The 72,089-nt window shown below is 37.3% G+C and overlaps 1 protein-coding gene across 4 annotated transcripts; it reads right to left on the reverse strand.

Moving 5' to 3' along the window:
* On the reverse strand, positions 34,653–42,953 carry LOC109824342. 4 transcript variants are annotated; one of them, XM_020390913.1, is made up of 4 exons: positions 42,772–42,953; positions 42,090–42,158; positions 35,373–35,665; positions 34,653–35,265 (listed from the first exon to the last, which is right to left on the reverse strand). In XM_020390913.1, exons 1-4 carry the CDS (start codon positions 42,851–42,853, stop codon positions 35,140–35,142), a joined length of 570 nt encoding a protein of 189 aa, XP_020246502.1. In that variant the 5' UTR covers positions 42,854–42,953; the 3' UTR covers positions 34,653–35,139. The 4 variants fall into 4 exon arrangements, with proteins under 4 accessions (XP_020246502.1, XP_020246501.1, XP_020246504.1 ...); XM_020390912.1 differs by having other exon boundaries at positions 35,373–35,668; XM_020390915.1 differs by having other exon boundaries at positions 34,653–35,275; positions 35,373–35,668.

The following is a 72,089-nucleotide window of genomic DNA, read 5'->3' on the forward strand; positions in this document are numbered from 1 at the left end:
AAATATCTCTAGTTCTCCCAATCAACGGGGGATGAAATTAATCAAATTTAACACTTGCAAGGTAATAGAATCATCGCTTACAAAAGTTTCAATGAATTAATGTACATAATACAGAAATTTAATCTAGGATATCTGTTGTTGAGATGATCATAATCTTTTGTAATATATGGAGGAGCAAATAAGTTTGCATTAATAGGGTTCATGACTGCAAACGTTTCTACAGAATCAAAGTTTTCTTAGTATTACAAATTAGAGTGCTAATTAATAGAATTTGTTACCAAATCAAATATGAGAATATAATGTCACAAACTTTATTCTGTAGAAAACCGCGTCGAATTGTTCAAAGTGTTGGAAAACAATAAAATTCAGAAGGCCACAGGTGTGGTGCGTGCCACACCCAGGTGTGGCAGAACCTGCCCTGTTGTCAGGGGTGTGGTGTGTGCCACACCTGGGTGTGGTAGACACGTTTTCAGATTCCCACACTGTTTTGGATTGTATTTTTTTATAAATAAAAATACATGTTTTTAGGGTGTCTTAACCAGAGAATTAGCATTGTTTTGAGCACTTCGAGAGGGAGATATTATAAGGGAGTTGAGATCTTTGGTTAGGGTTATATTTGAGAGTTTGTGTGAGTTGTAACCCGTTATAATTCTCCTCCATATAGTAAAATCTCCCCATTCTCTTCCCGTGGACATAGGCAATTGCCGAACCATGTATATCTCTGTGTTTGTGTGATTTTGGCCATTATTTTGGTGGATTGCACTCGTGTTTGGTTTTAGTTCTTCTCTTATCGCTCGCCGACTCGTTTGGTTCACGAGCACGCTTTCGTACGGCCCGCGACAAGTGGTATCAGAGCTTAGATTTTAGATTTAGGATTTTGCATTGGGTGGAGGAAGATTCACTATTAGAAGCTAGAGTTTTGGAGATCTAGGCTTCGGTGGAGATAGCGTTGTGGAGTTGCCGTTGGAGATCTCGCTTTCCTCGCGTGGTTAGGATATTATGTTAGAATCTTATCTAAGGGTTCAGTTGGGTAATTTCTCAATTCTATCAAAGTTCGAGTCTTTCTTTACAATTAGAGTTAGTTTGCAATGGGAGAAGAAGTTGGTGAAAGCAGCAAGGCAATGACCAATACAGTTCAAGTTGCACTTCAGAATATAAAAATTAGTGTTGTGAAGTATGATAGCAAAATCAATTTTGGTTTGTGGATGAGCAACGTACAAGACGCTCTGAATGCTCAAAATTTGGAAGAGACCATCATGGTCCATGAGAGGCCAACAAAATATGATGAGGCGATATAGGACAAGATGAACTGAAACGCTTGTTGGGTAATTAGATCTTGTTTGGAATAAGAATTAAAGTATGATGTGATTGGTGTGACGTCTGCGATGAAGATATGGAAGATTCTCAATAATAAGTACCTTACGAAAAGTGTTGAGAACCATTTGCACTTGCTACAAATATTGTTCAGATTCTAGATGTCAAGGGGTACCTCACTTGCGGATCATGTGAACAACTATACAAAGTTGTTGTCGGACTTGGCGAATATTGATGAGAAGATAACAGATGAGTACAAGGAGATTATTTTGTTAGTCTCCTTACCTAATGAAGAGTATGATACCTTCCTGCTCACTTTATTGAACAGTAGATCTTCCATCACCTATAGTGAAGTGACTAATACGTTGACGAATTACAATTTGAAGAGGAAGGACAAAGAGACTTATAGAGCTAGCACTTCAGGAGAGGTCTTGTCGACATGAGGAAGGAGTCTCTATTCGATAGGTGATAATTGAAGCAGGTCAAAGTCAAGGGGCTACTACCAATTAGCGAAGAACCAGTGTGCTTTCTGTAAAGAATAAGGACATAGGAAGAGAGATTGCTCGAAGCTCAGAGGGAAGGATAATAGCAAGAAGAAGAGCCTGAAGGCAAATGAGGTGAATGTTGCTAAGATTGGTAATGATTATGATGATTCATGCTTTTCTCTATTGATTACTCTAGAGGTTAACCATGCGGATGCATCAGATTTGATGCTGGATTATGGTGCTACTTATCATGTGACTCCCCGGAGAGATTGTTTGCATCTTTCGAGAAGCTTGATGGGAGCGTGGTAGTCATGGGAAATGGTCAATCCTGTGGTATTTGTGGAATATGTACCGTCAGGATTCAGATGCACGATGGAGTTGTTCGAGAGCTGAATGAAGTGAGATTTGTTCCTCAGTTAAAGAAGAATCTTATTTCCATTGGAGCTTTGGAGGGAATCAAGGTGACTTTTAAGAACGCTGTAGCAAAAGTTACTAAGGGATCTTTGGTAGTGATGAAGGGAGTCCACAATAGGAATCTTTATTATCTAAAGGAGAGCACCGGGATTTACTAGGTAGCTTCAGCTATTTCAGAGGTGGACGCGAGCAAACTTTGGCACTACAGATTAGGGCACATATGTGAAAAGTCACTACAGGCGTTGTGCAAGCAGGGGCTATTGAAGGGAACCAAGAGTGGGAAGATTGAATTCTGTGAGCACTGTGTTCTTGGCAAGAAGACAAAGGTGAAGTTCGGGACAGTCGTACATAGGAAAATAGGCATCTTAGACTACATGCACATAGATGTTTGGGGTCCCACAAAGACGACATCACTTGGTGATCGATATTAGTTCGTCACATTTGTAGATAACAATTCTAGGCGTTGTTGGGTGTACACCATGAAGCATAAGAATGAAGTCCTAGAGTTATTTGTGGAGTGAAAGAGGAGATTAGAACTACATACTTAGAGAAAGATTAAGACGTTAAGATTCGACAATGGCGGCGAGTACACTTTAGACCCTTTTTAGCAGCTATGTCAAGGTGAGGGCATAGAGAAACACTTCACAGTTAGTCATACGTTGCAGCAGAATGTGGGTAGCAGAGAGATTAAATCGGACTTTACTAGAGAAGGTCCGATGTTTGTTATCGCAGAGTGGTTTGGAGAAGAAATTTTGAGCTAAGGTACTTTCATATGCGAGCCACCTCATTAATAGGCTGCCTCCATCTGTGATTGAAAGAAAAACCCTTATGGAGATATGGTATATACATGAGGGTTTCCTTGTTTGGATTATTTCGCTCAACGTACTACGTCTCGTGTTGTAGGTTTCTAAATATTAATCTTACTTAGATACAGGAAAAATAAATTGTTTGTGGGAAAATTTGTAATAAAAAGAAATGAAGAAAAATTGATTTGTATTCCTTTAATCTCAGTTACAATTGGATTTCCTGATTACAAAAGAGAAGAGAATGATCTGGATTCTCCCCTTTGTTTAATTCTGGGTTCTTCACGGTGGCGATGGAGTGCCTCCCTCGAATGCTCGCGTCGAGTTTGCTCTCCATTGACAATCCGAATATCTTGTTTCACTGAAACGTGGTCTTCTCCTCACGATTTGACGTTGTAGAGAACTCTGAATGAGTTTGAAACTCTATGAAAGAGTTGATTTAACCGAAAGTCGGTTATAAGCCAAGGATGAAGAAGATCTTGTTTCCGATCTCCAAAGCTCCAGAAATGCTCTAAGGATCCTGTTGACTAGCCAAGAAGTTCCAACAAACCGACCCTGAAAGATCCAGCCCTACTAAGTTGATTTCTTAGTTATTTATAGGGGATTAAGGGGTGTAACCACCTCCTTAATTCGCTCCTAAGTGGGGCTAATGGGATGTAACCGCCCCTTAAATCACTCCTGAGTGGAGTTGTGATCCCCTCAGATCGTGGGAAACAGTTTTGAAACTATTCAATGTGCAGCGATGTTGAGCTGCGTCCAGTGGCGATTTAAGCTGCGTTTGCAACTTTTGGAGCTGCATTTGAGCTGCGTTCGTGGCTATGAACGCGGCGCATCTTGATGCTGGTACGTGGGGAGGACTTCCACGTCTTGGTTTGAAGAGACCATTGATTTGTAGTCTCTTTCTGTCGAAGCGTTGCAAAGATCGTCATTTTGTAATCTTTACTTTAGCTCTTTGATATGCAAGAGTCGTCAGATTGTAACTCTCGATGTTGATGGTGAAGGCTGTTAAACTAGAGCTCTCATCGGTTGTCGTGAAGGTTGTCAGATTGTAACCTTCAGCGATCTACGTGAAAGTCTTCAAATTGTAGCCTTCTGGAAGTCGTCAGATTGTAACTTCCATCATCGGTGTTTTGATGGGGATCAGCTATCTATTGTGATTTTTTTGACAGCCTACAGAACCCCCTCCAAAGTTTTCGAAAGTTCGCGGTTGACTGGGACGAATTTTCGGAATACTTTGGATCTCAACTCTGATCTTGGAGCTGTTGATTCCTTGTGGTAAAGGATTTGTTCTCTGCACTTGCTTCGAAGGCATCTTGGTTGAAGGGATTTGCCACGTAGGACCTGTGTGAAGGTATGCGCCATAATCCTGCTTCTGGAATGTGGGGGTGGACCCTGCATTTTGAACTTGAGATGCGGGTCTCACCCTTGCATGTTGAATTTGGAACACGGGTGTGACCTCGGCGTTCGGTTTTTACATCACGGGTTTGACCTCAACGTTTTGACTTAAGACATGGAAGTGGCTTCCGTGCATTTTTGACTAAGTCTTTGAGACTTGTCTTTGGCTCATCTGTTTTAAGTCTCGGCTCACATCCATTAAGCTGATGGACCTGCAAACGTGCATAGGATTTTTGGCAAACCCTCAGCCATCAACGGATTTGATAAGCCTTTACCGACTACCGTTTGAGTCGGGCTAGCATGTGGATTGTCTAAGTCCGTTCCACATGTAACGTTGTGCTAAGAGAATGAACCCTCTTAGACTTGATGCTATGATTTTGAATACATAGACTTTGTCATTTTCACGGGAAACGACTAACCGGCAACGCGTGTTAGGCGTAGGCTTATCTCTAATTAGAGATCGAGATAAAGTCCCCCATACGTAAAAGGCATGGATTTTGGTGCTACGATGTTGAATACGTAGACTTTGTTATTATTTCTTCCTGTGTTACTTGAAACACTTCAAGAAAGTTGGAAGCGCCAGAGGTGTAATATTAACTTGGCATGAATTTTCCCTTAGAGTGAAATTCAGAAATTTTCTTTATTATCACTAGGATAATTCTAGAAAATAATTAATCCGCTGGGGATTTTATAATGACAACTTGCTATTCTTGTTGAAAAAGGATTAACAAGTTCATTGAGGGATTTGACTGTTAGAGGTGTGATGTTAACCTAATAGTATTTTTTATGGACCTATCGCTCCGTTGATGAGAGTCGATAAGTGGAAAGTGTTGCGATCGGAGCAACTTTGAGGACCTATCACTCTATTGACAAGAGTCGATAAGTTGATTTTGTCAGAGGTGTTTGATATTAACGTGACAAGATTGTGTTGCGATTGGAGCAACTTTGTGGACTTATCGCTCTATTGGGAAGAGTCGATAAGTTAATTGTCAGAGGTCTGGTGTTAACATGACGGGAATTTGTTACGATCGGAGCAACTTTGTGGACTTATCATCCTATTGAAGTTGATTGATAAGTGAATTTTGTCAGAGGTGTGGTATTAACATAACAAGAGAATGTTGCGATCGGAGTAACTTTGTGGACTTATCATCCTATTGACGAGGATTGATAAGTGGAATGTCAGAGGTATGGTGTTAACGTGACGAGAGTTTGTGTTGCGATTGGAGCAACTTTGTGGACTTATCATCCTATTGAAGAGGATTAATAAGTGGATTTTGTCAGAGGTGTGATATTAACATGACAGGAAGATGTACTTGTGATTTGAACAAGATTTTGAAGACTAGCGTCTCGCTGGGGAGAATTGCTAAGTGAGTTTATCATCAGAAGCGATGAATTTTGATACTAAGATTTTGAAGACTTAGTATCTTGCTGGGGAAGATTACGATTTGAGCAATTTTGAGGACCTATCATCCTATTGAAGAGGATTGATAAGTTGATTGTCAGAGGTATATTGTTAACGTGAACAGGATTTGTGTATACTCCGTGGGGGTGATGATCGTCAGAAGTGTAATGTTAACTTGACGATGTGAAAGATTTATTACTCTTAATCCAATGGATTCCAAGTAACCAACCCCCAGTCTTGATTAAGACTTAGCAGGGGAATAAAAAGAGGTAGACAAGGCACATCACCTAGTGAGGCACTATCCATGAAGTCGGAATAGAGGCACATCACCTGGTAGGCCATTATCTGATGAGTTTGACTATCAGAGGTAACTGTTAACGTGATAGTTTTGTGGACCCGCCATCCTACTTGAAGAGGATTGGTGGGGGAATTTGGAGGAAAAGGACTATCAGAGGTGACGGTTAACGTGATAGTTTTGGTGGACCCGCCATCCTACTTGAAGAGGATTGGTGGGGGAATTTGGAGGAAAAGGACTATCAGAGGTGACGGTTAACGTGATAGTTTTGGTGGACCCGCCATCCTACTTGAAGAGGATTGGTGGGGGAATTTGGAGGAAAAGGACTATCAGAGGTGACGGTTAACGTGATAGTTTTGGTGGACCCGCCATCCTACTTGAAGAGGATTGGTGGGGGAATTTGGAGGAAAATGACTATCAGAGGTGACGGTTAACGTGATAGTTTTGGTGGACCCTCCATCCTACTTGAAGAGGATTGGTGGGGGAATTTGGAGGAAAAGGACTATCAGAGGTGACGGTTAACGTGATAGTTTTGGTGGACCCGCCATCCTACTTGAAGAGGATTGGTGGGGGAATTTGGAGAAAATGGACTATCAGATGTGATCATTAACGTGATAGTTGTTGGACCTACCATCCTACTTGAAGAGGATTTGTGGGAGAATTTGGAGGAAAAAGACTATCAGAGGTGACGGTTAACATGATAGTTTTGGTGGACCCGCCATCCTACTTGAAGAGGATTGGTGGGGGAATTTGAAGGAAAAGGACTATCAGAGGTAATTGTTAACGTGATAGTTGTTGGACCTGTCATCCTATTGATGAGGAGTATTAGCTTCAGTGGCCGTAGTATCTTCCGGTTCTGACTGAGAAGATTGAGCTTGGTCCGATTGCTTAGGAGAAGATTGGGCTTCGTCTGATTGCTCAGGTGGATCCTGCCTACTTTGTTCTTCAGCTTTGATCCTGGCAATAATCTTTTGAGCCTGTTCGCCTTGAGAGATTAGTTGTCTCCAAGAACGACATTCTGCAACTCCGATTCGGGCTAGGAGGTTGGTCTGCAAGTTGTGCCGACAGGTCTCTACTACAGTATGGCATTGTTTGATATCACATTCCCAGTCTGTGACTTGAAATGATAGATATGTTGGTTCGGTGATCCCGTGCCGTCAAAAGTTTGTAGCGTTGGGACTTCAAATTTTAGAGGATAAGGGGCTGCATCCCATTCGGCAGGATAGGGTCTGACAACTCCCTCTTCTTGGAGCTCGCTTCTGTTGGCCATGGCATTGAGACGGGCTTCCAATTCTTCCATTTTGGCAGACTAGAGATTATACTCGTTCTCAGTCTCTCTTCCTTCATCAGAGGAAGATTCCAGGTTGTGGGCTTCTTGGTCAGAAGCCGTGTCATCAACCATTTTTCCCTTCCCTTTGTGAGGTGAAGACGTCTTTCCTCTCCGGGAGAGTTCTTGCCTAGGTGGCGAATCTGTCTTCTGAGATTTGGCCTTGTTTGCGACGATTTGAGTCAACAGGGCCATGTGCTGAGATTTGAGCATGGCCTCTTGCTCATCAAGTCTCTTCGCGAGATCTTCATGGTTTCCCGTCATATAAGCGGAGCTCTCATGTTCAACAAAAGAGCTTGATGATTGGGACTCTGCAATGGCTGAGTGTTCATCATCGGAATTAGTTCCTTGGGCTAACCTCCGATAGTTGATAGGGGGAATTGTTCCTGTTCGCGTCCGAGTGCGTTGGTAGATTCCTTCAAACTCGTTAGCGATTTCTCTGACGGTCGGTGAACAACTTGTCTCGGAGTCACCGGAACTAGGACCTGAGGCTTTCCCTCTGGCGATCACATTGATAGTGACCTCAGGATATTCGATCTCTGGAGACTTCTTCCTGTGAGAACATCGTCGTTGGTTGGGGAAAGCAACATTCGTAAATTGGTCGAACACCAATAGTTTGGCCGCATATGAGCAGCATTGACATCTCGAGAGGACCGTAGGAATTAGTCGTTCACATTGGAATGAACGAATGACTTGTTGCATCGGTCTTTCTCTCAATATGAACTCTTTCAAATCTGTAATAAAGATTCGAGGAGAGTTACTCACTGTTCGTGAGCTTTGAATTGGAACCCCCAGCCCATGATTGGACAAGATTGGCTCTTGGTGAACATGGATCTGGTTGAGATGCCTTGAATCCATGGACTTTTGACATCCGCCCCTCAATCTAGTCGCGCTACGCAGAGCATTCGGGTCTCGCTGCCCGGTCAGCGAGCCGGGGGTCCAGGGGGCGGCGCGCCCCTGGCCAGGGGGTCCGGGGGGGATGGAATACCCCCCGGCGGGGTTCGGGGCAGCGTCCCAAAGCTCTACGGAGAAGGCTAGGTTCCATATTGAATTTCGTCACCCGAACGCATGCCTGAGCTCCAGGTTCTGCTGATGAAACACAGTTCTGAGGGCTGCGTTTATTTTGTGGAACGCACCCCTGAGGGTTGCGTTCATTTTGTGGAACGCGCCCCTGAGGGTTGCGCTCAGTCTTCTTCACACAGAGCCTATGTTTGGGCTCATAGACGCGAGACTTGCATTCTGAAACAGAAACGCAGAGCAAATGGTTGCGTTTAGGCTCACGAACGCGAAGCTCGCATTGGTTGGAGGATCGATTTTCTCGAAGTTGTGCTTATCGTCGAGATCTTCTTCTTCGTCGAGCGGCGTTCTTGTTGGCCTGTGTTAAGGTCTCTGCAGTGATGTCGTCGACAGAGTTGGTCGCTGTTATGGGCCTTTCGTGACCCAAGAAACGTCCCTTTGGTATGAACGCAGAGCGTTCAACTCGGTGGATGAGTTTGGCCGAAGCTGAGCCTACTCCTTCGGAGGAGGGGCTGTTCGAGCATTCTTGGTTGAAGGAGAAGGCTTCCTTCGGCATAGGAGCAACAATTGGAGCTTTAGTCTCCTTGGAGACTTTGTGGATCTTGCGCATAGCCTTGGGGCTAAGGGATCCGGATGAGAGAGCCTCCTCAAACTTGGCTTGATCAAACTCAACCATGAGAGTTTCGACGGTTGTTCCAGTGAGATGAACATCGGATATTTGTTGGAAAATTTGTAATAAAAAGAAATGAAGGAAAATTGATTTGTATTCCTTTAATCTCAGTTACAATTGGATTTCCTGATTACAAAAGAGAAGAGAATGATCTGGATTCTCCCCTTTGTTTAATTCTGGGTTCTTCACGGTGGTGATGGAGTGCCTCCCTCGAATGCTCGCATCGAGTTTGCTCTCTTTTGACGATCCGAATATCTTGTTTCACTGGAACGTGGTCTTCTCCTCACGATTTGACGTTGTGGAGAACTCCGAACGAGTTTGAAACTCTATGAAAGAGCTGATTTAACCGAAAGTCGGTTATAAGCCAAGGATGAAGAAGATATTGTTTCCGATCTCCAAAGCTCCAGAAATGCTCTAAGGATCCTGTTGACTAGCCAAGAAGTTCCAACAAACCGACCCTGAAAGATCCAGCCCTGATCTGATTATCAAAAATTCGATCCCTAACTCTGTTGAGTTTGTTGTTATTTATAGGGGATTAAGGGGTGTAACCACCTCCTTAATTCGCTCCTAAGTGGGGCTAATGGGATGTAACCGCCCCCTTAAATCACTCCTGAGTAGAGTTGTGTCCCCTCAAATCGTGGGAAACGGTTTTGAAACCGTTCAGCTCGAGTCAAACGCAGGCCCGCGTTCTGGTATGAATTTTGTCTCCAAACGCAATGCCTAAAAGCTTGAACGCAGCATCTGGAAGCTCGGACGCAGCGTTTGGAGCTGCGTTTGAGCTGCGTTCGTGGCTATGAACGCGGTGCGTCTTGATGCTGGTGTGCGGGGAGGACTTCCGCAGCTTGATTTGAAGAGACCGTCGATTTGTAGTCTCTTTCTGTCGAAGCGTTGCAAAGATCGTCATTTTGTAATCTTTGCTTTAGCTCTCTGATATGTGAGAGTCGTCAGATTGTAACTCCCGATGTTGATTATGAAGGCTGTTTGATTAGAGCTTCCATCAGTTGTCGTGAAGGTCGTCAGATTGTAATCTTTAGCGATCTACGTGAAAGTCTTTAAATTGTAACCTTCTGGAAGTCGTCAGATTGTAACTTCCATCATCGGTGTTTTGATAGGGATCAACTATCTATTGTGATTTTTAGACAGCCTACATAAATCTAGGTAGACTATGCTTAATAGATAGAGTCTTTACTCCATCTAGCAGCCCTTCCCCTGGGGGCGGATGGAGGTAATCTTGCTATAGCTCTCTGATGCTCTTATTGTTGTTCTTTTTCTTTTAAATTACTTTTTAGGTAGTTCGGAGTTTCGGAGATCCGTAAGGTGACGGACTTCTTGCATAGTCGACATCGTGTATTTTTACTTGTAGAGACTCCACTGTAGTTTTGAGTTTTATCCAGACATTAGAGTTTCATTTTCATATTATAAAGGCAGTTTGCCTTAGTACGATTTTTAGTTGATTCATGTTGAGACATTTTCATTATTCAGATATCAGATGTATTATAATTGAGACATGATTCTTTTTATTTATGAGATATCTCTTCTATATTATGTCTATTATATTTATTCCCTTTATTTTGTCTGTTTTGTGTCTGCACTTCTATTTGGTTCCACTAGAGGATATTGTTGTGATTGGTGAAACGTGTTTATGCATAGTGTGGGTGCATGGCAGGTTTGACATCTCTAGTTTTACCTTGAACTGCGGTCTTGTGTGAACCCAGGGGCATCACAGTTGGTATCAGAGCTCTAGTTCCAACATCCTAGGATTATTCCTGTGTCGAGTCGTGAAGCTAGGATAGAGTTTCTTAGGAATCATGTATAGAGTCCGCTAGGAATTCCTAGAATGAGTGAGGACGTTATATACATATATTCAAAAATTTACAATTTTTTTTGTGACAACTACCTTACTTTGATTGAAAAGTAATTGTATGAATGATAAGTGATACGAATTTTCCTATTAGTATATGTTATGTTATTTATGATTGGGATCTCACTTACTGTGTCAAATAAGCTCTCCTCTTGGTATTATAAACATTGGAACGAGGATGTGGTCGAGGTAAAGCTTGTACCAGGAGAGCTGGGCAAGTAAAGCCCGAGCCGCAGTAGGCTCCACAGTATCTGATCAACTTGGTAACACCGATTGCAGAAGCAGAGACTAGCAACACTCGAGGAGTGAGTTGCAAGTCAAATTTCACTTTCTGAAGTTCCACCACCAGTTGTACCAGCCGTACCTATTGAAGCGGTAATACCGAAGGTTTCACCATTGCCACATCCAGCTGTTAATAGAGTCGCAGAGCAGGAAGTTTGGCTCGGTAAGATTGAGGAAGATATTAGAAGTTGGGAGCACAGAAATTTTAGGGCACATCGGATTCAGTTACAACCTATAAAAGGAGAAAAGATGTGGGAAATACTTTTAGATTTACTTAACGTCGACTCAGTACATAGGCGGAGATTAGTTATATTCAGCTTAAAGGACGATGTCAGAGGATAGCACCGATTTCAATTATGCTGGAGCAGCGAATATTAATTTCATAGAAGGATTTCATCTACTATTTTAAAAAGCAGCTAGACCTAACCCGATTGGAGCAGGGGGACGTACTTAAGAGTTAATTTTGGAAGCAAGATTGTCCGGAGACCAGGGCAAGGACAATAAAACTCTTGCAAGACCGGGAGGAACCTAGCAATGGGGTAAGGATTTTCATCACCACCAGTAGATCAGTGGTCAGGGTCAGCAGTCGTAGGGCCATGGTTACGGCCAGTTGCAGAAGATCGAGTCACCACATGCCATTCTGAGGATAGAGGGACCAGCAAGCCAGATTCACGCTATCCAGGAAATTCCTAAGAGATAGATAGTCCCTTAAATTCTATCGCCAGTAGCACAGCATTCACCAGCCACCGACAGAGTTTATGCAATCGTACCGTGTGATCATGGTGCGAGCGGAGCTTTCTTAGTGATTATTCTTTTCCAGCTTGGATCTTGTTCGATTCAGGAGCCTTGCATTCCTTTATCTCTCATACCTTCATGGATAGGTTTCAGCTAGTTGCACATCCCATAGATGTTCCATTATCTGTGTCTACTCCTTTAGGGGAGGTATCCATATTGGAGAGTATCTATAGGAGATGTGTCATCAGTCTAGACGAGTGTGAGTTTATCATTGATCTGATCGTTTTACGGATGTCGGAGTTCGACGTCATCCTCGGTATGGATTGGCTATCATCCTACCACATTAGTATTGACTGTTTTGCTAAAATAGTTAGCTTGCGAGCGTCCGATGGGTCTAAGTTGATCGTAGCAACCTCACAGGGCAATCAGTTTGCAGAGTCATTTCTGGCATACATCGAGGAGGTGATGCTGAGGGATCAGGGTGCCAATTTGTGTGAGACTAGAGTTGTCTCGGATTTTCAGGATGTCTTTCAGGACATACCTGGGTTATCTTCTGTGAGAGTGGTTAAGTTCTGCATCGAGTTGCAGCCGGGCATGACACTGATATCTAGAGCACCCTATCATATGACACCTGCTGAAATGAGGGTACTACAGACTCAGCTGGACGAACTATTATCTCAGGATTTTATTCGCCGGAGTCATTCTCCATGGGGAGCGTCAATCCTTTTTGTGAAGAAGAAGGACGGCAGTATGCACTTATATATAGACTATCGCGAGTTAAACAAAGTCACTATCCAGAATAGGTACCCACTAACGAGGATTGATGACTTGTTCGAGAAGCTACAGGGAGCGTAACATTTCTCTAAGATTGATCTTCGTTCTGGTTATCATCAGTTATGGGTTTAGGAGATGGATATTCCTAAGACCGCCTTTCTGACTCGATATGGGTCTTTCGAATTCCTTGTTATGCCATTTAGGCTGACCAATGCACCCGCGATATCCATGGATTTGATGAACCGGGTTTTTCGTCCATACTTGGACCAGTTCGTGATCGTCTTTATTGATGACATCCTTATATATTCAAGATCGGAGGCAGAGAACGAGCAGCATCTCCTTTTTAGCATTGCAGACATTGCGGGAGCATCAGCTACAAGCCAAGTTCAGCAAGTGCGAGTTTTGGCTTTCTGAAGTCAGATTTTTAGGGTATGTTATTAGCCAGGAGGGTATTATAGTAGACCAACCTAAGGTGGAGACCGTACTAGATTGGGAGCCACCGAAGATGGTTACAGAGATTCGTAGTTTCCTGGGACTAGCGGGCTAGTATAGGAAGTTCATTCAGGACTTCTCGAAGATTGCAACTCCACTTACACGCCTTATGAAGAAGGGTGTACAGTTTGCTTGAGGCACGGAGTGCCAGGAGGCCTTTGAGACTTTGAAAGCTAAGTTGACTTTAGCGCCAGTGTTGATCATTCCGAGCAGTGATAGGACTTTTGTTGTCTACACGGATGCATCGTTATCGGGTCTTGGAAGTGTTTTGATGCAGACCCAGAGAGTGGCGGCCTACATTTTGAGACAGTTGAGGACGCATGAATAGAATTATCTCACTCATGACTTGGAGCTAGCAGTAGTGGTCTTTGCACTGAAGACATGGGGGTATTATCTGTATGGAGTCCAGTTCGAGCTTTTCACGAACCATCAGAGTCTGAAGTATCTTTTCTCCCAGAAAGAGCTAAATCAGAGACAACGACGATGGGTTCAGTTTATTAACGATTATGAGTTTGCAATTCAGTATCATCCGGGGAAGGCAAATGTTGTGGCAGACGCGTTGAGCAGGAAGCATTGCATTGGATTTCAACTTTGAGATGCTCGTTGTACAGGGATCTTTACACCCTCAGCCGGTTTGACTTCAGACCATAGATCGGCGTGAGCAGCGCATTCTTTGGAGCACTATCAGTGCTGCCATCCTAGAATGATAGAGTAGTCGAAGCACAACTAGAGGATTCTTGGATTCAAACCCGAAAGGGGGAGATTTCCAAAGAACCAAAAGCAGATTGGACTGTTGGAGTAGATGGAGGACTTTGGATGAAGGGCCAGTTAGTGATGTCGAGAGATCCACAGTTGAAGAAGGACTTATTTGATGAGGCGCATCGTTGTTGGTACGCAGTGCATCCAGGCACAACTAAAATATACAAGGACCAAAAAAGACACTTTTGGTGGAGCGGCATACGTAGGGAAATTGTAGAGTATGTAGCTAAATGTTTCACCTGCCAGCAAGTGAAGGCAGAACATCAAAGACCAGCAAGAACCCTACAACTTTTACCCATTCCGGAGTGGAAGTGGGTAGATATTTCTATGGATTTCATTGTAGGATTACCGAGATCGAAGAAGGGGAATGATTCAATTTGGGTAATAATGGATCAGTTGACGAAGTCAGCATATTTCATACCAGTAAAGACGACTTACACGATAGAGACTTACGTGAGGATATTTATCCAGGAGAAAGTGAGATTACATGGAGTTCCAGAGACGATTATATTAGACCGAGGCTCAGTTTTCACTTCGCACTTTTGGAAAAGCTTCCAAAATTCTTCTGGTAGCCAGTTGTCGTATTCTTATAGTTTTCACTCGCAGACAGATGGACAAATGGAGAGAGTCAACCAAGAGTTGGAGGATATGTTACGGGCTTGTGTTATAGATTTCTAGGGCAGTTGGGAGGACCACATCTCATTGATTGAATTCGCTTATAATAACAGTTACCAAGTGACAATTGGTATGGTATCATATGAGGCGTTGTACGGGAGGCCTTGTAGATCATTTAGTTGCTAGGCAGAACCAGAGGACAACCTATTGCTTGGACCGAAATTAGTGAGACAGACTATAGAAAAAGTAGCAATAACCCGAGAGCGTATTTTGCAGCGTAGAGTTATCAGAAGAGTTATGCAGATCAGAAACGACGACCATTGGAGTTCTAGGTTGGGGACTATGTTTTATTGAAAATATTACCAATGAAGGGAGTTCAGCAATTTGGTAGATGGGGTAAGCTTTCCCTGAGGTATATTGGTCCATTCAGAAGAGTGGAGCGCTTTGGAGCCATTTCATATCGTCTAGATCTTCCAGCATCGATGTCGAGTTTACACGATGTTTTTCATATTTCGATACTTAAGAAGCATCTACGTAACGAGGAGCAGCAGCGAGTGTTAGACACACCAAAGGTCGAGATTCTTGATGATATGACTATTATTGCAATTCCTGTGTGTATTATTGCCAAGGAGGACAAGAGAATTAGAAACAAAGTGATACCTTTAGTTGAAGTTCAATGGAATCAGAAATGAGCTGAGGAAGTTTATTGGGGCGCGATGAGGATATGCATCGCGACGAGTTGCACCTATTTACTTGCACCTATTTGAGCAAGTAAATTGTTTGGATATGATTTGTCTATGTTTATGATTATCTATATGTTCATATCTATACTTAACGCAAGAATGGTGGTATTAGCACTTATCTCCAAATTATTAGGAACATATGGTATATATATGGGGGGTTCCTTATTTGGATTTTTCTTAGTTAGGGGTTAAGTGGGAATATTTACATTCTAGATAGTTAAGTATAGATATTGATGAGGATCCTTAGGAGCGCGAAGATGTTATGCATCGCGACTACCCGCACCTGTTTGAATATGTAAGTTGGTTGATTTTGATTGATGTTCATGATTATCCATATGGTCATATTTATATTTAACGCTAGAATGAGGATATTAACACTTGGCTCCTAATCATTCGGAACACATGGTATATATATGGGGGGGTTCCTTGTTTGAATTTTTCGCCCGACGTACTAGTTCCGTTTAGTTAGGGGTTAAGTGAGAGTATTCGTATTTTAGATTGTTAAGTGTAGATATTATAATATTTTATATCTGAAGATATATGATAATTTATTATTAATCTCTAAGATACGTTTGCGGAATTTCGGGGACGAAATTCTTTTAAGGGGGAAGAATGTAAAACCCCAAAAATTTGAATATTTTGTAATAAATAATAATAAATATGTTACATTATGAAAAATGATATTTATTACTGTTTTAGTATGCTAAGAATTGATTTGAGATCAATTCAATGTATATATGTGAATATAGAAGTGATATCATGCACACGTGCACGGGCCTGAATATGGGAAAAACGACCAGTTAAAGGTATATATATTTTACACACTGAAGAAGTTGGCATATAAGAAAACTTAAAAGACAAAAATTATAGGTCTCTTCATGATCTTTCCAACATATCTTATATCACCTAATTCTGAGGTCGGACGTGAAAGTTATTATCAAAATACCGAAGGTTGTTTTCCCAGTCAGACTAGGTTTCCTGGTTCGGGTCAAAAATATTTGTTTCGGATTTGCCTCTATAAATACCTATGTTTTTCACAAAAATTCTTCTATTTTATCATATCTATGAACCCTAGCAACCACTCTCTCCCCTAAAAAACCCTAGATCTTTTTCTTATGAATTTTGAGAGCTTTGTGAAGCACAATACCGACACGAGTGCGAGATCTTCGACGTGTGACAAGGGAGAACAGGTTGTTTGTGCTCATGGATTGCTTGCTATTTATTTCAGAGACTTAGAATGATGTTTGAGGCAAGATTATCTTCATCCAAACTCATCCTCATAGTTAAATAACTATTTTAGATGTTTAATATATGTTTTCATGTTTAAATCTTAACTTGTGATGTTAAGAATCAAATTTTTTTTATTTAAAAAAAATGATAAAACATAAACTAATGCTAGATTAGTAATCTTTTCTTGTTGTTTATGATAGTATCATGATCATGATTATTAGGGTTATTCATATTTTCGTTTATATATGAGAAAACTAAGAGATGTACTAAATATATATTTTTTGCAGAAAACTTCAATACTTGTATAATTTTTATTTGAGATTTTGAGATAGCAAATAAACTCCAAATTTAACCAAACTAGTTTCAAATGAAATCTATATGTATTTAGTTTCTAAAATAGAAAATCATTCTTAAAAAGAGTTTTTATAGAGAAAGATATATTTTTTACTAACAACATGTCCTGCAGAAAACTGCTACACATGTATAATGTTTAACTGGAGATTTGGGATAACAAATGAACTCCAAACTGAACCAAACTTATGCCAATTGAAAGATGTGTGAATCTAGTTTTTAAAATAAAAACCTTTTCTAAAATAGTTTTCCTAGAGAAAGATATGCTCGTTTTACTAACAGAAGTTCTGTCTATTTTCCTGCTCGTTTTGTGGAGCTGTGTTGCGTCGTTTTGAGATGTGTTCGCAGTGTTTTGAGCCGCTTGATGTTACACATATAGTCATGAATATGTTATGTTACGCATTTGAGAATCCCAAGAGGATTATGATGAGTTTTGATTTGATCATATTTGAATTAGATATAGTTCATACACATGTTAGATGTCGTTGATGAGCACAACTTAGTACTATATGGGATAGTACATTGACATACCAGATATACACAATTTATATATGAGGTGAATATCGTTGATGAGCTCAGTTCAATACTATATGAGGTAGTGCGTCGATATTCCACATGTACAGGCTATTGAGTCGGATTTTAGGAGGCTTGATCTAGCCATCCGTCCCGCACTATGGTGCGATGAGGCTCGTGAGCCGTATTTCTAGGATGCCTATTTGGTAGTCCGTCCCGCACTTATATTATACACTAAGATTGTGATGAGAGTAATGAGCCGTGTACACAGTTCAGGATACCTACAGGGTAGTCCGTTACATTGAGACAATTACCTGATAGCCTAAGTGTGGCAGATGTCGGTTATGAATACGACATATCACTGAACTATATGACCGAGATACGTTGCTTTTGAAAGTATACAAAATTATGTGTTGGTATTTTATTCTATCTCCCCAGTGATAGTGGAAGATATGATAAATAATATGTGTTAATATCTTAATTCTTTTACTGCTTTCTTTACTTCTTAGTTGGGATCAATGATTAGAGATTCACAACTTGAGACATATGGTATATATATGAGGGTTTCCTTATTTGGATTATTTCGTTCGATGTACCAGTCTCGTGTTGTGGATTTCCAATTGTTGGTTTCATTAGATTGTATTTTCTTAGTTCAGTATTAATGTTTAGATATCTACAATTTTAGACTTATGGTATATACATGAGGGTTTTCTTATTTGGATTATTTCATTTGACGTACTACGTCTCATGTTGTAGGTTTCTAAATGTTAATCACACTTTGATACATGGAAAATGAATCTAGATAGACTATGCTTAATAGATAGAGTCTTCATTCCATCTAGCAGCCCTTCCCCTGGGGGCGGATGGAGGTAATCTTGTTGTAGTACTCTGATATTCTTATTGTTATTCTTTTACTTTTAAATTACTTTTCAGATAGTTCGGAGTTTTGGAGATCCGCAAGGTGACAGAGTTCTGGCATACTCACCGTCGCGTATTTTTACTTATAGAGACTCCACTGTAGTTTTGAGTTTTATCCAGATATTAGAGTTTCATTTTCATATTGTAAAGATAGTGTGTCTTAGTACAATTTTTAGTTGATTCATGTTGAGACATTTTTATTATTCAGATATCAGATGTATTATAATTGAGACATGATTCTTTTTATTTATGAGATATCTCTTCTATAATTATTCAGATATCAGATGTATTATAATTGAGACATGATTCTTTTTATTTATGAGATATCTCTTCTATATCATGTCTATTACATTTATTCCCTTTAAACATGATTCTTTTTATTTATGAGATATCTCTTCTATATCATGTCTATTACATTTATTCCCTTTATTTTGACTGCTTTGTACCTGCACTTCTATTTGGTTCCACTGGAGGATATTGTCGTGATTGGTGAAACGTGTTTATGCACAGTGTGGGTGCATGGCAGGTTTGACATCTTTGGTTTCACCTTGGACTGTAGCCTTGTGTGAACCTAGGGGCTTCACACTCTCCCCCTTTGTCACATTCAAAATTGGGATAGAATAAAAAAATATGCATGCTAAAAAACCCACATAAATGCACCGCAAGTGTTGGCTTACCCATGTCTCCCTCAAGTGCTAGGAATTATGACCTACGTCTAGGCATTACTACCTGTCCCACTCCTCTTGGGACGACCCCAGTCTCTCACCTTTGCACTCCTCTTGGTACTCGTGTGTGCTTAAGCATGACTAAACATTTAAGGATCAAAAAAATATATATGACAATGGTAGAGCAAAGAAAAAATAGACAAAAAGATATTTTTTTAAAGGATGCACATGCTTAATTCATTTCTAATACGGCAAAAATCAACTTCACAAAGGGGTTTGGTAAAGATATCCGCTAATTGAGATTTGGTATCAATATAAATAAGGGAAATATCTTTCCGTTCAACATGATCACGAAAGAAGTGATACCGTACATCTATATGTTTGGTTCTAGAATGCAAAACGGGATTTTTTGAGATATTGATAGCACTAGTATTATCACAAAAAAATTTTGTATCATGAAAATGTAAATCAAAATCAACCAAATTTTGTTTCATCCACAAAATCTGTGCACAACATAAGCCGGCGACAATGTATTCCTCTTCTGTAGTGGACAAAGCAACACAATTTTGTTTCTTGGATGCCCAAGATACAAGTGAGTTATCCAAAAATTAACAAGTATCACTCGTACTTTTGCGGTCCACCCTACAACCGGTAAAGTCGGCATCACAATAGGCACAAAGATCAAAAGATGTATTTTTAGGATAAAACAAACCAAGTTCTAAGGTGCCATTAATGTATTTAATAATCCTTTTAACCGCAACCAAATGAGATTTTTTAGGAGAAGCTTGAAAATGTGCACATGTACAAACACTAAACATGATGTCCGACCTACTAGCGGTGAGATAAAGAAGAGTACCTATCATACCTCAATATAACTTTTGGTCTACCTTTTCACCGCTTTCATCCGCATCCAACTTGATGGTGGTACTCATTGGAGTTGGGGCATGTTTTGAACTTTCCATCCCGAATTATACGAAGATGCCATCATTGGATTGTTTACCTTGGAGGTCGAGAAAGAAGGTGAGCTCTCCCATCATACTCATCTCAAATTGATCTTGCATTACTTTAGAAAAGTCCTTATCATACTCATCTCAAATTGATCTTGCATTACTTTAGAAAAGTCCTTGCATAAAGATTCATTAGTGGCACCAAAAATACTTTAGAAAAGTCCTTGCATAAAGATTCATTAGTGGCACCAAAAATAATATCATCTACATAAATTTGAACAAAAATGAAATCATTTTTCCGTTTTCTAACAAAAGAGTATTATCAATTGTTTCTTTTGAAAAACCATTTTCAATGAGAAAACTTAAGTGGCGAGCATACCAAGTTCTAGGAGCTTGTTTTAACCCATATACAGCTTTTTGAACCCGGTATACATGATTTGAAAAAGATGAATCAATAAAGCCGGGGGGTTGCTCAACATAAACCTGTTCTTCAATAAAACCATATAGGAAAGCACTTTTGATATCCATTTGAAATAATTTAAAATTTTTTGAAACTTACAAAGGCCAAAAACATTCTAATAGATTCCAATCTTGCAACCGGTGTAAAAGTTTCATCATAGTCTATGCTCTCCTCTTGATTGTATCCTTGGGCAACTAAACGAGCTTTATTTCTAGTTACTATGCCAAACTCTTCAAGCTTATTTCTAAAAACTCATTTAGTTCCAATAATATAAGTATTATTTGGTCTAGAAACTAATTTCCAAACATTATTTCTTTGAAAGTTATTCAACTCTTCATGCATAGTTAAAATCCAAAACTCATCTTTTAAAGCATCATCAATTTGTTTAGGTTCTATTTGGGATAAAAAGGCTACATTACCACATTCGCTCATTGCTTTTGAGCGAGTCAAAATGCCTTTGGATGGACTTCCTATAATTTGGTCTTTAGGGTGATCCGGTGCAAACTTCCAAGCCTTAGAGAGTACTTCTTGAGTTTGTTCATTTATGTTCTTCCCATCAATTGGTGCGTTCGTTGAGGATTTATCATTTAGTTACAGGAGCTCCATTCCTTCCTCAATCACATCATCAACCCTAGGCAAATTTTCTTACAAACCAATATTAGAGTCATCAAAAGTAACGTTTATAGACTCTTTAATAACGAGTGTTCGCTTGTTGAAAACTCTATAAGCCTTGCTTCTAGGAGCATATCCCAAAAATATCCCAACATTAATTTTTGAATCAAACTTATGATGGTGATCTTTAGTATTTAAGATAAAGTATTTACAACCAAAGATACGAAAATATCCAATATGTAGAGTTTTACCAAAAAAGAGTTCATAAGGAATTTTCTTTAAAGAAGGTCTAATTAAATCACGATTTAAAATGTGGCAAGCTGTATTAACGGCTTCTCCCTAAAAATATTTTGCCAAATCATAAGAGTTTATCATTGTGCGTGCCATCTCTTGAATGGTTCTATTTTTCCAATCAACAACATCATTTTGTTGGGGTGTTCTAGGAGCGAAAAACACATGTGTTATACCACGATGAACACAAAAATCATTAAAGAATTTGTTTTGAAATTCTCCACCATGATCACTTCTAATTTTAATAACTTTTAAATCTTTTTCATTTTCAATTCTTTTTACAAAATGAGAAAACTCTTAAAAACATTCATCTTTATTAGCAAGAAATTACCCATGTAAAATGAGAGAAATCATCAAAAACATAGTGTTTGCCTCCTAGAGAGGCAACACGTATGGGTCCAAAGAGATCAAGATGTAATAATTGTAAAGGTTTAGAAGTGGATACCTCATTTATGGATTTGAAAGAAGTTTTTGTTTGTTTACCCTTGGCGCATTCCTCACAAGTAGAATCCTTAATATAAGATAGATTTGGTTACCCTCTTACTAAATTATTCTTGGATAGCTTAGATATAAGCTTCATGTTAGCATGTCCAAGTCTCTTATGACAAATCCAAGAATCCCCATCCACCGCGGCAAGGCACTTAACATCTTGATCTATTAGCTCATTCATCTAAAAAATATAAACATTAGATCTTCTAAAAAGCAACAAAAATAATTTTATCATTCATACTAACAATCCATTTATCCGGTTTAAAAGAAATGTCAAAGCCTTTGTCACTTAATTGACTAATGCTAAGGAGATTGTGGTTTAGTCCTTTAACAAAATAAATATCCTCAATTATGGGAGAATGTACCTTACCAATATTGCCAATACCTACAATTTTACCTTTCTCACCATCGCCAAAGGAGACATTGCCTCCTTCAATCCTTGATAGGGTTGTAAATAATTCTTTATTGCCCGTCATGTGATGAGAGCAACCACTATCAAGGTACCACAACTCCTTACGTCTTGTGCGAGACGTTCCCTACATGCAAACAAGTTGTAGAACCTTTAGGTACCCAAGCTTTGGGTCCTTGAGTGTTAGTATTTTTGGTAACCTTGGGTACCCACATTAACTCATAATGATCAATGTTATTCTTAATCCTACAATGAGTAGAAATATGACCATACTTCATACAATACGTGCACAAAAACCTTTTCTTGTATGTAGGAGCATGAGATTGATACCATTTTCTATTAACATAATGATGACTAGAGTAAGCATGATTAGATTTAATTCTATTGTTTTCAATCTCTAATCTCTCAACTTTAGATCTTAGTTGTTTGTTTTCAAAGTCTAGATCTCCTGTCATTTCATCTTTTAAAGCAAGAGAAGATTGTAGTTGCTCATACTTAGAATCACAAGAAACATGTAATTTTTTGAATGAAGAATATTCTTTTGCTAATTTCTTAAATTCAAAGTTCAATTCTTCTAAAGCCGCTTCTAGTTCACATTGCATATAGAGAGATTCACTTTCGGTTTTGGATTGTACCTCATCTTCATGAGCCATGAAGCAAATGTTCCGATCATGAAGAGCAATCTTGGCACCCTCATCATCACTATCTGAATCGCTTGGTTCGGACTCATCTCAACCGGCATACATAGCCTTCTTCTTCTTGTATTTCAAATACTTCTCCTTGAGCTTAGGACAATCATTGGCTAAGTGTCCCGGTTCGTTGCATTCGAAGCATTTACCTATACGAGAAGGAAATTTGTTGTTAAATCGATTCTTAAAATTTTTATTTATTTTGATTAATTTTGATATTCTTCTAGAGAGGTGTGTCACTTCTCTAGAGACATCATCTTCACTATTCGAGGAGGACGAAACGTCGATTACTCCCCTGAGAGCTATGGACTTTGATTTTTGGGGTGGCTCCTCGGTTACTCTTGGGATTGCTTCTTCCTTCTCCTTGATCTTCATTTCATAGACCTTGAGCTTGCCAATTAGTTCATCAAGAGTGAGAGTTGAGAGGTCATGAGCTTCTTCGATGGCCGTGGCTTTAGGTTCCCAAGCTGGCATCAAAGAGCGAAGAATTTTGTAATTTATCTCTTGATTCTTCAAAACCTTATTAAGATCATGTAATTCATTTATGATGTTAGTGAACCGAGAAAACATAGAATCAATAGATTCATTTGGAAGCATTTTAAAAAGTTCATAATCATGCATGAGTCCACTAATCTTAGACTCCTTCACTTGGGGGGTTCCCTCATGGGTGATGCATAACTTCTCCCAAATTTCGTATGCGGTTGCACATGTAGAAACTCTCTGATATTCATTGGGGGTAAGACCACAAACTAGTGCATTCATGGCCTTAATATTATGGTTAGCTAATTTCTTCTCATCCTCGGTCATTTCACTACTAAGCTTCTTGACATATTTTTTCTCCACAATGTCTAGGATATCAAGGTCAATGCATTGTAAATAAATTCTCATCCTAGCTTCCAATAGGCAAAGTTGCTACCTGTAAAAAGCGGTGGCCTAGTGGTGGATTGTCCTTCTAGGATATGCATATTCATAGAAGCCTCCATAATGATCTTTTCTCTAAGGGGTTTAAGCCTAACAACAGTAGAGACCTTGCTCTGATACCAATTGAAAGGCCCTAGAGGGGGGTGAATAGGGTTTATAGACAAATAATATGCAATTAAATGATATTCCAACAAACCATACATAAATATGAAATGCAATGACAATAAAAGAGAGTAGTGATAGAGATAGTTAGCCAATTGATGACATGCAGTATGTTCACGAGGTTCGGTCCGCTGACCTACATTCCCGCTCCCCACTCTCGAGGAGAAATCCACTACACACCCGGTTTGGAAGTCGGAACTTCTTCTACACAACGATCTCCACCGAGATCTCATAACCACACAATAGATCTCCACGAGATCAAGCTCACAATAGTAGAAAATTAAAGAGAAACTCTCTCTTTACAATAGCCCTATGGCAAGAGAGAATATTACAATTGAATCTTGGGATGTGGTCTTTGAAATAGTAAAAGCAAATGAAAGTTGAAGCTCTTTGAAAACAATAAACTCAAACACAAGAGATTTCTAATGAAAGCTTGGTTATTGAAGTAGTTGGGGTTGTTGGGTATTTATAGGAAGAGAAGACAGCAGCCAAAACCCCAAAGAATCAGTGGAAATCCCCCAAAAATCGAGAAACATATTCTGAGAAAAACTAGCCATTAGACTGCTTATCAATCGACTGATGGGAATCATCAGTCGACTGATGAGCTGAACGTTGTATTCAAATACCAGCTCATTAGTCGACTAACGATCATTTTCAGTCGACTGACAACTCGTCAGTCGACTAGTCAGTCGACCAAAATAGAACATAAACTTTTGATGATTGCCGGCACTTTCATCAGTCGACCCATTAGTCGATTGATGTCATCAGTTGACTGGTCAGTCGAGTGATAACAGATATTCAGCCTGAATCGATTTTAAAATTGAGTTTAAAGGCTCTGTTAAAAATAGTAAATAAACTCTAAAAATATAAAACTTTGGGAATAGTTTATAAACATTTTGATAAACTTGTTTAAAAAGGAATTTTGTAAAAAGGCCCTCGTATGTGTGAAAATCATCATTTTAGCAAAAGTACCAAAATACAAGTTTTGAAAGTGTGCAAGTGTGATATCCCATGAGCTTCAAATGTAATCAACAAACTACTTGCCTACATTAAGTACTAGAGAGAAAAATAAAATAGCAAATATCACTCACATAGAAATACATAACTTGAGTCTTGATATTTGCTCTTGAGTAGATGAAGCTTCTTATGCATATGGTGCTCTTGAAAGCATTGCTTCATCACTTTACCTCCACCTCCTTAGATACTGTCGTTATAGCTCATTTTCCATCCAATCCTCCATATAATGTGCTAATGATATGTGATCTACAATATAGCTCAATAAACAATTTGCACCAATAATGGTATTTATAAATCATCATCAAAACAAAGGATCTAACATATATAACTTAGCCATTGGGGTTTTGAGCTGTAGGAAAGGAGAAATTGGTTTGCAAATTAAAGAAATTACTATACGGATTGAAGCAATCTCCGTGACAGTTGTATAGGTGATTCGATGGGTTTATGCTCAGTCATTCGTACAATGGTATAGCCAGTTTGATCCTTGCGTTACTATCGCAAGTCACGAGGAGGTGCGCAAATTTATTTGTTGCTTTATATCGATGACATGTTGGTTGCTTTTATTTCCAGATCTGCTATAAATGAGTTAAAGGTACAACTTTAGAAAGAGTTCGAAATAAAGGATTTGGGTGAAGCGAAGCGTCTTTTGGGGATGGAGATCGATAAAGATATAGATAGGGGTAGAATTTGTTTGTCACAGATAACTTATTTGAAGAATGTACTACAGCGGTTTAATGTGAGTATGGAGACGAATCCAGTTAGTGTACTATTGGGAGCCTATTTGAAGCTTTTAGCTGACCTTTCACCAAATATAGTTAAAGATAGAGAGTTCATATCGAAGACTCCATATGCGAGCACAATGGGAAGTTTGATGTAAGCTATGGTTTGTACAAGGCCGGATTTGTCACAAGCAGTGAACATCATTTCGAGATATATGCACGACCTAAGTCTAGGTTATTGGGATGTCGTGAGATGGATTTTGAGGTACATTCGAGGAACTGTCAACGTTGGTGTGGTTTTTGAGCGGGACACTAGCAGTGGGCAACTATGTATTGGATACGTAGATTCGGACTACGCTTGAGATTTGGATAAACACCGATCGACGGCGGGGTATGTGTTCACTTTGACCCGTGCGCCGGTGTGTTAGAGATGCATCTTGTAGTCTACGGTGACTTTGTCAACGATGGAGGCAGAGTATATAACGATTATGGAGGCTGTTAAGGAGGTAATTTGGCTTTGAGGACTTTTGAAGGATCTTGGTGTTTTGCAGCGATTCGTCACCATTTATTGTGATAGCAAGAGTGCTATTTATTTGGCGAAGAATCAGGTTTTCCATGCACGGACGAAGCATATTGACGTTCATTATCACTTTGTTCGAGATGTTCTTGAAGATGGGGAAGTGGAGCTCGTGAAGGTCCACGCAAAAGACAATCCAGCGGATATGCTCACAAAGGTGGTTCCGAGCAACAAGTTCGATCATTGTAGAAACTTATTGTAAATTCGTGATTATTGAGGTCGTTCGAGGCCATTTGGATGAACTACAGGCGGCTTGATCCCTTAGAAGAGAGGGTACGTAGGTAATCACATTGGTGCAGCCGGATTTGGTAAGACGACGTATTAGTGCTCATGTTAGTGTCGACTCAATTTTGGGAACACTTCGCCGAGGTGGAGAATTGTAGAAAATGGCATCGAATTGTTCAAAGTGTTGGAAAATAATAAAATTCAGCAAGCCACAGGTGTGGTGCGTGCCACACGTGTGGCAGAATTTGCCTTGTTGTCAGGGGTGTGGTGTGTGCCACACCCGGGTGTGGCAGATGCATTTTTAGATTCCCACCCTGTTTTGGATTATGTTTTGTTATAAATAGAAATACACGTTTTTAGGGTTTCTTAACTAGAGAATTAGCATTGTTTTTAGCACTTTGAGATGGAGATATTGTGAGGGAGTTGAGATCTTTGGTTAGGGTTATATTTGAGAGTTTGTGTGAGTTATAACTCATTGTAATTCTCCTCTATATAGTGAAATCTCCCCATCCTCTCCCCGTGGATATAGGCAATTGCCGAACCACATATATCTCTATGTTTGTGTGATTTTTGCCGTTATTTTGGTGGATTGCACTCATGTTTGGTTTTGGTTCTTCTCTCATCACTCGCCAACTCGTTTGGTTCGTGAGCATACTTTCACACGGCACGCAACATATTCCACAACCTTCATTCAGTGATAAAGCGCTCAAAAAAGAAAACTCACTAAATGGAGCATAGTCTTAAGCTCCTCCGGAGCCTAGAGGCATCGTCCGCCTTGCCGGATGACACAACGGAATCGAGACAGCACATATTGCCCAAGGAGGTGGGAGTGCAAGGTGAAGGGTGCAAAGGAAAACATTAGATTGATGGGCGTCGTCATTGTCTAAAATTTGAAACCCTAACTCTAGCACTATTTTTTTCTTTCTTATTTGTAGGAATGCTCTAGCCCTAAATAATCAAAACTACAAGACAAAGAGACAAAGAGAGGAGAAGATCTAAGCCGTGGAGAGAGACGAATGAACAAAATAGTTTTGTTTGGATACCATGGTGTTTTCCTTATTGTGTTTTTGTAAAAAAACACCATGATATTGTGTTTTTCCCTTAAAATATTTTCAAAACACCATGTTAAGTATTTTTGGTCAACACTAGTTTGACCCATTATGATATTAGTATTAAACATATTATTAATATATTATATATTAATTATAATAAAATATATTATAAATAAAATATTATAATATTTAGTTTTTATTATTATAGTATTATAAGTATTAAATGTAATATAATATAATATTGTATATGTATTATAAAATTATATTATACTTTAATGAGTTAATTATACATATAATTATTATTATATTATATTTATTACATATTATTTCAAGTAATTATATATTTAATCATTTTGGTATATCAATTTGTTGTTGTTGTAAAAAAATTTTATATCTTATTTTTAATATAATGTTATTTTATTAATATAATATTATACTATTACTAATATAATATAATATTATATCATATAATATAATATTATAACAATGTTAATATATGTATTACTAGTATGTATTAATAATTAATATATTATAAATATTTTAATATTATATAATATATTATAGTTTTTAATATGTTAGAGTTTATTAATAGTACATTAATATATATTTGTATTTATGATATAAATAAATATTATTGTATATTGAATATATTATTTTAATTTAACATTTGTTAGCAATAATTATTATTATTAATTTTTTTTACTTTATAATAAATTATGTTATTTATTATGTATATATTTAATATTTATAGTTATATTATATTTACTATACAATATGCTATTATAATATTTATTATATTATTATGTTATTATTAAATATGATACTATTATACAATATTTTATAATTATTAATTTATTATAGTTTATTTATTAAAAAGTTAATAATATTATAGGGATTATACTATTGTATAGTATATTATTATATCATTATTATATTATTATTTATTATCAATAAATTTTTATTAGTTTATTTGTACTTTATTATTATTTATTTATTATAAAATACATAATTAACATATTAAATATTAGTATTTAATATGTTATTATATTATTATATAAGATATTTTATTTATTATATTTTTATATTATTTAATAAATATTACTAATATATTAAATTAACTATAATATATTATAGTATAATATAATATAATAAGCATGTTGATAATAACTCTATATTAATTACATTTAATATTTTATGTTAGATATTATATTAACACCTTCTCAAACTCAAAACCAAAACACCAAACTTAAAATACCTTTTTAGGTGTTTTGAAATAAGTGTTGTGTTTTTGGTTTGAGGATGATTTAGCTCAAAAAAACACCATGGTTTCCAAACGCATTGTGTTTTATTTTTGGAAAAAACACCATGAAAACAAGTAAAACACCATGGTATCATTCGGGGATTGATGAGAGAATTTAATGGTAGTATATAAGTGGGTAGGATGCCAAGGGTTTTATTTATGATGAGGACTAATTATGCATAAATTCAAAAGGATAAAGCTTCAAAAATCTACATTTGCAACTTGAATCTTGAGTGGAAAAAAGTTTTAATTTAATAAATTTAAGGGATCAATATGTAATATCAAAAATAGGTCAAGGATAATATTGACCTTAGAAAGTTTTACCCTAGCTCCCTCTTTTAAAGGGAATATGAATTATAGTTGCAAAGTAGTCAACAAGTATAAATTTATAACAATCTATTTTTTTAAATATATTTTAAAACTATAAAAGATTTTAATAATTTTTTTCAATTTATAAAAAAGTAATTAAAAAGGTCCATATTTAGGGAGGATTCAATTGATAATTAAGAAGTGCTATTATGAGGGTGTCTCTTGGAAACAATTATATCATCTAAGAGAGTTCTTGAAGAGATTGATGAATTATGTAGGAAACTTCTGAGGGGGAGAAGTCCATATTCTAGCAAAATGGCTTTGGTTTCATGGGAGAATGTTCGTTGCGATCATAAACATGATGGCTTGGGATCTACTTAGTAAAATCTAGAGTTTTGCTGCTACTTTGAGGCTCATTTGGTATACCCATCTCAATAAAAAGCTCACTTGGATAAAATGGATACATGGCACATGTCTAAAGAATACTGATAATTAATGGAGCGTTAATATGAAATTAGTTGGTGACTCTTGGATATGAGAACAACTTTTAAGTGTTAGGGACCAAGCTATTGCACATTGTGGTGGAATAGACAACCTGATTCGAAGCCTTCGGACGTGCTATTTCGGTGATAAAATTCCGCTATCTGCTCTATATCAGATGATTCTCCCATGTTTCCGTCTCTGTTCCGAGGTATAAAATAGTATGAGATGTTCAATTACCCTAAACATTCTATTATACTTTAGGTAGATATTCAAGGTAAACCCCTAACTCTGCATGTTAAATTTGTGTAGGTTTGGGATACTAGATGCAAACCGTTGTGCTCTATACAGTAACAATGCAAATGAAAGGCATTCACATCTTTTCCTTGCTTGTGCCCATTCTACTCAAGTCTGGAATATTGTCATGGAGTGGATGAAGTTCAGATGGAGGTCTATGCAATTCGAAGCGAAAGGAATAGAATGATACTTGCACAACAAGCTAAAATTGTGGAGCAAACTATGAAGAATATTATGGTATCTTTGATGATGAATGTGCTTAATCCTCGTAAGCATCTTGATTGTATGAATTGGATGTTGAGTTTGTGAGTTCGTTGAGCTTGTAACTTTGTTATCTGATGAGATGATTCTCAGTATTGGTCGGGTTATCTTGATGTACACTTATTTCCTATTTGGTGAATGAATAAAGATATTTTTCATTGATGAAAAAACGATTTCATCATAAAATGACCAGCTCAAAAATCAAGAAAATAAAAAAAAAGTTGGAAAAATATTTTTTGTGTCTTAGTCACTTAAATCTTTAGTATATTGAAATTAGTACCTCAAATCATTAAAGTTTCTATTGATCCCCCAATTATTATATCTTGCTACTACTACTCTTCATTGGAGAACTACTTGAAACAAACTCTAAGAATGGGAGATGTAATAGTTATTACAATGATTTGAGTGTGACGCCCCTGGGTTCACACAAGGCTGCAGTCCAAGGTGAAACCAAGAATGTCAAACCTGCCATGTACCACACCGTGCAACAACATATTTCACCATCACAATTAACATCTATCTAGTAGAGTCAACAACAGGTGTAGGTACAAAAGCAAGTAAAAGATAATACTAGAAGTACTGATGAAATGAAATCACATAAATATCTCATCATCCAACATACTGAAGTACATAGTCAAGGTGTGTGTAGATAAACTGGAATACTCAACAAGTCTCAAATACAAATATCTGACAAAAGGAAATAAGGCACACAACCTTTACAACTTCTAGAACAAGACCCTCAAATGTCTACACAAAAGAAAATCTAAAGTGGAGCCCCAAATAAAACATATAACTAACTAGACAGCTGAAGCTAAAATGCATCGCCATCAACCTGCGACTCTCCGACCTCCAGGCTCGTTACCTGAAAGGGAGAGGGACAACGAGCATCAAAGCGCTAGCGAGTAACATCACAACCAACCCCAAGGGAACAGGGCTCGTTGTATAAGAAAATACAGATAATATATAATAGATCTAAACTCATTGATCTTACTAAAGAGGGTTTTAGTAATTAGAAATTTACAACACGAGAATAGGTACGTCGAGCGAAATAATCCAAACAAGGAAACCCTCATGTATATACCTTATATCTCAAATTGTAAACCCCTAATCACCAAACCCGAGGTTCTAATACAGAAACAATAATAAAAGAAATTCAACAAATCTCAGAACATAAGTGCAGTGCTATATCATAGCCTACATGAATATCATGCTAAAATTTCCACATAAGTGTTATGTTAAAATCTACATAATTATCATGTAGTGAGCTGCTGTGAGAAAGTCATATGCAGGGTTAAGAACTATGTCCGAAACAGGAACTATATATTGTAGTTTCCAAACTCATGAAATAAGTGGCAAATGTCCAACACGAGGACTGAAATGGATTATAGTCTAGCACGAGGACTTCTATGGATTATAGTCCAACACGAGGACTGTGAAATGGTGCCTACAGCGAGCTCAGCGGTCGACCTCAGCGGTCGACCGCACCGGTCGACCGCCAAGCGGACAGAAACCAAATCTGGGTTTTCTGTCAGCTTCTAAACCTGAAATAAAAACTTGATAATTTACGATAACAAGAGTTCTAAAGTTTCAAAAAATCTTACAAAAGATAAACAACTAATCCCAAGCTTGAAATCTACGTTTCCAATATTCTAAAATACATGAGAAACAAGTCCAAAAACGTTTTAATAATAGTAAAAATAATTTAACTCTTGTTTAGGCAAATTTCAGATCTAGATCTTTATAACACAGAACATTTGTGAATTTTTATAAACTGAAACCAATTGAAACCTCTGATTCTTGTTAACCATATTAGAGAGAGTTCATTTTTATACAAAATAAAAAATACCATTTTGGCTCATCAAAACTCATAAAAATTCAAAAGAAAACCATAGAAAACAGGGGTGAGGGATTGGGCGAGATGATACTCGCCTCTGGTGAGCAACGGATCGCTGAAACTGAAGGAGAACGTTTTCCTTCGCTGAATCCCACCAAGAACTGCTGCAAATCCTCAAGAACTTCTCCCAAATCACCAAACAAAGGGGATTAGGGTTTTAGGGAAGAGAGGGGGGCTAGAGTTTTGATTTCAGATCTCCAAAGGGCTCTCTCGGATATATTAGCCTATATACCAACTCACAAACCCGACCCGAAACCCGTTTGAACCCGAACCTGAGAAAACCCTCTAATCGCTGTGCAGTCGACCCGCGCAGCACAAAAATACCTGCTGCTAGGCATCTCACATGCTGGCCATAACACTCGATTTCTCTCACTTATAAACACCTGTTGGGTTCCCAAACACTGATAAATATATACATCTTATATATATATGCTTATTTATCACAAAAGAAAGATTTATTACTATTTATTCACACAATATCATTATAAAATTTCGGGGTTTTACATTGAGGGATTAATCTCAAAATAGTAAACATTTAGGAGACTAATATCGAAAAATCACACGCACAATAAAGAAGCCTAAAAGACCAATTTGGTTCCCATAGTGGGGCTTTACACTCAAATTGGTCCTTATATTTTATTTTTCTCAACTTGATCTTTATACTGAGGCTTCATACTTAAATTGATTCCTCCAACATTTTTTCTTAACTTAATCCCTGATCTTAGGCTTCATACTCAAATTGGTCCTCCTACTCATTTTAAATTTCATCATTTTTCAATAAACTCCAACCAAGTTCCAATATCACATTAATAACTCCAAGAACTTTCAAAACACTGCTAATAGCTTTCAAAATCACACTAAACTATCAATAACTTCCAAGTTACACTAAAGGCCCTATAAATTTTAGAATTGCAAAAAAATCCCAACATTTTGGGATATGCTTCCATAAATTAGAACCAACAAACAACATAAAAAGGCAATTTGAAGGGCAATTTTTCAGCAACAGAAAAAAATAGGGTTCCTGACGCTAACCTTAGCAAGCAAGAGGAAAACAAATAACAAAAAATTAGAGATTTCTATTTTTCAGGATTAAAAATATAAAAGGGTCATAAATGAGTTTTAAATAATTTAATAGGTGTCTTGATCTTTTTAAATCACGTAGGTTACATGTGCCACGTCAGATGTAACAACGTTAATTTTGGGGGTTTCTGCAAATTGTATTAGGTGTTTAGTGTGATTTTGCCACGTCAGATGTAACAACGTTAATTTTGGGGGTTTCTGCAAATTGTATTAGGTGTTTAGTGTGATTTTGAAACCTGTTGAAGGTCAATATGATTTTTGAAAATTCTAGGGGGTCTTAGTGTGACGTTGAGAGTTATTAGGAGTTTATTGCAAAATACTAAAAAGTTTAAATAAGGGAGGGGCACTAATTTGAGTAATGAGCCCCAATAGGGTGGGAGGGAGTCGAGGAAAAAATAAAATAGGAAGACCAATTTGAGTATGAAGCCCTAGTACAAAGACCAAGTGAGAAAAAATATAAAGTACGAGAACTAATTTAAATATGAAGCTCCAGTGCAGGACCAAATTGGTCATTTAGCAAAAGAAACACCAAAACTTTAATAGTGACATCTATTCTACTCTATAATAAACCAACAAATGGTAGTAACAAAAATGTAGAAAGGTGGATCTATTCCTAGGAAATATACAAGGGGTAGTTTGATAATTTTATTGGTTACATGTTATTTCAAGTTCTCTCGTTTTATGCGAGCCTTTAGATCCTCTTTGAAAATAAAAATTACAAAAAAGAGAACCCACTTAGAGTATTAAAATGCTTTTAAGCTACTAAACGCAGAAATAGAAAATCATAAACCATTTGATTATAAAATATATTTTACTAATTAGATTTCAATTACCAAATTTCTTAAAAATATTAGTATGAAAATGTAAATATGTTTCTAGCCTATTAATCCTAAAACCCTTAATTGTTATCTAATTATAAAGATGCATTTTTTTGCCGACTCACTAAGTAATGTTCTTCTTCTTTATTTTCCAAACAAACACATTTAGATTAAAGATATTTGATATTTTTATAAACCTTAAAACTAAAGAAATAAATAATATACTTTTAAATTTATTAAATGTTACAATTTACAATCTAAAAGATTTAGAAATTTTATGTATTATATACTATTATTTGAGAACTCTTTACTTGCGTACGAATTATCTTTAATATATAGTGTAGGACATAATTATTTAAAATATGCTATTGAGCAAACAAAAGAACTCTTAAAATATTAATGAAAGATGCAATGAAATTGAGAATAAAACTATTAAAATCACAATTTAAAATTAAAACAAGAGAGAAATACGATAAAAAGATACCTTTTTTATTTTTAATGGTTGCTCTATTTTTTATATGTAAAATGTCCAAAATATAAGTTGTAATGTTTTTTGCACGTGTAATTGCATGTACCGAGCTGCTTTTACAACAGAAAACTAAATTAACATTAAAATTTTACAACATAAAATATCCAATATACCTCATCCAAGGGCATTCTCTACAATTCAACTTATTTCACATTCGAAGTTCCCTCTCTTTTTCTCCTCCTTGATAAGCATGAAGGGTTAGTGCTTGTACTGGGTTCTCACAACAAACTCGATGAGCATGAAGGACGAGCGCTTGGATTGAGTTCTCACAACAAAAATAAGTTATAGCATTAGATGGCCAAAATGTATTTCAGAATTTACACATTCCTGGTTGATTTTAGTTGTTTCTCCTAGCATCACAGTTTTGGGCTTCAATCGCCGCATTTGTTGCTCCAGCTTCATAATTTTATGGTTCAATTGTCTCATTTGTTGCTCCAGCTTAACAATTCTAGTGTTTAAATCACCATTTGTTGCTTCTGCTCCATAGTTCTTGAGTTTGTTGCCCCAACTTTAAAATTATGGAGTTCAATTGCCTCATTTGTTACTCTAGCTTCACAATTCTAGGGTTTAATTGCCTCGTTTGCTGCTCCAGCTTCACAATTCTGGGGTTTAATTGCCTCGTTTGCTGCTCAAGCTTCACAATTCTGGGGTTTAATTGCCTCGTTTGCTGCTCCAAGCTTCACAATTCAAGGATTCAATGCAATTGAACTATAGAGTTATAAGAGGTACGGAGTCAACTAATTTACTGCATAAGAACAAAGGGTTAGGACTTACATCAAAAATAGAGCGACGGACTAGCTCATGAGACATTTTGGATGAAAGGTTGTTGTGTGTTTCGTCTTCATCCTCCAACTTTCTTTTAATAATGATAAGAATCACAGCAAGAGATGGTTGTTCTCTATTAATCGCATTTAAATCTTGCTGTGGAACTGGTAGTTCTCTCTTACTAATTAACTCTTGCAATGCAACATTAATCATACTGCACTCTTTGCACCAAGCATGTCCGCCTCTCGTTCGGCACCCCACCGCCCTCAAGGTAGCCCGGCCTATGCTGATACTGGTTATATCTTCTGGCAGTAGTGGAAAAGCAAAAAATATAATGTTATAGTGAAGTATAAAATAGATGAAGTTACTGAAAGGCAAAATAAACCATGAAAAACTGAGACCATATTATGCATAGCTAAAAAACAAGCTCCATTTACAACATAACTATCCATGACTAATCCCTTCTTTAAACTGCACTGCATGGAGTACAAGCGAACCAGAGAACCAGAATGCGAGAAGTTCACACTTCGTACTCCACGTGTACCAGAAACAAGTAATTAGGACACATTGTGCACAAAATTCAGCATCACTTTGGCTTTCGTAAGAAGAATAGGATCCAGTTGTTCCTTTCTTTAATAGGTTGACATTTTTGGGAAATAAAAGGCTGTCTATAAAACATGATTTCTGGCAGTGTAATGGGTGGATGAAGTTTAACAAGTAAACAAGGAAGGCCTAACACAGCCTCCTCCCTCCCTCACTCGCTCTCCTTCAAAAGAAAAATATAACTGGTTGGAAAATGACTCTCAAGAATCAAGCGATATCTACTAAATAAATTCTATTTAAATACCAATGCAAAAACTATTTAATAGAAGGCAGAAAATGAATCAGAACTAAAACATGTAATCCTCTATGCTTTTGTTAATCACCACAAATTATCGTTTAACATACGGCGAAAAGAAGTAAACTATTATCCATACTCCACTGCTCTTATCTCATTTCTAAAGCTTCTCACCAACTTGATTTGACAATACTTTTGACACAGATTTAGGAACAGAATAAGGTTCTATTAAAAATATAAACCATTTTGTGTTAAGAGATAAGTATAATAAACGAAACTAAATAGAAGGATAAGATAAGTGTAATAAGAATTTTGGGTACGTGCGTCTAATCCTTCTTTATAAACTAAAATGTTAAGGAAGTATATCCTACACGAGCAAGACTAGGAGAAAATTTTTAGGAGAAAATTTTTAGAGATTTACTTCCATGACTAAGAACAAAATTTGTATTTGATAAACAGTAGATTTATTTAAAGTGGATTTAGACAATTAAACCAAAAGATAAATTGTTACCATATTCTCGAAGTAGTCTAAAGCATATTGTAGTCTCATTCACTCCATGTGAAGATTTGAATCCATCAACATAGACTTGGAGTATCTCAATCCCAATCTCATTTCCGAAATGGTAAGCCAATCTATTAGAACATTAAACTATAACTCTCAATTCTCACCACAAGTTTAGAGTTTAGTGCAAAAGTTAGAGAGACTCTGAGATGGTATCAAAGCAATCCAGGTTCAAATTCCCCCAGCCATGTTTTATATGGATTTCAAAAAAAAATTGACATGTTACGCGAGTCTAGATTTCGGTCAATAAAAAATGATGCTTGAAGGAACAAATTAGAACATAAAAATATAACCCTTAATCCTTAGCACAACTTTGGAGTTTTAGTGTAATGGTTAGGGACTTTAAGATAATCCAAGCCATCGGGTCGAATCAACGAGTTCAAGTCTAATCATTGGATCATTAGATTCCTTAATCAATTGCTTGTTTTCATTCTTAAATTCCTCAATTTTTTTTGTTGAAATTACTATTCTTTAACATGAAATTAAAGGAAGTGCGTTAAATGAAATATGGATAAAAATGTATTAATAACAGAGAGTTAATGTTAATTTGGGATGAGTAGGGAAATGTGCAAATAAAAAAATTATGAGTATAATAAGTAGCTAAATGCTATACTATATACATGCATTAACAAAAGAAACATATGCAAAATTTGACTAGCATTAAAAAGCATAAAGATTTTTCCATATAGACATAAAAAATAAAATGCAACATATGAATTGTTTTAAATATCCTCGACATGGCCTAATATATCCCCTGATATATCATTTTACAAAGCTTGGCACAAAATGATATGGTCTAAGTATCATTCATAGCTTCTTGATAATTTTGGGTGATATATCCCCGATATAGTTGATATTTTAGCCGATATTTTGGCCAATATGCCCTTTTATATGGCTTGTCATAAACCAATATACTAATTTTCACAATTTTCAAGTGACATATCATGATTTTCTAATATATCATGTGAAATTTGGCATCAAAAAATCAGACGAGACGTTGCCATGTCGAGTTAGATGTTTATTTGTTTTTAAAGGTTGATTAGTGATCCTAAATATAGATTATTTGCATTTTTGTATGCTTAGATTTCATTATGTTTAGATTACATTTTAGAACATTACATTATATATTCATATCATCCAATATAGCACACCTATATTTACCACATAGCCTCAATATTTCCCCTATATTCGTAGTCCAATGTGAACTTTGGTCATCTGATATTTTCCTATATTCGATATTTAAAATCTTAGACATATGTCAAATAGAAACAGGTTGGGAGAGATTTTAGCACCACTTTAACATCTTCCATGCTTGTGAGACACATATGCTTGTGCGAGATTGGACTCTACTAAAGAGATATACTAGTGGTGTTGCCCAACCGAGTCACATCAAAAGATGTGACCTCACCACATTTATCTCCTCATAGCTTATTCTCTTGGATGAGATAGAAACTCACATCCTCTAACCAATATTATATATGTAATGTTTGCCTCCATGCATGTTGTCGGATCTTTATATTTTACTTCTTAAGGATTTGAAGTGTAGCTGTCATATTTTATCCATATCTTTTGTTCGGTTGTATGATGTTTGGCGTATAACAATATATGACTTGACATTTATCCTAGATCAGCTTGACTAAGCTTCCCATTGTGAATCAACAAAAAATATAAAAAAAGAGTTATGGTGTAAAAACTATTTTTGGTAAATCAAAGAAGAATTTAGAGAAAATTCTCGAGCTTCACATACGTCCAATCCAATATATAACGTGAATTATGTTAATCCATTATCAAGCTATAAGCATTCAGTTGCAGTTATAAGAAAGAAGAGTATTTGATAAGTTCATGCTTTCGAACAAAGACCTGTTGAACAAAAAGCAACCACATCTAATATGCTTTGGTACATGCTACAATAGCCTCAATGAAAAGTGAAAGTAGATGACATGCTCTAATTGATTAATTTTATCTTTATCATTAACGAACATTGGCTATTTAAGATAAGTTGCATGAAATCTTATTACTTAATTCTGAAAGGGGTGAGAATCCCATATTATGGTAACATGCCTTCTATGTCCATCAAATTACGGTAACATGTCTTAGATATCCATCAAAACTTTATATATAGGATTAATTAAACAACCTAATGTTTCACCACCTTTCAAATGAATATTATTAAAGTATTTTTTAACAAAAAATGTCCCAAATTTTGTCAGAGAAAGATAAACTTAACAAAGTTATAACAACTATTTTACCCTTTCACGTACTTTCTACCGACCCCTTTTAGTCACAACTCTCACAAGCTTCTACCATAAATCGCTAATTTTCTCCTCTTTTCTCGACATCTCAACGCCTCCCTTATTTCTACCATTACCCCCAAATTTTGATTTTTTTTTTCTTTTAATGATATTTGACTTAAGTACTGAAATCTGTTGATTCTTCCTGTATTTATAGATTTAAATTAACTCGATTTTTTGAACATGGATATAGTTAAATTAGTTAGTTATTGGAAATTGTATTAAAAAGTAGAAGAAAAATCTTGATCTTTAAGGAACTCTCGATGATGTTTTAAGAAATTCTTAATTAATATCCCAACACTACCAACTAAATGTTTGTGACGATGTTTTAAGAAATTGTTTCAATGGGAAATTAGCTGGAAAACATTGATATTCAATTCTAATGAAGTTTGACATATTAATCTACCATTTTTTTTTAAGATATGTCTTTGAAAAAGTGGCAAAGCTTTAGGATATTATGGATGGTGACTTTTTAAACGTGTAGTTGTCATAACTAAAATAGTAACCCTTTTTGTCAACCAAAAATCTTTGTCATTATATATTACATGATTTTATTTCGATGATTTTTTTATACTCTCCAACCATTAACACACACCTTCTAGCGCAATTGTAAACATCCCATTACATAGGTGTGTTAGTGCTCTAAGAACAAACAGAAGAAGAAAACTTAGTTCTCAAAGAAACTGTTGAGAGAGAACATGCAAATGTGGAATAAGTATAAACATGGACTTTATCAAGAAAAGAATCAAGGAACAATTGAAAGTATTATTAGTTGCCTTAAACAAATTATATGTGCAAAGAGGATATAATTGGAATGATCACTAGCAATTATTAGGTATGTGCAAATATGATAGGCTTGTAATATTTCTCCATAAATTAGCCTGGAATGTATGGTCTAAACGTTTTCTTCTTCATGCTATTGCTTAAAATTAGATATGTTATTAGAGCAGGCTTAAGTTAGAAACCCTCTTCTTTCTTTCTAAACCTAGAAGCCTCCAAGGGCTTGCACATTTTACCCCTTGGTGGTTACGTCAAGGACTAATCCCATTAATCAACGGATTTTTCTCTACATCATCTATAAGAGTTTTACTAGTCTTCTCTTCTGACTACACTTATAATGTCTCCGTCATTGACATTATTGATGGTCTCCTCTCTTTAACATTTGTGTCTTCGTTGACGCAGCGCGAAAGTAGTAGCCTCGGAATTCACCAAGGACAATCTTCGAATCCACAAAGTAAATATGGAAGAAAAAAAATTATTAATAAAAAGTTATGCCTCTAGGGCTTACAAGACCCTACTTAAATAGAAAAGAAACAAGATTTTTACAAGGACTCAAACTCCTATAAGGACTCTAACTTACCAAATATAGTATAAGACTTTCTAAAACATTAAAACTCCTAAAAAGACTACTTACGACTAGGAAAGTCCACCGGTTAAATCTGAGATCAAATAGGCTTTGTTTCCTAATTAAAACAAACTCTTAAAGCATTACTAAAAATAGTAAAAATGAACAAAAATACAGATATCTCTCAAACCATAAGAAATTTGACGAAACGGATGAAGCAAACCGAACCCTTAGGAGAAGGTTTGGATGACTCTGTCTCGTCGACATAGTTGATTTTCATGTATAATTCGTCAAATTCTGACGTACGGTTTGAAAGTTACGGCCGTTTCTTCGAAACAAGTTATTTTCTTCGACCAGGCCCGCATTTGGGCTTACGACTACCCCACTTTAACGTAAACGTGTCTACCGTGTGTTCTACATCATTCGTTAACACCTCAACATCAGTATTTATTGGTTCTCCATTACGAGATCCTTGTCTTGTCTTCTAATTTATGTCGAGCTACTTTTATACGTCAATGTCACATGGAAATGTTATCATAACTTCCATGTTGACTTTGTTTGCGGCGTCTTGTCTTAGATCTTGTTGTCTTCCTTCATACCTCGAATTAATGTTCTATGATTTTCCATAACAAAATTATGCTCTTATCTACTAATATCCAATCGATCTATTTCTTGATGTCAATATTGTTTGAAGAAGTCTGTTATCTGGTTGCTCAGCCTTTCTCTCTTGGCTAGTTTTTCATGATGATACTCCACTCTCACCTTTTGCTTTTGGTCAAGCCGCTTGTTGACATTTGTAATTTATAAGAACATCCATTTATGTCCTATTTGGGTGCCATGGGTATCTGTCATGTTTGGTTGTTTTGCGATGAGGTTTTTCAATCGCGTTCCGATCTTCTGTAGAGCTCCTTCTCAATGTCGCTCTCAGAATATGCATTCATAGAAAGTTGGAGTTTGCTCCTATTGAGGGTAAAATGAGGGAGAATCAACTGAGATGGTCTGTCGGTGCACAACGTAGGCTATTAAATGCAACAATTAGGATAAAGGATAAGGTTATAAATAATTCAGTGAGTAGCAACCTCATGATTGAAAAAGTAATAGTACTCTGCATGTCCTAGACATGGCTAGAAACTGAACATCCATTGCAAGTAAGTTAAGAACCCTAACATCTTATATAAACCAAAGGCGCGCCTCCTCTAGAAGAACAATATATCCTTACCAAAAAATGCTACCAAAATAAGAAACTATATACTATAAGGGTTGTTTGGTCTGTTGATTGCATCTTGAGTGCACCCCTAAAGATTTTGAAAGGTACACATTCAAAACATTATTTGTTTACAATGAATCGGAAAGAGGACTTGCATGAGAGATAAAATACAACTAGACTTTATTTGGTTGCACATGAATTTTGTTGAACATATGTGATTAAAATCCCAAATCAGATTGAAATCCCAAATCAGATTGAATGCCGACTTTCAATACACAATGCTTTAAAAATGCCAATCGTGACCAATCATAAGATCTATGAGTAAAAGTTCTCCGAAGAAAGCACAGAAACAATCATAACACATCAAATTAATAAACACCAGCCCACAGCAGGAACAACAAATGATTGCGAGAAGAAATTAACAACGTTGAACTCAATTCAAGGGACCGTAGCCCGTCAAGTCAAGAAAGTATGCAAAATTACCAGATCCCCCTGGATGCTCAAGATATAGTTCGGACTCCAGTTCCCTCAAATTCATTTGCCATATCGCCTCTGCAACATAGATTGAAAAAGAACAGAAATTAGCATCTATTATGCAGACAATCAACAATACTCTTAATACTAGACATTAAGCTATATGAGGCTAAAATTTCCAAATGAAAAGAAAAAAAAACAGAAAAAAGAAAAGGACATCCGAATGATATAGTCCATGAAATTACTTGATTGCAAATACATTAATGATGTCAACATGAAGGAGAAAATAACCATACAGCTACTTTAGGTACTACAAGTGCTCACATGCACGGAAAAAAAAGTAAAATTTTCTCAAATTGGCAGTAGATAGAATGAAAGAACATTGAACCATAAGAGCAAGAGGACTCTGGGATAATGAGAGTGGAATCAGATTCTAAATGAAGGGAAAATAAATAAATAAAATAGATAAAAAACCAAACATTCCAAAATCAATCCAAAGCTGGTTGCTTTAATTAAAATATATCAAATTTAAAAACAAAAAACTACAAAAAAAACAAATAATCACATTCGAGCAATTACAGTCACAAATCCATGAATATGCCAAACCTGGCAACAGTTAAACAGATATATATACTACAGTAGATCAAGCGAAAGTAGTATTAATTAATAAACCCGAAGTTGTTTCAATGACCTTCGTTAGTCTCGATCGAAATGGACGACGACCCTTCGTTCATGACCGCCGCCGTGGCCGCCCCGTCGCTGTCGAGATCCATCGCCGTAGCCTGCGGCAGCGCTCTTATTTTGCCGCAACAGCAGGTATGAGCGTAGCAAGAGAAAATAAAAGAGAGGAGAGAGAGCAGAAGAAAAAGGCCCCTCCGCGACCTTATAAAGACACAGGGGAGATTTAAAGCGAGCCTTTTTTATCTTTTTCGCTTTGCAACTTAGCACTTGGCTGAAATAAGAGAATAGAAGAGGTGTTATATGAAAAATCTCGAGAAATATATGCAACCGCCTTGACTTGACATTCGGAATTTCCGTGTCTTCTTCAGCAGCAATTAATGTCGTGTGGCCCGGTTGCCAGTTGCCACTAGTCAAGGAGCTATCTGCATGAGGCACACGTGAGGAGTACGTTATATTTTCCGTGTTTTTCTACTTTTGTGTTGGTTAGTAATTATTAAAGTAGGGGTGGAATCGAATCAAATTTGAACGGTTCAAATTCGAGTTTGGTTCATATAATGTTATTCGTGTTCGTATTCGAATTCGACTATAATAGTAATACAAATTCGAATTCGCTTTATTTATTTATATCAATGTTCGGAAAAAAATTCGCGAATATTTGTTTAGCGTTACTCTGCAACTTCGATTTTGAATTATTCGTCAAATATTCGATATGTGTTTGCTAATTATTGTAGGGCGTATGTAACTTGTACCGGTGGGCGTCGTCATGGGGAGGGACGAGGGCGTCATTGGAGAGGGAGGAGTGCGTCGTCGCAGGGAGGAGGGCGTCGGAGAGGGAAGAGGGCGTCGTCGCGGGGAGGGAGGACAGCGTCGACGGGGAAGGAAGAGGGCGTTGTGGAGGGAAGAGGGCGTTGTGGAGATAGAAGCGCAGGTCCTCGGAGAGGGAAGAGAGAGTTGTTGCATGGAAGGGGGAGGGTGTCGTCGCCTGGAGGGAGGACGGCGTCATCAGCGGGGAGGGAGGAAACCCTAGGTGAGAGAGAGAAATATGTATTTGGTTGGAGTCGGAATGTGGAAACTCAGTGATGGTGAAAACCCTAGGTCCCTCTTAACATGTCTATTTATATATGGGGTAGAAGTTGCAATAAAAATTTTGATGGGTAATATTTGCAACAAGTTTAATTAATAGGATTAACATATAAAAAGTTATCGAATAGTTAATAATCAGCCGAATCGAATGTACATTTAGTTAAATTCTATTTGTTTATAAGTCGAGTACTAAAAAATATTCATTTAGTATTAAATGAACTGTCAGATTGAATATGACCGAATATCTGGACGAATATTAATCGAATTTTTTATTAAAATAGGGTTCCAACTAAAGCAGTGCCTAAACCTCCATATGAGATATGGAGTGGGAAGAAACCACATCTTAATTATATTAAGATTTGGGGATGTCATGCTTATGTAAAGAAGCAAGATCCCAAAAAGTTAGAGGCACGCTCAGTATTATGCAAATTTGTAGGATATCCAAGGAATTCCATTGGATATCAATTCTACCACATCGATGAACAAAAGATAATTGTTTCTCGGCATGCCACCTTCTTAGAGAAGGAATTTCTTGAAAAAGAAATTAGTGGGAGCATGGTAGAACTGGAAGAAATTTCAGAGATACAAAATATTACTGATAAATTAGTGGAACCAGCAAATTCAGTTATACCAGAAGAACCTCAACCACTCCACAGATATCCAAGGCGATCTCATGCACCTAAGACACAATATAATTTTTTAGTTGAAGGTGGCATGTTAGATCACGTCATAGATGATGACGAACCTTTAAGTTATCAGCAAGCCTCTGAGAGTAGGGACTCTGTTGCTTGGCATGATGCAATGAAATCTGAAATAGACTCTATGTACACCAACAAAGTATGGATATTAGACAATGCTTCTAAATGGGTGATACCCATAGGTTGCAAATGGTTGTTTAAGAAAAAGATGGGTGTAGATGGGAAAGTAGAGACTTTTAAAGCTAGACTGGTAGCTAAAGGTTTTCGTTAAAGACCTGGTTTGGACTACGATGAAACCTTTTCTCTAGTGGCTATGCTAAAGTCTATTCGGATCCTACTTGCTATAGCTGCTTACTATGACTACGAGATCTGGCAAATGGATGTCAAAACTGCATTTCTAAATGGTGATTTAGAAGAGTGTATACATATGTCTCAACCAGAGGGATTTTTAGTCAATGGGAGCAGTGGAAAAGCATGTAGGTTGCTTAAATCCATTTATGGACTGAAGCAAGCATCATGGAGATGGAACATCTGTTTTGATGATTCTATCAAAGAGTTTGGTTTCATCAAAAATCCAGATGAACCATGTGTGTATAAAAGGATAATTGGGAGTATAGTATCGTTTCTTATTTTGTATGTAGACGATATACTCTTAATCGGTAATGACATACCGTCATTAAAAGCGGTAAAAATTCAGCTATCAAAAATTTTTTCCATGAAAGATTTGGGTGAAGCATCCTGTATACTGGGTATTCAGATTTATAGAGATAGATCTAAAAGGATATTAGGATTATCTCAATCTAGATACATTGGCAAAGTGCTAAAACGGTTTAGCATGGAAAATTCCAAGAAAGGAAAATTCCAAGAAAGGTTTCGTACCTGCATCTCCTGGAATCTCCCTCTCTAAAAAGATGTCTCCCCAGACTTATGAAGAGAGGAAATGCATGAGTCTAATTCCTTATGCCTCGACAGTAGGATCGATCATGTATGCCATGTTATGTACTAGATCGGATATCGTTTATTCACTCAGTTTGGTAAGTAGATACCAATCTAATCATGGAGAAGAGCACTGGAAAGCGGTCAAAAATATACTTAAGTATCTGAAAAGGACTAAAGAGTTATTTTTGATATATGGTAAAAGTTACCTCCAAATGGAGGCTTTTTCCGACTCTAGCTTTCAGAGCGATATTGATGATAGTAAATCTGTTTCAGAATATGTTTTTACCCTCAATAGAGGGGCTGTCAGTTAGAAAAGTTCCAACCTGGACATAGTGGCAGACTCTACTATGGAAGCCGAATACATTGCTGCAAATGATACAGCCAAAGAAGCTGTCTGGATGAGGAAGTTTCTTTCAGAGCTGGAAGTTGTTCCCACTATTAAAGATCCATTACCTTTATACTATGATAGTAATGTTGTAATAGCTCTGACAAAGGAGCCCCGGTCTTACCATAAGTCCAGACACATTCTGAGGAAGTATCACTTGATCAGGGAGATAGTTGATCGCCAAGAGATCAAGATTGAAAGAGTAGACACAAAAGATAATATAGCAGATCCATTCACAAAGGCAATTGCTCGTACATAATTTGAAAAACTTGTTGAGCTATTGGGTATTAGATACTACAATGATTGCCCTTAGTGTAAGTGTGAGTTTGTTAGATATAGGTGCCCTGCAGGCAATAATTGTATATTATAACAGGACCTATATGAATATAACAGCCTTGTTCAAAATGATAGTATGCTATTTTGGTCAGTATTTATCTGGTATTTTTTAAATACAGATATAGTCCTTAGAATGATACTAGACTATCAGGCATTTTGGATATAATCGTAATGAAGAGATCTGATTTGTCATTAACGTATATTCTTAAATGTTCCTAGTCGATGAAGTGTTGAAATGAGACATCATCACTTTGGGAAGACTAGTGTATATTCTCAACCCATCAAGAACTCTCAAACCATCAAAATTCTTGCCTTTAAAAAAAACTCAACTCTTCAAAATAAATTCGGATTTCCTCTCCTCCTCGATCAAAGTTCTTCTTCTCCCAAGGCTAGGGTTCATCCATCTTCAAGCTCAAGACTTGATTTGGGTAAGCTTCCCCTCAAGAACCCCTCTTTTTTTTTCTTGCATTCTTAATTAAGAATCTATAGGTTTTACAAGAAAGATTGAAACTTTACTCTTGTAGTGTGGGTATGTAATGCAAAGATTAAATCTTGATGATGGGTTTTGAAAGTGGCCGAAATTTTGGGGAGGTTTATGCAAGAACAAGGCCAAAATTTTGGAGGAATTTTGTGTAAAATAGGGCTAAAATTTTGAGGGGCTTTTATGAAAAAGTGGACTAAAAATTTGGGACTTGGATTGTATACCCATTTGGCCACAACTTTTAGGGGTGTTTCATGCAAAAAGATCACCAATTGTTGAGGGGTTTATTTGCAAAAAGTGGTCAAAATTGGTTGGGGGACTTGTTTGCAGAGTGGCTGAAAAATTTTAGGGCTAAAATTTGTAGAGTTTGGACTACATACCCATGACCAAAAGTTTGAGAGGTGTATGTGCAAATTAGGCCGAAATTTGTTGCGGATTTATTTGCAAAATTGGCCCAAATTTGTAGAGGGGTTTATTTGCAAAATTAACTAAAATTGTAAGATATTAAGGACGATGGTTTTCCTTCCTCGATCATGGCCAAATTCAAATGTGTTCGTGGCTAAAATTTAACCTTGAACATGAGGGGTATTTTGGGTATTTTACCCAAAAGTTAATCATGAAGGTTTTAAATACAATTTGAACCCATTGTTTGCATGCATAAAACTCATAGGTTTAATTAGACTTCAACTATAAAATCCTATTCTGTTTATAGGACTTCAGTTAAAGTTCATAATTTTCCTTTTAATTTTCGGGTACTTGAATTTATGATTGTACCTGATCCGTTGATTTTCGTTGCAGGTTAACCATGTCTCCACACCGACCACGATTCCATAAGAGTTGCTCCTCTTCTCAGCATAGCGAGAGGGAGGTTCCAGTAGCGTCCTCTTACGGGGGTGAGCTTTTATGCTTTCTGTATCCTCGTTTGACCCCTTCGCGGATCATTCGGGAAAAATCAACGTCCTCCTTCGCGGGGATTGAGGTTTCAGGATGACTCCTGGTTCTATCATGCCCTCGTTTGGCCCCTTCGCGGGTCGTTCGGGAAGAACCGACGTCCTCCTTCGCGGGGATCGAGGTTTCAAGATGATTTGTTGTTCTATCATGCCCTTGTTTGGCCCCTTCGCGGGTCATTACGGAAGAACCGACGTCCTCCTTCGTGAGGATCGAGGTTTCAAATGACGTGTTTTGCCTGGCCAATTCACGTCTTATGGCATATTGTGGAGATTTCTTGTTGTATTACATTGCGTGGGTCGGGGTATATTACCACGTTGCTTACGTGATGATGCATACCGTTCTTCCGGTGTAGGACACTCGAAATCGTCTCGTCAATCACTAAATGAATGACTCTATCTCGCTAGCTTGTGAGATGAATTTAATCATTGTATAATTCATGAATAATTTTCTGATTCCATGTTTGTTTTGCTACAGTTGAATTCCCCACGGACAGCCTGCCTCCTCATGCTACTAGCGGTTGTAGTGGAGAGAGTTTTACTTCTGTTGTCGATAGGTAGGTCATTGGTCCGACCCCTCAGTTTGATAAGAGTCGCTCCGAGGAGTTCTATCGCTTGATATGAGATGGGGGCCACCGTTCACTATGTCAGTTGATTACTGAGGCCACCTTCACTGAAAACTCTATTTCCACTCAGGCTTTAGAGAAGCCTGGTTATTTATTTGGAGACCATGTCGAGGATCCAGCTAACCTGATTCTTGATGACGAGCACTGGTTGAATAATGATGAAGGACTCCTTCTATACATCCCTTCTATTCCTCGTCAGTATTCTCTCGCTTATTTGGAGACGCGGGCTGTGAGGCGACAGATGTCTTGGAATCTTACAAATGACCATGACCGAGTTCATTGTGGATTTATTTCCCATTATAAGATCCCAGGTTCTGATGGATATAATTATATTCGCGACCTTCAACCAGGGATTTTAGGCCTTGATACCGCGCCACCAGATGAGGTGTTAGCAGCCGCCCTACTGTGAGGAATTGTTTGGCCAAGCTTGGGAGGAAGTTACCTCCGATAGAGTTCATATGTTTCGGTTGGGCCTATTCGCCACCCAAAAAGTGGTGGACTCGTATGACCAGTTATGTCTTAGGACGTTGGGAGAGTGATCTGAGAGGCAGTGGGTTATATGCGCCCATACGAGCCACCATATATGGATTCCCGGTTAGCAGTCGCCACTTCCTAGCATTATTGGAGACATATATCCCTGACAGTAACACTTTCTTGACTTGCAGTGGAGAGTTGGGGTTAGCTCTGCATGAGATGCACAAAGTTTCTGGTCTTCCGATGGGGGACTATCCGTATCAGGAGTACTTTCCCTCGAACGTGCAGTTAGAGTGGCTGATCAGTTTGGGACTATCCTGGTATGTATGACACGTTTTGGGACATTATGTGTCATTATTATACGAGTCCTCTGGCAAAGAGGAAGAGGCAGATCAGTTTGAAGCAGTTTGCTGATTATTTATTCCAGCATTTGGAGAGCAGTTCGGGCGAGGCTGTTTGTGAGTTGGCTCCTTTGACACCTTCTGCCATTAATGAGTTAATGGAGAGGGCCAAAGCTCGTTCCTTTACTACCGCTGGCGCTGAGGGAGCTTTGCCTGCGGGGACCAAGTTTCGGACGTTCCTTTGTCACGCTCAGAAGTCTATTCGGCCCAGGACTCTGCTGGAGGGCTATCTCGCCCTCTGGTTGAAGAAGTACGTCGTTCCATATTAGTTTTCTGACGTCTTGCCTATTGAGGTCCTCTTCCCCGTCGTTCAGCTAGCTTACGGCAAGGAGCTTTCTCTATTTCTAGCGATGGTTGCCGGCATTCATTGTGGGCTTAGGTATTTGGTCGATGGTCTTACTCATGTGGGTTCTGAACCGTCAACCGAGCTTCTTTCTGTAAAGGTGGAGCTTCCGTATACATACCTGATGGCGTAGCTCATTCTTCACTACCCTGATTTGATGTCGGCGCCTAGTACTGTTGATGCATCCGTTCCTTTTGTGCAGCTGTTAGAAAGGAGCAAGTAGTTTGGGAAGACATTCACTGATGTACAACGATAGCTTCAAGTTCGTAAGAGCTGGGAGTTCTTCAAGTGTTTTCCTCACTTCTCGGGCCACTATGATGATGTGTTGATTGATGAGGAGAAACCAAGGGCCGGTCGAACATCTCTTGACGCTGGTTGCTTCCGTTGGTTGGTGAACATCCGCGTTTAATATCTCGTCCTTCGGGTGAGGGGTCGTTGCCATATAGAGCCTTATCTTCCGTACTGTTTTGCTCGCCAGTTCGGTTACGACCAACTATATGTTGGAAACCCGAGCCGGGACTTGAGGATCGAGAGGGGCCTTATTGACGGCGTCCGAGCATGGCTTTGGACTATGATGGCCTGCACTGGAGCCTATTTCGCTCTTCTTTCATCCAAGCGCAAACCATTACTTACTTTCCTCAGCTGCAAGTGGCTCCTTTCTGCCAACGAGCTTCTAGATGTGAAGAGCCTCTCAGAGTTAGAGGTTGAGTACTTGGTTCAAACTACTATCAAGACTGCTCGTAAGGCTAAGCTTTCGAAGAAGCAGGGGAAGAAACCTATCAAACCTTCCCGTTAGAGCAGAGACAAGATGGAGGATGATGAAGAGCTCCTTCCTACTGATGATGAGGATGAAACTTCTGAGGAAGACAAGATGGAGGATGATGAAGAGCTCCTTCCTACTGATGATGAGGATGAAACTTCTGAGGAAGAATTTATGGACATGGATACCGACGGCTCCTTCCTACTGATGATGAGGATGAAACTTCTGAGGAAGAATTTATGGACATGGATACCGACGGGGAAAAACCTGATACAGGTCTGTCAGACTCTTTCTTTTCAGAATTAATGGATTTGGCATTTTCTCAACGATTACAATAATGTCTTAGGAAAGACCAGTTATGTCTTAGGAAAGAGTCCGAACAATGATTACACCTCACACTCAATTTTCTAGCTAACAGAAAACTTTACAATCACCACTCTTGCAATCCCACTCTACACCCTCTCAAGTGTTGGTCACAGACGTGTCTCACTCAAGTGTTAGGAATTACAACCTCTCTCTAGGTATGTTACCTACCCCACTCCTCTTGGGACGATCCCTGACTCACACCACACACTTCTCTCAGTATACAAGTGTATTACAAAGTGATCTCACAAATTAAGCATGAATACAATAATAGTTGTTCTCTACAATGGATGAGAACTCAATTAAACACAACTCAATGTTACAAACTCTCACAACCCCAATTATACTATATATGTAAATACTATAAGCTCAATGTGGGTGTGTGTAACAATGAGAATAAATAAAATTTAACTCAAGAAGAAATAGTAATAAAATTGATATGAAATATAATAGTAAAAATGCTAGGAAGTTGAGTTAAGGAAACTTCTCTATAAACACAAAGAGAGAATGATGAAATATTGAAGATGAACTCCTCAACAATTGATGTAAGCTCCTCTTTATAAAAGCAAACCTCAAACTTAAAACAAACTAAACAAGCTTAAACCCTTGTTAAACTTTTATTTAAAAACTTCTTGGATTGTCATGAAAGATGAGAGCAAGGGAGTTTTTATAGCCTCCCAAAACCTCAGCCAAAAACCCCAAACAAAAGACCAAAAAGCCCATAGAAAATAGCTCAGGAAAAGAGTCGTTGGAAGCTGATTGACTGTTTGGCGGTCGATCGTGGAAATCGCGCGCATCGACGCGAGCAACAAAAAGGCCAGGGAAACTCTCTGGACATCAGCCGGTCGACCGTGGCGTCGACCACGAAACTTCCTGAACTGCATTCGATCGACCAGCATAGTCGGATCGCGAGCCATCAAAAAACTTACTGAGTCTCTGGACTCAAGGCGGTCGACGTGGGGTCGACCGCAAACTGATACATGAGAAAACATGTTTGAAAACAGCTTTCTGATTTAAAACATTGCTTAAAAAATATCAAACAAATTCTAAAAAATATAAAACTTTGGGAAATGATTGTAGACATGATAAATATCATCATTTTATAAAATAGTCCAAAACATAAAAATGTGAACTATGAGTTTTGATATTTTAGCTTAACCATGTTTTGAAACAATACAAAATAATTTTATAGACTTGAAGAAAGATGTAAACTTATTGTTATGAAGTCTATAAACAATTAATATAGTATTTTATCAAAATACACATATAATGCACTAAAACATGATTTCATTGAACTAAATAAAATTGATATTGATGAAATCATATATATGCATATAAGTATGAAACAAGAAATATATTTTCAGTTGCTATTCAATTGTTTCATAGTTAAAACTTGAAAACTATCAAACCAAAACATATATGTATATATATAACTATATATATACTAAACCAAAGCGTGTATGTGTGTATATGATTGAGCTTAAAGTACTAACACACATAATATAAAACCTAAAACTAAATTTACTCAAACTTGTGATCTTCAACGAAGCTCTATCTTGGTACACTTGCGGATGAAGCTTAAACTTGAATCTTTAACTTTGAATTGCGTAGGCTTCACTCCAAAATTCAGCCAACCTCCATTGGATATGATCATGAATGCACGATTCCATCAATCCTCTAACTTGTTGTTTGCCTACAATAAATAGAAATATACAAATACTAGACAAACAACATTAGTAGTAAATTGTTTGTTAAACATCATCAAAATAAGAAAGTCAACAAGATGTTGGCGGAGCAGGCCACCAGAGAGGCTACAGGACCATCCTTTGAGGGTGGTTCATCTGCAGGTATACATCTAATCTCTGACATTGTAATTTGTTGAAACTTCCATTTGACTGATAGGGAGTTCTAATCGTAGGAGCAGCCACTGGGATTGATACGGTTATGATTTTTGGCATCCCTAGTTTAGCTGAGGGTGATAGATCTACAGGTATGCATATAATCCCCTCCATTGTTATTCTTTTCTTTTGCCAAAATCTCTATTTGACTAATAAAGAATTGTAATCACAGGACCAGCCGTCATGACTGATACGGCTACGATTCCTAGCACTGCTAGTTTGCCTGACGGTGGTGTCTCTTCTCCAGATCTAACGGGCATTACAGAATTACCTAGAGGGGTTGATATACCGTCGACGACCACGCCTGCTACCATTCCTGAGTCTGCTGAGATTAGATTGACGGAGCCTATCATAGGACCTCAAACTAAAGGCACCTCTGTTGGTACTGGTACGCTCGTAATTTGCTCTGAATTTCCCTACTATATTCTAGAGTCTCTTACCCTTCTGCAGCATTACTTGTAGGGTCTCCACTGTCTCCATATGAGCGTGTCCTAGCCCTTTTAGCCGATCCTGATCCTAGAAAAAACATTTTCCGAGTGGATCTTGGTTATTTCGTTAACTTTTTTGACGGAATGATTGAGAAACTTCTTCATCAGGGATTTTACTTCGATCAGTTCAGGCGTTCCCTTGCTCGACACATGATGATGATTAGAGAGGAGGGATATCCTGAGCTAGCTGATTTTCTCACTACCAACTTTGTTGTTCTAGAGTGTGAATTTCGAGAGTTAGAGGAGCTGAAGGCTAGTGGAGCTTCTTCATTCATATCTTCTCACTTGGAGCATAGACTGACATAATGGCATGACCTAAGATCTTCTATTGGTAGCGAGCTTCAGTCACATGAGAGTTCTATCGTGCAGATGATGGCTAGTCTTGTGAGGAAGGATACGAATAGAGCCGAGTTACTCAGTTCTTTAGACTCCAACCATGAGGAGGTAGCCAGGTTGAAGAAGGCCCTGAAGTATGCTGAGGAGTCTGGTGCTATAATTGCAGATGAGCTGGCTGGTTTAGAGAGCTCCCATGGACATATACTTGAGAGACTAGGATCTACGCAGGAGAGATTGATGAAGCTAAAAGGTGAAGCCACGAAGATCTTGAGCAGTTCTGAAGATTCTGTCCGAGCTGATCTGCAGGCTGAGCTTGAGCAGCGTTATGCAGATAGGCTCTCTAGGTTGGAACTTCATATTCTCGGTCGCCGATTGTGTTCGAGCCGATGAGCTTTATCATTATATGCTTTGACTTGATCTATTAGTAAAGACATAGTATTTGAAGACATAGTAGTTGATTTAGTATACTCATCTTGTATCATGATGTTTCTTTGTTGATTGTGAACCCAGTGGACACAATGTTTATAGGATTTTTGGTAAATCCTCAACCATCAACGAATTTGATGTGCCTTTACCGATTACCGTTTGAATCTAGCTAGCATGCGAATTGTAAAAGTCCATTCCGCATATAACGTTGTGCTAAAAGAATTAATTCTTTTAGTGCTACGATGTGGAATACATAGACTTTATCTTTATCATGGGAATAGACTACCCGACAATGCGTGTTAGACGTAGACTTGAGATTTTTGGCAAATCCTCAGCCTTCAACGGATTTGATGTCCCTTTACTGACTACCGTTTGAATTGGGCTAGCATGTGAATTATTAAAACCCGTCTCACATGTGATGTTGTACTAAGACAGCTTATTCTCTTAGACTTGGTGCTATGATTTTGAATACATAGACTTTGTCTTTGTCACGGGAATAGACTATCCAGCAACGCGTGTTAGGCGCTGACTCATCCTTACTTAGGATTCAGGATAAAAGTCCTCAAACTCATATTCTGGTGTCTTGTAATTCGGTGAAAGACTAAACCGACGATGTGTGTTAGACACGGACTTATCTCTCTTTTAGGGTTTGAGATAAAATCCCCTACGCATGAAGTGCGCGGATTTGAAGTTGAGAAATGTGTCTTTTCTAAGGGTAAAGACAAACCCAGAGCGGGAGAGGAAGAATTTTATATTCTATCTCCCAAAACTAAAGAGGAAGGATTTTATACCCTGTCTCTAGTTGTAGGGGAAACTCAAGGTAGGATCTCCACCTTAAGAAACCGAAAAGATGAAACTAAGAGTGGGATCTCCACTCTGAGAATCAGGAAGATTCAATCAACTCTAACCTTTATAGGATTGGTTGCTTAAACTGAAAAGAGCTCTTCGTTTATCGAAGTGAAATTCGGAGTTCGACCCTAACTTTTATAGGTTTAGCCGAGTGGGTTTGAGGCAATCCTAACTTTTATAGGTTTGATTGCTCAATTGAAAGTGGACCTCTCATTCATGGAAGGAATCGAGAGGGGATTCTGGTTTTGGCCTTAACTTTTATAGGTTTGACCAAGAAAGTAGAGGGAGTGGAATACAGATAGTAGTGAAAATGCTAATTTGTACTAGCCACTTGATGGAGGATTTCGATGCCAAGTGATCAGTACTTAATACGCAAAGTTTGAAATTGCTAAAGATAGGCGGAAAAGGTGTCGTGTTAGTGTTTTAACAACACGAGTGTTAAATGCACAAACACGGTGATGGTTTGAATGGATTTAACCGATAAGAATTTTGATGGACTCACCGTTAATTGGCTTGATCAGTGAGGGACTTTGTGGTGAAAGATTATGAATTGTCAAACACCAGTGGGGGTTTCATGAGGGAAGATTAATTTATCAAAGTGATCGAATCTCGTCTTAACAAAACTATTCACGAAAGTTGGTGAATTTAATCCCGAACATGAGATAGATTCCATCATTGATGACATTCAGAATCCAAATGGGGATTTCTTGCTTATACCTTTTGTAACTACCGGGTTATCCCTAAGAATACCCCACATAGTATTCTTCCGGGAACTTCTCGTGTCATGGGTTATCCCAAACGTACTAAGGATAGTACTTTTTTAGGAATTTCCCGTTTATAGGCATCATGAGCCGAGCGCCTTCCTTGGTAATAAGACGATATGCGCCATTCGAGTAGATTGTCTCTATTACGAACGGCCCCTCCCATTTGGGTTCAAATTTGCCTTTCTTCTTAGAATTAAGGATCATGGGTCGTTGGACTGCTAAGACTAAGTCTTCTTCTTTAAAACTCCATTGCCGAACTTTTTTATCAAAAGCTCGGGATATTCTGGCTTGGTAGAACTCAATTTGCTGCTGAGCTTCCAAGTGCTTCTCGTCGAGCATCTCGAGTTCTTCGAAACATTTCTGGTGCTGTTCTTTGGTTGTCAACTCTATTGCGAGAGTGATCTGAAGCGATGGAATTTGGATTTCCAACGGAAGAATGGCTTCACACCCGTATACCAGAGAATATGTGGTCGCTCCCGTCGACGTGCGGATCATGGTACGATAGGCCCATAAGACTGCGCCAAGCTTATCATCTCAATCTTGTTTTTTAGTTTTCACGAGTTTTGATAAAAGCTTTATGATAGTCTTGTTAAAGGCCTCTGCCAATCCATTCGCTGTGGGATTGTAGGCTGTCGATGAGATGTCTTAGATTTTGAATTTCTCGCAAAATTTGATGAAGGCATTACCAACAAACTGAGGACCGTTGTCATGTATGATTCGCTTTGGAACACCATATCGATAGATAATGTGGTGCTTAATGAATGTAATAACGTTGTTCGTCTTCACTTCTTTGAGCGGAATCGCTTCAACCCACTTAGAGAAGTAATTGGTAATTACCAGAATGAATCGATTGCCTTTGACTGACGGAGGATTTATAAGACCAACGACGTCCATTCCCCAAGTCTCAAAAGGCCATGAGGTAGCAGAAGGATGTAGATGCTCTGGGGGTTGTTGCATATAATTTGCGTGTACCTGACACGCATGACACTTTCAGGTGTACGCGACTGCGTCTTTTATCATGGTGGGCCAGAAATATCTCATCCTTCTGATGCGGTCGTAAAGTTTGGGGCAGGTTGGTGTGCACCATAAACCCCTTCGTTTGTCTCCCCAAGGATTTCTTCCGCCTCTTTAGTGGATAAGCAACGTAATAGTAAACCATCATAGCCCCGATGATATAGCATTCGACTCTCCGTGTTATGGTAGAATCTCGGTGCTCTTCGTCCGATTAAGTCCTTTTCCTTCACGTCTTCTGGTAAAATTCCATGCAAGACGTAATCGATGATAGGGAAACGCCAATCTCGGGGATTGAACTCAACTTGAGTTGAATACACTTCTTTAATATCCTCTTCTTTGTTGTCTAAATCGTAGATTGGTATGAAGAGTTGATGAGTTCTTACCGTAACGAACTGTTCAGTTTCGGGAGGCTGTGCCAGAGATACCGCTAATGCTGCTAACGTATCCGCGTAGGCGTTCTATAAGCATGGAATATATTCAATGAAGAATCCTTCGAACGATTCCGCCATCTCAATAGCCATCCTATGGTATGGTATCAAATCCTATTTTTTGACCTCGTACTCCCCTTGAACTTGTTTAACTACCAGTTGAGAGTCACCGAAAGCTTCAAGGTACTCAACCCCCAGCTCTTTAGCAAAGCTGAGTCCAATAAGCAGCGCGTTATGTTCGGCTATGTTATTCGAGCACGGCTCGGTCAGCGAGTAAGCTCGAGGCATCACATGTTTTCCTGGGAAAACTAAGACAACTCCAACTCCGGAAGAAATCTTAGAACATCCAGGAGCACTTGCTACATTAGTTGCTCGTCCAACTCCGGAAGAAATCTTAGAACATCCAGGAGCACTTGCTACATTAGTTGCTCGAGAAGCACCGTCAAAGTACAAACACCACACCTGTTGATGGGAAGTTACGTTGGCTTCGTGGGTTTCATCTGGCAGATCGTCGTACACCTCGGCAATATCCGTAGTTGGGTTAGCTGTCAGGAGATTGCAAATAGCTTGGCCTTTGACCGACTTTTGTTGCTTAAAGTATAGGTCATATTGGGATAGAAGCAGGACCCACTTCGCTAGCCGCTAGTTCATGAAAGCGGGCTGCGTCATGAATACTCGGACTGGGTTAACATTGGAAATGACGTAAATAGTATGTACGACCAAGTAGTACCATATCTTTTGAATAGCGAATACTAAGACGAGACACTCCTTTTCAATCATTGGATACCGAGATTCGGCACCCATAAGGGTCCGGCTCAAGTAATATACTGCTTTTTCATGGCCATTATCATCGTCTTGTGCAAGTAATGCACTTAACGAGTGGCTTGTCGCCTTAACATAAATCAAGAACGGTTTGCCTGATTTCGGTGCAACGAGCACAGGAGGTCTCGAGAGATATTCTTTAATATTCTCGAACACTTTTTGACAAGCGTCGTCCCATACGAATGACACGCCTTTCTTTGTAAGCCTAGAGAATGGTTGACATTTCCCCGAAAGGTTCGAGATGAACCGACGGATATAAACCAACCGTCCTTGTAATCCTCTAATTTCCTTAAGGTTTCTCGGGGGTTACAGCTCGTTAATTTCCTTCACTTTATCAGGGTCGATGTAAATATCCTTGGTGGTGACGACGAATCTAAGGAATTTGCCGATGTACATTCCGAGGAAAGATTTGTTAGGATTCATCTTCAATTGGTGAGTCCGCATCAGGTCAAACATCGTTTTCAAATCTTTGATGTGATCATTCTTGTCACAACTTTTCACAACTAGATCGCCCACGTAGCATTCGACAGTCTTCCGAAGATGCTTCTGGAAAATCTTTGACATGGCTCTCTGATATGTGGCACCTACGTTATTTAAGCCAAAGGGCATAACTGTGTAACAGAAAACGCCGAGGGGTGTTCTAAACACAGTATGCTTTTCATCATCTGTATGCATTTTTATCTGATTATAACCAGAAAATCTGTCCATGAAGGACATTCTCTCGAATCCACACGTATTGTCGATGATAACATCTGTGATGGGAAGAGGGAAATTATCTTTCGGGCAGGCAGTGTTAAGGTCTCTAAAGTCAATAAAAATCCTGATTTTCCCATTCTTCTTAAGGACCGAGATAATATTTGCAAGCCATTCAGGATGTTGCTCCTCCCTAATGAAACCCGAGTCTATAAGCTTTTTAACTTTGGACTCGATTGCCTCCATAATTTTTGGACGAAACCGTCTTTGTTGCTGTTTGATAGGTTTGATATCCGGCTTAATATTGAGGCAATGCATTGCCACATTTGGATCGAGCCCTGGCATATCCTCATAATTCTAAGGAAAACATTGATATATTCCCTAATGAGGCTAATTAGCTCTCCTCTCTCATTTGTCGGGAGACTGTCGCTAATGAATATTAGTTTTGGATTATCCTCGTCATCCATATTCACCTGGATTACTTGATCTTCGGTAGGGGGTTCCCTTTGTTCAAACCTATCACCGTACTGCATATTCAGGTGATGAACCCAAGGTCTTCCCAAGTCGGTATTTGGTCGTCTTCCTCTATTGTGGCAGCGTCAACCGTAGCCATATTTAACATTAGCCTTTTGAACATTTCTCCAAGACTAGCATCGGAGTCCCAGACTGAAGAGTTGGAAGAATATCCATCTTTACCCTTATTAGCAATCTGATTAATGACCTGCCAACAACACTCATCGTCGGACGAGGAGACATAGCCTAAACCTCTTCTGTGGCTATAATAGTTATCGGGTTTCCCTTTCGATACATAGGCCATACGAGGTGGAACTCACGGACCTCGACCAAAATAAAGACCCTCTCCGCGTTCGAAGTTATATCCATATCTCTCCATGAGATTACGTGCTTTTGTGTCATATCTGAATAAATGAGGGACCGGTTTATCATCATCGTCATCTTCTTCCAAGAAGTGCTTTGGTATTGAAAATTCTTTCCCCTTACGTAGATGACTTCTTTTTCACCTCCTGTCTTTGCAGGAATGACGAGTGTTGTTCCGAATGAATCCTGAACATGTTTCTTCGTCATGCAAGACGATTGAAGTGGTACATACAAGTTAGGGTCATTGTATAGCCCCTTCATGATATTATCGAGACAGTTCAAGATACCTACAGGGTAGTCCGTTGCACTGAGACAATTACTTGATAACCTAAGTATAGCTGATGCCGATTATGAATATGACCTATCATTGAACTATATGACTGAGATACGTTACTTTTGAAAGTATACAAAATTATGTGTTAGTATTTTATTCTATCTCTCCAGTGATAGTGGAAGATATTATAAATACGATGTGTTGATATCTTATTTCTTTTACTGTCTTCTTTACTTCTTAGTTGGGATCAATGATTAGAGATTTACAATTGGAGACATATGGTATATATATGAGGGTTTCCTTGTTTGAATTATTTCGCTCGACATACCAGTCTCATGTTGTAGGTTTCTAAATGTTAATCCTACTTAGATACGGGGAAAATGAATCTAGGTAGACTATGCTTAATAGATAGAGCCTTCACTCCATCTAGTAGCCCTTCCCCTGGGAGCGGATGGTGGTAATCTTGCTGTAGCGCTCTGACGCTCTTGTTGTTGTTTTTTCCTTTTAAATTACTTTTTAGGTAGTTCGGAGTTTTGGAGAGCTGCAGGGTGACGGAGTTCTAGCATAGTCACCGTCGCGTATTTTTACTTGCAGAGACTCCACTGTAGTTTTGAGTTTTATCCAGACATTAGAGTTTCATATTCATATTGTAAAGACAGTGTGCCTTAGTACGATTTTAGTTGATTCATATTGAGACATTTTCATTATTCAGATATCAGTTGTATTATAGTTGAGACATGATTCTTTTCATTTATGAGATATCTCTTCTATATCATGTCTATTACATTTATTCTCTTTATTTTGCCTGTGTGTACCTGCACTTCTATTTTGTTCTACTAGAGGATATTACTGTGATTGGTGAAACATGTTTATGCACAGTGTGGGTGCATGATAGGTTTGACATCTCTGGTTTTACCTTGGACTGCAGCCTTGTGCGAACCCAGGGGCGTCAAACCATATCCCACGTTTCTCTCCACTTGAGAAGCGTTGATTTGGTCACACAAGACCAAGTCAAACTAACATCTCCCACTTGATCAAATCAACCAAGTGATATTCATCCCAATATCTATGAGATTAAATGTTTTTCTTATACTTACTCCTACTATTCATAAAGAGTAATTCTTATTTCATTATTCATAAAATTTTACTAGGACTTATTTTTTCCTAAGTCCCATCAAACTTACATGTTTGATAAAAGATTTCACTGGTATTCCTTTTGTTAAAGGATTAGCAATCATATCTGTAGTAGGGATATAAATCACTTTAACTTCTCCCTTTTCTACAATATCTTGAATATAGTGATACTAGATCTTAATATGTTTTCCTTTGGAGCTATTCGCGTCACTATTGATTAAGCTAATTGATGCTTGATTATCACAATAAATATCAAAAGTTTCTTCTAACAAATTGAGATTAAGATCAATCAACCTATCTATCCAGATGGCATGTGTAGTTGCCATACTGCAAGCTATATATTCAGCTTCTTGCGTATATCTAGCAACACACCCTTGTTTCTTGCTACTCTAAGAAACAGATCCTCCTCCAAAGATGAATAAGTGTCCCGAAGTGGACTTTCCATTATCTTTACCACCTCTAAAATCAGCATTGGAATAACCGAGGAGTTCAAGCGAATCAGCTTGATAAACTAATCTATGAGTCAATGTACCTCTGATATACTTCATAATCCTTTTAACAGCTTCCCAATGTGCTGGTCCTGAATTACTTTGATATTGACTGACTAGACTCACAACATAAGCTATATCAGGTCTGGTGCACAACATTTCATACATCAAGCTTCTAATTGCTTGGGCATAAGGAACATCTAATTGCTTCTGCCCCTCTCCAAGACTTTGCTCTTTACGTAACCTCTTTCCCATAACCAACGGAGTTGGTGCCAGATTGGAATTGTCTATTCCAAACCTTTTAAGAACTGATCTTAAATAATTTTTTTGGTTTAAACTTAGCATTCTAGACTTTCTATCTTGAATTATTTGAATTCTAAGAATATATGATGTATCTCCCATGTCTTTCATCTCAAACTTTTTGCTAAGATCTGCCTTGATTTTATTCAACATTTCTATGTCATTTCTAGCGAGCAATGTATCATCCACATATAAGTATAATATAGTAAACTTGCTCCCACTTTTCAAGACATATACACAATTATATAATTTATTTTGAATAAAACCAAGTTTAGTAACTACATCATGAAATTTGAGATACCATTGTCCAGAAGATTGTTTTAAACCATATAGAGATTTCATTAATTTGTAAACTTTATGTTCCTGTTCTTTCACCTGAAAAGCTTCAGGTTGTTGTATATATATTACTTCCTTTAACTCTTCGTTAAGAAATACAGTTTTAATAACCATTTGGAATAACTCCAAATCAAGATATGCAACAATAGCCAAAATAATTCTAATGGATGCAAATTTAGTCACAGGAGAATACTTCTCCTAAAAATCTATTCCTACCTTCTGGTTGTAACCCTTGACAACTAACCATGCTTTGAATTTATCAATAGATCCATCAACATGATATTTCTTTTTGAGCACCCATTTGCATCCTATGGCCTTTCTATTTTCTGGTAGATCACATAACTCCCATACCTTATTCTTTACTATAGAATCAAGTTCTTCTCTCATAGATTCTAGCCATAAAGCTGATTCATGCGATTTTATCGCATCAGAAAAGGTTAAGGGATCTTGTTCTTCTATATTTGTATCTACCGAGAAACAGGATGATTCACATGAATACAAATAGTAATCATTCATCCATGATGGTTGTGTTCTTGGCCTTTTGTTGCCTACAACTGGTTAATGATGTACATTATTTTTCATAGGTATTTCATCATTTTTAAGGTTAGATTCATTCACAATATCAGGGTCATTAGTGGGAACAACACTGTAATAATCATCATTTATTATAGTTAGAGTTTCTATTTCCTCTTGAACTTATTCTTCTTCCTCTAGATTCTCTAGAAATATAGCATCTCTGCTTTCAATGACTCCTTTTTCTTTATTGTAGAACTTATAACCTTTTGACTTTTTTGAATACCCTATGAATCTATACTTTTTTGTTTTAAAATCCAACTTATCTCTAAGTTGACATGGAATGAGAACATGGGCTATAGATCCCCACTTCTTGAGATGACTCAAATTAGGTTTCCTCCTATTCTATAATTTATAAGGTGTAGATACAACTGATTTGGTAGGAATTCTATTTAAAATTTAGTTTGCAGTTAATAATGCTTCTCCCCAAAAGTTTTTAGAGAGACCAGAGTGAGACAACATGCATCTAACTACATTCAATAATATTCTGTTCTTTCTTTCAGCAATACCATTCTGTTGTGGCATATACGACATTGTTATATACCTTTTAATTCTATGTTGAATACAATAACTTTCAAATTATTTAGAGTTATATTCTCCACATCTATCAGTTCTCAAAATTTTGATTTTTATTCCAAGTTGGTTTTCAACTTTTGTCTTATATCTCTTAAAGCAGTCAAGAGCTTCTAATTTTTTGGATATAAGATAGACGTGTACAAACTTGGAATAATCATCTATAAAAGTAATAAAATGTTCTTTATTAGTATGAGCTTTGACACTTAGGGGACCACAAATATCCGAGTGTATTAACCTTAAAGGTTCATTGGCACTTTGTCCGCCAATAAAAGGTTTTCTAGTCATTTTACCAGTAAAACAATGTTCACATGATGGCAATTAAACATTAGATAGTGCAAGAAGCAATTTCATTCTGATAATTTCTTTTATTTTTGAAATACTAGCATGTCCTAGTCTAGAATGCTACAATTCAGACTCAGAAATATAACAGGATAAATAGTTCAAATTCAAAATTTTATTATCAAAATTATTATAAATTACTAGAAGAATGCATAATTTATGCTCGGGCACATATTTTCCCATAGCATACACTTTATTATTCTTGCTCATAGAAACCCTGTCATTATAGAATCTAACTTTCAGTCCTTTCTTCATCAAGCTGAGAACAGAGATCAGATTGTGTCGTATTCCTAGCCCATAGAACACATCTTTGAGGGCAAGAATACTGTGTTGGCCTTCTTATTTTATTGATGTTTAATAAACAATTTATTTCTAATGTTGTTTGTCTAGTGTTTGTGTTTTCGTATTTATTCTAGGCAAACAACGAGTTGGAGGATGGATGGAATCGAGCATTCACGATCATATCAAATGGAGGTTGGCGGAATTATGGAGTGAAGCCTATGCAATTCAAATTAAAGATCCAAGTTCAAGCTTCATCCGTAAGTGTACCAAGTTGAGCTACATCGAAGATCAATCAAACTTGGGTATATTTAGTTTAGGTTTTACATTATGTGTGTTAGTACTTTAAGCTCAATCATATATACACACACATATTTTGTTTTTATATATATAGTTTGTTTGGTTTCATATGGTAAAGTTGTTTATGTACACATGTATTTATAAGTTTTACAAAATACATAAGTTTTCACAAATGGAAAATTCAATTTGAGAAATTCTTTTCTTACATATTCAATTTCATGTTTATAAATGTTTTCCAAAGTTTTATTAATTTTGGAATTAATTTGTTATGTTTATTTGAATTTACAAAATTAAGTTTTTAATAAGCTCATGTTCGTGCATGTTTTTACAAAACAGATACGTTTTCAAAATTAGGAAATGCGATTTAAATTTTTTTTTTCTTTTACATGTTTATCATCATATATACAAATATTTTCCCAAGTTTTACTATTTTTGGAGTTGTTTTGTTATTTTCAATTGAATTTACAAAACCGTATTTTTTGTAGTTTTTTTAGAAACTGTATATCTATGTTCAAACATTTATTTCTCTCAACTGGGAAGGGATATTTCAGAAATTCTTTCTCTAACATGCTTATCTACATGTCTAGAACCTTCCCTCAAAATTTAATAATTTTTGGAATTGATTTACTATTTTTAATTAATTTTACAAAGCCAGAGACGCTGAAAAATCAGATCTGCCAGACTGCTACAGTACCCACGGTTGACCGCGAGAGTTACTGTAGCACAATGGCTCTATTTTCCCTGATTCCAATTTTTTGGGGATTTGCCTCGGTTTTTGGGCTTTTCTTTAGCTTTGGGTTGTTGTCTTGAGTTCTTATAAATACCCATCATCCCTCAACACATACAACCATCCAAGAAATGTTTTAACAAAGTCTTAACAAGGGTTTAAGTGTTGTTTAAATTTTTTTAAGAAGCTTTTAAGCATTTAAGAGTTTGAGTTTGTGAAATCAATTTTACAAGAGCTTGAGGAGACTATCTATTGGTGTTTGAGCATCCAACTACTCTTCCTCTACCTCTTCATCTATTGAGAAGTTTTCTAAACTCTTTTCTAGCTTTACATTTGCTTAGTTATTTGATTATCATTCTTTAAAGCTAGTTTTTATATTGAGTTTAGTTTTGATTTATTTCTCTTTGCTTACACACACACAACCATTGAGCTTATTGTATTTACATTCATAGTATATTTGGGTTGTGGGATTGTATCATTGAGAGTGAGCTTACATTGTGTTCTCATCTATTATAGAGAACAAATCATTTGTTATATTGTGAGATTGTAAGGTTTTCGGTGAGCTAGAAAACCGAGTATGTTGTTGTAAAGTTTTCGGTGAGCTAGAAAACCGAGTGAGAGTGTGAGGTATGAACGTTGATCGGTGAGCGTTAAAAACCGATATTGTGAGGTATAAACGTTATTCGGGTGAGCGTAGAAAACCCGGTTGTGATAGTGGATTTCTCCCCGGGAGTGGGGAGCGGAGACGTAGGACGGAAGGTCCGAACTCCGTGATCATATCGTGTGTTTGAGTTTGCTTTCATTTGCTTATGCATTTATCTTATATCGCCAATTGCCTTTACTCTTGTATATTTTGCTCTATCACATTTGTAGTTTGATTATATCACCCTTGTGTTAGTTTATATATCCTTGCATATATTTTTATCATATAGGATATATCTCATTGTTCATTTTGCTTATCCTAGCTCATATATCTTGTTGTATTTCATACTTGCTCGGATAACTTGTTAATTAATTTTAATTGGCATAAAATTGGATTAGATTAGCATAAGACCCTAATCACCCCCCCTCTAGGGTCTAACAATTGGTATCAGAGCTTGGTGCTCTTTGATTTAAGGTCTAATCACCTTGAGTTAAAGATCCAAGTTATCTTTTTGTGCTAATCTTGTTTTGATTGCGTTTGTATCTTGCTTGCATATTTTTACATTATGGATATTCATGGTTTAGGTTTTGCCATTAATATTGCTCCTAGATTAGATAATTTTCCCTATGCCCAATGGTGTGTTAGATATAAACTTTTTGTTCAATCTAAACACTTTGATTTATGGAAAATTATAGATGATGCTTACATTGTGCTCACTTCGGAGAAATCCAAGTGAAATAAAAATGATCATTGTATGTTTACAATGAATAATATTTTGTTAGAATATTTGCTAAATGCTCTTGATTCATCCATGCCTAACAAATTTGTTCATTTTGATAGTGCTTACACCTTATGAAAATTTATTGAAGCACATCAAGGGGACTTGGAGACGATCCGACAAACTTTGGAGGATCCGGCTTTAAGTTCATATGGAGCATCATGCACACGCGCACTAGGCGATAGCCCTAGTGAGGTTTGCGAGTTCGAATCTATTAATGATTTACCTAATGCTGAACTTGTTTGTGCTAGTGAAAGATTATTGCATGCCTACAAGAAATTACAAAATGATTTTATTGATTTAAAAAGCAAGCATGAGGATTTGAAATCCGATCATGAGTTGTTAGCATCTAAGTTTTAAACTATTTCTAATGAAAATGTGATCCTTAAAGAAAACAATGAAAATTAAAATTGGATCATGTTTCTTTAACTTCAAATGTTGCTAGTTTAACTCATGAAAGAGATAATACCATGTTAGAAGTAGAGAACATACAAAATGATACTGCTTCCTTTATAAATGACTATTTATGTTCTACTTCTAATAAAAATGCATATGTGCCTAAAAATGAAGATTTGAATCTTATGAATAATCGCATTTCATCTTTAGATTCAACTTTGAAAACATGCATTAATAATCATAAGAGGCTTATGGATATGTGTGCCAAGTCTAAGCATCATCTACTCATTATGCACACATATATAGCAAAATTTACAAATGCTCTATTTGCGGCCGAAAAGGTCATTTATCTAAATTTTGTTATGATGCACACAAACATATGAATTCTAATGCTCCTTATGCATCTCATGTAGCTTCTTCATCTTGTATACTTACACATTCGCATGCTTATTCTCACAAAGTTTATCATAAGCATGCTAGTGAGTTCAAGTGTGATCTTTGTGGTCATTTTGATCACTTGGCAAAATATTGTTTTGATTTGAAAAAGAAATTTCATTTGCCAAATGTTTCTAGTAGACCACATGTTTTTAAATATGATGTTTGTGGTAGATTTGGCCATTTGGCGAAGTTTTGTTATGATTTAAAAAAATATTCAAACTTGCCAAATTTCTCAAGTAAACCACCTTTGTTTAATAATGTTTCTCATTTGCAATATAATTTAAAAGAAAAATCTTTATTTGTAAATGATTCCCGTGCACGAGCTAATGGTCCACAAAAACAAATGGATCTCTTTCATTGCACAAGTTACAATCGGAAGGATCATTTGAGTAAATATTGCTTTGACCGCGTTAGTGCACCATATATGCCCAAGAGGGTTCATAACCCTAGGGATTTGAGCTTGAATGATAGGGGTCATGTTCCTAACCAATCCGGCACCAAGAATTCTTGGGTGCCAAAATGATCTTTAAACCAAGAACTTTAGTATTTTTATATTTTTTGGTTTTGAAAAAATCATACTTTAAACTTTTGAACATGAAAACAATTTTTTTTATTGATCAAATTCTCTTGTTTTCATGATTATTGGTTTTGTTTTGGTGAGAGGTTTGTATTTATGTAACCCACCGGATTTATTGGGTGTTTATTCCCAAATCTTATTTACCGGGTGCTAAAATGTTTATATGGTTGATACTAGCTCAAGAGCTAGATATAGTTGCCTCTCTTGATTTTTGAATCAATGATGATTTGATTCTACGTTTTTGCATGATTCTCATGGTCCTCTTCTTTTGATTTCATAAGTCTATTCTTTTATATGGTTTTTATATTTTTTTGTGTTAATGAGACACTTCTTTCATATTAACATATTTATATGTATTCTCATTATCTTTTTGTATGTGAGTTATGTTTAGCATGTTTTTAATCTATGTTTTCTCACATATGTATGCCTTAGCATTCATTTCATACATTCATGAGGCATTTTGATAGGAGAAGCAATCCCTATATTTTTTTTTGTGGTATACTCACTCATGCATATTGATAGGGAGAGCTTTCGCTCTCTTCATCCCTTTGTCCCCTTTTTGATGTTGTCAAAGAGGGAGAAATATTGTGAGTATACATTTCCTTGTTTATATGCATGTGAATTATAATTTATATATTCATTTCCTTTAATGCATATATCCTTTTTGTAAATTGTTTGTCATCATCCAAAAGAGGGAGATTGTTAGCCTTCTTGTTTTGATGATGTTTAACAAACAATTTACTTCTAATGTTGTTTGTCTAATCAAACTTGGGTATATTTAGTTTAGGTTTTATATTATGTGTGTTAGTACTTTAAGCTCAATCATATATATACATACATATTTTGTTTTTATATATATAGTTATATATATATACATAAGTTTTGGTTCTTGGCTTTCAAGTTTAAATATGAAACAAATACATATTCATATATATATATACATGTTTGGTTTCATATGGTAAAGTTGTTTATGTACACATGTATTTATAAGTTTTACAAAATACATGAGTTTTCACAAATAGAAAATTCAATTTAAGAAATTCTTTTTCTTACATATTCAATTTCATGTTTATAAATGTTTTCCAAAGTTTTATTAATTTTGGAATTAATTTGTTATGTTTATTTGAATTTACAAAATCAAGTTTTTAATAATCTCATGTTCGTGCACATGTTCGTGCATGTTTTTGCAAAACAGATGCGTTTTCAAAATTGAGATATACGATTTAAAAAATTTCTTCGTTTACATGTTTATCATCATATATACAAACATTTCCCTAAGTTTTACTATTTTTGGAGTTGTTTTGTTTTTTCAATTGAATTTACAAAACCGAAATTTCCTGCAGTTTTTTTCCAAAACTATATATCTATGTTCAAATATTTATTTCTCTCAACTGGGAAGTGATATTTTAGAAATTATTTCTCTAACATGTTTATCTACATGTCTAGAAACTTTCCTCAAAATTTCATAATTTTTGGATTTGATTTACTATTTTTAATTGATTTTACAAAGCTAGAGACGCAGAAAAATCAGATCTGCCAGACTGCTACAGTACCCACGGTCGACCACTACAGTACCACGGTCGACCGAGAGAGTTACTGTAGCACAACGGCTCTATTTTCCCCGGTCCCGAGATCCAATCTATACGAACCAATACCTTCTATATCAAGATAGGTATTATTTCCCATATAGATTCTCTGCTCTCCTTTCTTCATCTCGGTGAATTCTATGACTCTATTCCTGTCCTTTGCGATATGCCTTATTGCACCGGAGTCGATCCACCAACCACTAATATCCATCATCACAGCATTACATTCCATCACACCGACGAATTCTCTTTTGCTCGCCCCCTTGTTCTGGATGCTTATAGCCTTCCTTATTCTCCTGCTTTTCACCTTGTGGGCAATTGGGCTTAAAATACCTAAACTTTCTACAATTGTAGCAGGCTCCACGGGGTACTTTCTTTTTCTTGAATTGCTGCGACTTCGGTCCTCGCGGTTGTGATTTGCTAGAACCAGGGTTTTTATAGCTTCCAGTATTATGTCTCTGGCGGACATAATTCAGCTCTTGCTGCACCTTATTCAATTCTGGTTCTTCCCTAGTGGCTATTAAGTCCTGTTCTATCGCTAGGTACATAGGAAGATCAGTGACAGTCTTAATGGCAGGATTCATTCTTAATGCGGTGGCAACCACAGCAAGGGAAGGGGGTAAACTGTTCAAAATGGTTGCCACTTGCAATCTTTCTGTGATTTTGGTCTTAGAAGTGGATAAGTCGTTAGTCATGATAATCATTTTATTTATATGCTCTACGACATTGTCACCCTCTTGCATACGATAAGAATTATACTTATGCAAGAGTAGTTGAATGTTAACTTCAGAAGAAGTGTCGTATTTTTATTTTATTGCATTCTACATGTCCATGGAAGTTTTATAAGGTTCAAAAACTTTGATTAAGTTATCTTCCATGAACATGAGCATAAGAATTTTCGCCTTTTTATCTTTTGACTTTCACTGTTCAAACCCTTTCTTTTCTTCAGGTGTTGATTTATCAGTAAGGGTTGGAGTAGTGGTTTCGATTACATCATCAATGTTGTCATGAATAAGCGTATATCCTATTTTTCTATACCATGTATCATAATTACTGCCATTAAATTTGTCAATTTTCCCTAGTTCTGATAGAACGAGTTTACTAGCCATTCGGTAAAGAACTAAAACTAAATTCAATTTTAAATATGTATAAGGTTGATATTTTGACAATAATATTAAAATATAACAAAGTCAGATAAATAAATAAATAAAAATGAACCTAACTATTCCGAGTTGATGAAATAGACTCTAATTTGAGCGAGATCGTCACCTAGTGGTGTTGAATGAATCAGCACTTGTCGAAATTGGTTCTGACTGGATTGGAAAATGAATTGCTACTGTCGTTGAGTTGCACCGGGTAGAATTTGCGGATTCTTAATTGTGTAAGGGGACTAAAGTGAATTTCCTTCTTCCCTTTTTTATCTGGGAAAAAACTCTGACTATTAATTACCCCTACCAACGCTTTACCCCTAAATCTTTCTCAAAACCAGATTTATCCTACAACGAACAGGTCTTCGTTTCACCACCACTGTTGGCCTCTCCCCTACCTCCTCGTCTTCGACCCCTCGGACTCCTGCTGGTGCCTGGGCTCCGCGATCCTCGCCACTTGTGCGCTGTCAGATCCGACGTCAGAGAAAATGAGGTCGATGTCGAAGAGAAGAACGAGGTCGTCGATGTCGTCGAGATTGAGACTGAGGTCGAGCAGAGATCAGATCACTGTTGAGTTCATCGTCAACGTCGTGCTCGAACTGCAGGAGATCAGATCGCTGTCGATCAAGGCTGAGTTCGTCGTCGACGTTGCCGATTACAGCAGTCGTCTTCGCCGATCGACGCAGAGCTTGAGATGATTGATCGATCGACGTATGGCTCTGATACCAGTGATCGGATTACAGAGAACAAGAGAAAGAGAATATCTTTGAGGGGGGCTACGGTAATGGGTAAAGGGCTTGATTATTCTTTTGTTTTTATTGTGTGTTCTCAAGGAGATTACTCCTCTATTAATAGGCTGAAATCACATCATCTCCACCGCCCCTCAAACTGCCTCTAAGAGATTTTCTCTCAACAAACCTCATATCCCACGTTTCCCTCCACTTGAGAAGCATTGATTTGGTCACACAAGACCAAGTCAGACTAACAAGACACATATCCTTGTACGAGATTGGACTCTACCAAAGAGATATACTAGTGATGTTGCCCAACCGAGTCACATCAAAAGATGTGACCTCACCACATTTATCTCCTCATAGCTTATTCTCTTACATGAGATGGAAACTCACATTCTCTAACCAATATCATATATGTAATGTTTGCCTCCAAGAATGTTGTCAGATCTTTATATTTTGCTTCTTAAGGATTTGACATGTAGCTGTCATATTTTATCCATATCTTTTGTCCAACCGTATGATGTTTGGCTATAACAATATATGACTTGACATTTATCCTAGATCAGCTTGACTAAGCTTCCCATTGTGAATCAACAAAAAATATAAAAAAGGAGTTATGGTGTAAAAATTCTCGAGCTTCACATACGTCCAATCCAATATATAATGTGAATTATGTTAATCCATTCCGAAGCTATAAGCATTCAGTTGCAGTTATAAGAAAGAAGAGTATTTGACAAGTTCATTCTTTCCAACAAAGACCTTTTGAACAAAAAGCTACCACATCTAATATGCTTTGGTACATGCTACAATAGTTTTAAGAAAAGTAAAAGTAGATGACATGTTCTAATAGATTAATTTTATCTTTATCATTAAAGAACATTGGCTATTTAAGATAAGTCAAATGAAATCTTATTACTTAATTCTGAAAGGGATGAGAATCCCAAATTATGGTAACATGCCTTCTACATCCATCAAATTTTGGTAACATGTCTTAGATATCCATCATAAGGTTATATATAGGATTAATTAAATAACCTAATGTTTCACCACCTTTCAATTGAGTATTGTTATTTTTTTTTTACAGAAAATGTCCTAAATTTTGTCAGAGAAAGATAAACTTAACAAAGTTATAACAACTATTTTATCCTTTCACATACATTCTAACTAGTAGAAAAATGACCAATCTAGACGGAACAATCTAGATGGAAAAAATTTTCGTCTAGGTTGAATCAAACTAGACGAAAATTTTCCGTCTAGGTTGATCCGTCTAGT

The sequence above is a fragment of the Asparagus officinalis genome, chromosome 9 (assembly GCF_001876935.1).
Source record: "Asparagus officinalis chromosome 9, Aspof.V1, whole genome shotgun sequence".
NCBI classification, from domain to species: Eukaryota; Viridiplantae; Streptophyta; class Magnoliopsida; order Asparagales; family Asparagaceae; genus Asparagus; species Asparagus officinalis.

Bases quoted from the DNA above. Each gene is read 5' to 3' on its own strand.
- LOC109824342 (XM_020390912.1), bottom strand. From the start codon at position 42,853: ATGGATCTCGACAGCGACGGGGCGGCCACGGCGGCGGTCATGAACGAA. The intron at 35,669-42,089 runs GTAATTTTGCAT...CACTACTGCCAG, and splicing joins TGAGCATCCAGGGGGATCTG to AAGATATAACCAGTATCAGC. The intron at 35,266-35,372 runs GTAAGTCCTAAC...AGCTTGGAGCAG, and splicing joins TCCGTCGCTCTATTTTTGAT to CAAACGAGGCAATTAAACCC.